The sequence below is a fragment of the Ambystoma mexicanum genome, chromosome 9 (genome assembly GCF_040938575.1).
Source record: "Ambystoma mexicanum isolate Mex_15411 chromosome 9, UKY_AmexF1_1, whole genome shotgun sequence".
Classification (NCBI taxonomy): Eukaryota; Metazoa; Chordata; class Amphibia; order Caudata; family Ambystomatidae; genus Ambystoma; species Ambystoma mexicanum.
The window spans coordinates 838,210,972-838,283,060 of NC_090931.1; positions in this window are offsets into that span (position 1 = coordinate 838,210,972).

Sequence of the window (72,089 nt, forward strand, 5' to 3'; positions counted from 1 at the left end):
TGGTATGAAAAACGCATTTTTCGAGTTTCGCAAACAGGTTGTGCTGGCGCAATTTCTCAAGAACTGCCCTGACATGTTTTCTGTGTTCGGATTCCGAGGAGGAGTATACCAGGATGTCATCGATATATACGATGACACAAACATCGATAAGTTCCCAAAGAACATCATTCATAAAGTATTGAAAGGCGGCAGGTGCGTTGCATAATCCGAAGGGCATCACCTGATATTCAAAAAGCCCATATTTGGTGCGGAATGCAGTCTTCCATTCGTCGCCTTCTTTTATACGTACCAGGTGATAAGCTCCTCGGAGATCTAACTTGGTGTATATACAAGCATCTTTTACCTGGTCAAGAAGTTCAGGGATCAGAGGCAGAGGATAACGATTCTTAATCGTTATTTGATTTAGGGCGCGGTAGTCAATACATGTTCGAAGGTCGCCTTCTTTTTTCGGCATGAAGAACAGAGCTGAGGAAACAGGAGACTTTGACGGGCAAATAAAACCGTTGGCAAGATACTGATCTAAATACTGACGCAAATGAACGTTCTCAGGTTCAGTAAGAGCATAAATCCTACTACAGGGCGGTTGAGCATTGGGTACCAGGTCGATTTGACAATCGTACGACCGGTGGGGAGGTAACGTGTTTGCCTGTTCTTTTTGAAAAACGTCTTGGAACTCTTGGTATTGAACCGGTAGTTGTATCGTGGTGGAAGTTACTGTGGCCAGACCCATATCTGGATTTCTTGGATAACAAGTCAGTTCACAATCAGGAAAGGTTATTCTCTTTGCTCGCCAGTCAATTCGAGGATTATGTGTTTCTAACCAAGGGATTCCTAGAATTACTTGAAATTGTGGGGCCTTGATTACATCGAACACAATTGCTTCCCGATGTCCATCCTGTCCCACTAGTGTCATTTCTGTAGTGGAATGTGTTACCGGCCCTGAGGCTATTTCGGTTCCATCTACTGTAGTAATGACATCCTTGTTAACTTTCGGATGGAGAGGAAGATTAATCCTGGAGGCCAATTCACGATCTACGTAGTTTCCAATAGCTCCACTGTCGGTGTATGCTTTTATAGCATGCAACCGCTGAGGTTGTTTCGGGTCCACGAGCACCATTGGCAAGACAAAATGCGAGGTCAAAGAGTCTGTTTTCAAGCTCGGCAAGCAGACCTCTACGCTTGTCGGGCTTGACCGTTTCCCGAATCAGGTTCTATTAAATTGTTGTCAGTGGCTCCAACCACTTTCTTAGGTGGCTTTACCGGGCAGTCTCGTAGAAAGTGACCAGAAGCCCCGCAATAGAGACATAGTTGCTTTTGCCGTCTTCTCTCTCGTTCCTTCTGCGTCAAATGGTCCTTTAACACCGCCGATCTGCATAGGTTCTGAAACATCGGTACTCTTAGGGTTAGCGTGAGTTTTGATCAGCACTCGAGTTTCGAACTTGGACCGATCTGCTTTTCTAGTTTGCAGTCTGTGGTCAAGTTGGACCACTAAGTCTATGTATTCTGCGCAGGCTTGAGGTGGATTTACTATTTGAGCTAGGACTGTGGCCCGATATGAGCCTGGCACCAAAGGCACCAGGACTGAGTCCAAAGAGCCCCTACTTGAGGCTGTTGTGACTTCCCTTGAAGACATGATGTCTGCCTCTGGGGTAGCTGGGTCTTGTCTGGCACCTTGGAGGTAGGCATCATGACAATGTGCGACCCGAGCTGGCCGCCCGCTCCAGAGCTGCACTCACCACTGTCACCCCTCTGGTGTCTCCGGGCGTAACCCGGTGCTTCAGTAGGTCAGCAACCCAGCACACGGCCGCTGGATTGAGAGGATCTTTGCAGTGGGGGTACAGGGTCAGGCGCAGCCTCGGTTGGTCGAAGCGGTCTGGATATGTATTCCGGCTCCGAGACTCGTCCATCACTTGCAGGCCGTTACCTTCACCCTCAGCGGTTCTCCTCCTCCACCAGGGAGCCTGCCTCCACTGCTGCAGGTTTTGTCCACCACCACAGTTTCTTTCGGATCCAAGTTGTTAAATCCGATTCAGCCGCTAGCTGCCCACACCGGGGCACTCATCAGGGGGGAGGCACAAGGTCCAGCCCCACTGCGAGTTACAAATTGGGAGCATGCAAGAGCCACTAGTTCTCCTTTGTGCCTCAGTGCCGGACGCCAGCGCTCTTTCAGCTCTTCGACTCTCCACATGTACACTCTGGTTTCACACCAAATTAGAACCGCAGATGCTCAGTCCTCGTTGGTAGCCGCAGCTGATGTCTATAGGCTTGTTAGTTGGGCATAAGAGGATTTATTTAAGCAGAGGATGTGGTGGGGCTAGAGCTCCTCGATCAAACAGCCATCTTGCTTGGCTGTTCAACAGCACCCCCTTCTCTCTGGATTCTGTCTTCCTCTATTAAACTCTTGTCCACCTTCCTCCTGATATTCCACTTGACCCTCTCTTCAATGGTCTGTCCTCCATCCTCCTCACAACTCTTGTCACTTCCTATGCAAAACTCATGCCAAACATCTCCTCACAAGTCCGGTCAACCTCCCCTCTGGGGTTCTCGCCACCATTGTCCTCAAAACTCCTGCAAAGCTCCTCTACTATGCTCTCGGCACCACCCTCCTCACAATTCCATGCTATGTTTTCCTTACAACTCCTGCACACATCCTCCTTTGAGCGTTTGACAATCTCCTCCTCACAATGCCCTCCACCATCTGTCTTGTTGTTCCCGCCAACCTCTCTCCTATAATTATATCCTCCCCCTTCTCCATGCCTCCAACCAGCCTTATGCCTACACACTCCTTCCACCTCACCCCTGGCCTCTGCTACAGACTCCCCTCTGCCTGATTCTCTGTGTGTCTCCTGAAAACTCCTAACACCCACATTGAAGCCGGTGTGTTTGTGACTTTTATGGAGCCCTAACCCCTTGGCTACGATCACTGTGAACAAGAGCGCCTACATGTAATAATAGGTCTGGGTCTGTGATTGGCTCATTGGGCCATCTTGTTTAAGTGCACCTGATGCGAGTGTGGATGAACTGGACTAGGTAGAATGTGGACCAAGCTTTCAAAGAGCTTGTCCATCTTGAATCAGACATGCAGGTTCTGCGTGCTACCAGGTGGAAACCCTTTGAGCAGTGTTCCAAAGCCCTGCTACTGCAGGATGTGTGTAACTGTATGCTGCCAAACCAGACAACAGGAATCCTGTTAGAAAAAGTAAGTTTCACAATGTGATGATGCCCTGCAGCCTGTTCAGGAGCTGTAACATGAGACCCGCTAAAAGAGCGCCGGCAATCCCTTAAAGAGACCTGCACATCAAAGACATGTTTCTCATGACATGCCTTTGTCACAGAGCAAGAACAGGGAGGGGTGGACCAGGGGCACCCCATGTACCACCTCCTGGCCCAGCATCATGATGTGGGTGGTGGCAGTCGGCTCCTGTGACCACCCCAGACCATGCAGCACCCGCAGACACAGGCAGGGGACTTTGTCACAGGAATAGAAAGGCTAAACAACAAACAGGTCTCACCTTTTCTTGTTGTTGTTGCTCTTCTTCTTCTTCTTCTTCTTCGTCTTCTTCTTCTTCTTCATCTGAACACTCAGGTATCCACATATTTTCATAAGCACACCTTTCCAAGGACAGAGTGTGGGGGATGATCTCAGGACTACAGTGAACCAAGGAGCAGAAACTGTTGAGGTTCTCTTTTAAAACCAGGTTGTGAACTTGACACCCTTCAGGATGTGTGCTTGAACACCTAACAACAAGGAACAGCACCACAATGAAATACCAATTAGATAGGGTTAAAGTACAAACATCTCTGAAAAGATTGATTCCAGATTAAAACCAAAGTACGCATATTTCTTAAGATGTACCATCTGCCAAGATGGATGGTAAATATGTTTGCAGAGTGGTAAATCCCCAATGGAGCCAGATTATAAAAAGTAATCCTACTCTTCAGATGAGGGTTGGAAAAGGCCAGAGCCGCATATTTCCCAGTGAGTCCATCCAATTTCCATCCAGGGTTCACAGAATGGGGGCGGGGCCATGTGATGTCAGAGAGAGAGAGAGAGAGAGAGAGAGAGAGAGAGAGAGTGTCTGGGGCCGAATCCCAAAAAGTGGTTGGAGTACTGTGCAACCAGTCCTCGCATCTCCCACATGCAGCGGGTCTCGGTGAGACCAACTGGTGTCTTTCAAACGCTGATTTAGAGACCAACTGATAGCTGTTTTAGTTCAGCACCTGCCGGCTTTGTAATAACAATTCTACAGAGTGGATCGTGGTGAGCCACCCTAGTATGGGACATTCCACCATAGTAAAGCGGCTGGCCACCTCTGTGTCAGCAGGGGGTGTCAGCCAGGGGATTCTGCTGGTAGGATTTTTACCACCAGTGGAAACCTCACTCAGCTTAATAGAACAAGCTTTCATAATGAGCGTAGAGATTGCTTAGCTGGGTGGTCCTTAATGCCCTATTATGTAATGCTGGCCATCAGCTCTTAGTACTTCTTTTCATATAGTTTTGCCATTACCTAAATCCCCTGATAGCCAACCACTGTGGCAAGATAAATTATATTTATGTTTGCTTGAAAGTAAACAATTGTAAGAAAATTGAAGATGCCAAGCAGTATTCACAAGCCTTAAAATAGGTTGTGTTACTTACCAGTAACTATAGTTCCCCAACATGGGTAAATTTCATAGATTCAAAAGCTTTTCAATATTCCCTCTTGTCAGACTGGGAATCCTCAGTACATTTACAAAGCAATCTAAATGTAAATAAGGAACTAGTTACTTAACTGTAACTCTTGTTCTCCAAAATGGGTCTTACATGGCTTCACATGTTCATGAATATTCCCTGTGTGAGAAACCAAAGGGTGTTTCACCCGCTAGTCCTCTGGGACTTGTCATCCAGGTGGCAAGGACACGGCCATCGCTTTTGGATCCAGTTCCTGGGGGTGGACCAGTGCGGACGGATCACCTGGGTGAGGGGTTTTTCGAGGAGTGGGGCTGAGGCAGCCAATGGTGAGACGCGGTATTACTTTCCCGTACACCTAACCCATCCTATTTTGTAGGATTCTCTGATGTCCCAACTACCCCCCACCCTTTCTACAAAAACACTGGGCCAAGGAAGAGGGCGACTGAGAGTAACAAGGCTAACTTTTACAAATCGCATTGGACATGTCCCACTAATTAGGTCAGGCAAAGTCAGGCACTTGACTTTAAGTGCGTACATCTGATACCAATTAGCTCTCCTCGCACGGATAAAAGGCGGAACATAGAGACACACGCTGAGCAAGGTGAAACACCAGTAAGAGCAGAACTTCTGGGGTGAAGGCGAACCTACTGGAGCAGAGTGACGGACCAAGGGATGAGAGCAGCAGGTCGAGGATGCCACCGACCCTCCCGAGTGAACGCCAGAGTTGGGGAGGCAAGGCCAAGCCTGTGTACTGACCTTAACTTGAAAATTGAAAAACTTTAAGGACAAGAAAAAAAACGCACAGAGCCGGTGAGTTGGCAAGCAATATGAAAGACCGGTGTGTGTTAAGGAAAGATTGAAGTTGCAACATTTTATCGCACAAGTGAAGGCTGTACACATGTGGATGAGACGCGAAGAAAGGCAGACCTGTGAATGTACTTTGAAGTAAGGATAGCTATGGAACCAGCGATACTGAGTAACAGAGTAGTCCAGCGAAAGGAAGTAGCCCACCCGAAAGTCTCTGTGAAAGGGGAAATGTTTGTAGCGATAAAGCGAATGAAATGTAAAAGCGAAGTGATCAAAATTAACCCAGAGAAAAGGAGAGAGTAAAAAGGTGAACGTTGAACTTTGAGTCAAAATGGTCCTGCAGAGGTCTGTAGCAAAAGCCACGCACATCCAAAAGTCTTCGACATCAGGAAACGGTCTGAGCCTGACTGAGGGAGACCAGAAGTGTAATGAGTTGGGGGAAAGGAACCCCTAAAGGATGTGAAGTGAGTTTGTGGAAGGGAGCCCCTGCAAGTGTTGTTGAACTTTTGTATTGAAAGGTCTGAGCACGACAGAGGGAGATCGACGTGAACGTTTGTTTTGAAGATGTCTGAGCCTGGCAGAGGGAGACCGACATGAACTTTTGCTTTGAAGAGGTCTGAGCCCGACAAAGGGGGACTACTGTGAACATTTTGTTGAACAGTGCTGGCAGGAGAGACTTTAACGTGGATGGCCAGGCGGGCCTCGATCCACGTTTTGAACTGACTTTGTGTTAAGAACCTGAACCAAAGTGTGTCATCCTGCCTACGAGAACCGTCTTACAACGTGCTGTCTAGCGTGAGGAGGAGAGCTGACTCAGCCACATTTATTCTTTATATTTGAACACTGATTTTTCTTTGCATACTTATCGTATTTATGCACTCTCGTAGGGGAAATGTAGACTCTGTGGAGGGTTTTGAGTTGGATTAATTGCAATCTGGAACTGAAGGCTCCCGTATGTGTAGTACCACATATCACCTCCCACTGCTTGTCGCTGAAGGTTTCTCCAGAGTCGTACTCCCATTTGCCTTTACAGCCAAGGGGGGCGCGGTTTGACTCCCGCCATGATGATTTTATATATTGCTGATAGCACCCCTCTGAATCCCAGTGATTTCCTGATGTATTGCGGCATTGGTGTTGTTTGTGGGATGACAGGGAACCCCGGTAAACACTCTCTAAGTGCTGCCTTTATTCTATAGTGTTGCAGTCTGCTTCGGGGCCCGCTACCCATCTTGTCGTCAAACTCTTCCTGTGACATAAATGTGCCGTTAGGGTACTTGTCTCCCAGTCGTGCTATCCCTGCCCTCTCGTAATCCCGTACTAAGGAAGCATCACATATCGGTGCCAGGGCCTTAATCGGCCATAGCGAAATGATGGGTCAAATGGGTGTTCCACCCCAATCCTCGCTTTTGCTCGCCGCCAGGCGTGCACCGTGCACGCCACCGGGCCAATTTTGCACTTGTCTGCAACCCTTCCAGAAATCAACACTCCCTGCAGGGTGTGAGGATGTGTCGACTCCCGTTCTATACGCGTGTGGGGTGTCTGCTGTGCCCCCGGGGACAGCTGGGCTGCTAAGAAGTATGCCTCTACATCTGGTGCCCTGATCCCCCCCTTCTCCCAAGGTAACTCTAGCACTTCCCACCCTATACGGGGAGCCTTCGGGAACCACGCTAGCTTGATTCATTGGGATCGTATTTCTCGGAAGTAGCTCATTCCCGGCCATACCGGTATGTTTTGAAACATGTACACTAGCTTGGGGACCACAATCATTTTTGCCACCACCACTCTGCTTCTTAATGTGAGTGGGAGTCTGCACCACCTCTCCACACTGGTTCGCAGCACCTGCAGATAGCTCTCATGATTGTTGACTATCAGGGATTGGACCTCCCTACTGACCTTCACCGCCAAGTATGTGACCGCCGCCTGTTCCCAGCCAAATCCATCCGTCTACGGCATTCGGACAGTTGCCTTATTCAGAGGGAACAGGGAGGACGTATTCCGGTTTAATCTAAGCCTAAAGGCTTCGCCAAACACCTCAATCTCTCGTGTGAGTGGGGCCAGGTTAATCGCCGGATCTTCGATGTAGATGATTGCATCATCTGCGTACAGTGAAATCAATTCTCTCGGCCTCCCCATGGCTAAGCCCCGGTGCCCATGAAACCTTTGCAGCCTACAAGCCAGGACTTCGATTGCAATGGCGAAAAGTAGTGGAGAGAGCGGGCAGCCTTGTCTGGTCCCTCTCCCTAATGCAAATAGGCTCGACCACGTGCCCCCAATATTTATTTGTGCCCTTGCTCCTGCATACAGCAGCCATACCGCTCTCAGAAAGTACACGGGGGTTCCCACCTGGGTCAACACCTCGAATAGGTAATCTGGCCAACGCGTCCGCCATATTCAACCCATCCGCCTCCTCTTCCATGCGTTTCACTTCAAGCTCTGCTTCTGCCAATTGCCTACGGATCAGCCTGACTACCATTTCGGTGGACATGCATCCCCCCCTCAACACCACCTTGAGCGCCCCCCGTAGTGTTTCCTTCCCCTGTACTGAGCCCTTATTTTCCGAGAAGTAGTGTTTAATAAAGTGGTGGACCTCGCTTTTGAACACTGTCTAGTAATGGCGACGACTTGAACCACAAGCGGGGACGTGGCAGCGCCGTTTCCAAGTTAAGAGACCACAGCACCGGGGAGTGATCCGAGAATGTTCTCGGCAACAGCTCACATCCCACCGTGCAGCGCAGAAAATGGGGAGACCCCAATGTGTAGTCAAACCTAGTTGAGACATTGTGTATCGTGGAGTGATGTCAGAATACCCCCACCCGGGGTGCAACAGTCTCCATATGTCTCCCAGTTCCAGTGCCTCCATGGCACTCAGCACCGGGACAGCTGCTCTTGTGCGCTTCCTCCGCTTCCCTGATCGATCCACATTGGGGTCAAGCAGCACATTGAGCTCTCCTGCCCACACTATGTTAGTGTCTAGGTACTTTTGGGATTTCCCAAGTAGGGTCTGTAAGAATTCGGGATCATCCACATTAGGGCCATAAGCGTTGACCAGAGTCAGTGTTATGTGACCCAGACATCCCGAAACAATGACACACCTCCATCCCAGATATATTGCGGTGTCACTAACCCGTAACCCCAACGACTTATGTACCATCATCATTACCCCCGCTGAGTAGGCTGAGTACGTAGTAAAGTATTTACAGGCACACCAGCTCTTAGCGACCCCTTCATTCCCTTGACCTTTAAGATGTGTTTCCTGTATCAAGACAATCTTTGCGCCATGCCTCTCGCGGTACTGTATCACTTTCCGTGCTTTATGCGGTTCATTCAGCCCCCCTCGTATTCCAGCTAATCACCCTGTGTGTCATAGCTCGAGTGGGGTCAAGTGGATGAGATAATCTTCTCCTCCCAGCCCCCCATAACAGATGCCCTTTCGTGGTCAGCTCAAGAATGTGTGAACCATTTTGAAGAACTCCAACCCTGCCAACTGGGCATCTTACACCCCTCCACTCCCCTTCCACCCGCCTCTCCCCAGAACTGCCCACACTGCCTACCCCTACTTGCAATGGATAACCCCCCCTCTCGTATCCCCTCAACAGATAAAGTAGTGTGGGCACCAGCCCGGGGGCGCCAGTTACCACCATCCAAGCGACCACAGACTCCTATTCCTCCGAGGAGGACTAACTTTAAATGCCTCTTTGTAAATGCTGCAGGACTGACTAGGTACATATCTAGCAGTGTGACCCATCAAGGCTCCGGCTCAGAGCTCCGCCACCCCATGGCACTCTTACCCCCCACCAAGATGGAATACACTGTGCTGCGATGACGGGGCTATGATTTCAGCAATGTCTCTATGAATTCATGCACTGCTGCCGGATCATTGAAGCAATGCGCCCTCCCGTTGTACTGGACCCTGAGTTTGGAGGGGTATTGCATGGAGTACTGCAGCTCCCTGTCTCATAGCGCACTTTTCGCTGCGGCAAAGGACATGCAGGCCTTTTAGACGGCAGGAGTGAAGTCCGGATAGGAGGACACCTTGCTGTTTTCGAACGTAAGGTCGCCAAGTTCCCTTGCCCTCCTGAGTATAGCATCTTGGTCCAAGTAGCTTAGCACCTTTGCAATCACCGGCCGCAGGTTTTGACCCGGTCTTGGGGCAATCTGGGAGATTCTATGCACCCTTTCAACCATAAATCGGGAGGATAGTGCTGGATCCTGCAGAATCTTTTTAATAAACTACTCCATGAACACTTACAAATTCCGTTGTGGAACAGACTCCGGGATCCCCACCACCCTTATGTTGTTCCTGCGTGATCTCGCTTCGAGATCTTTGTTTTGGTCTCTTATGGCCCTCACTTCCCTGCCCAATTCTTGCACCACTTGAACGGTTTTGTTGCTGGTGTCCTCCAGTGCGCTTACTCTTGTTTCCACTTCGGATGTCCTGCTGCTCTCCTTATCTATGTGCTCCTGCATCCTATCCACCTTATACGTTAGGCCATCTAGTTTCCTGTTGATGGTGGCAAATTGTCATGATGCCTACCCCCGGAGCACCAGACCATGCCCAGCACCCCCGGGAGCAGGCATCACGCCCCCGGGTAAAAGCCCAGCGGCCCTTTATAGGGGCTCTTTGGACTCTGTCCTGGCGCCGTTGGCGCCAGGCTCATGTTGGGCATCAGTCCTGGTGCCATAGGTGCCAGGCTCATAAGGAGAAGTGTTTGGTGCACTTACCTGAAGCAGACCATGCTGCACACTCACCTGATGCAGACCATGCTGCATGAAGAACCAAGCCAAATGAGGCTTAGGAGGGACTATTTTTCTGAAGGAACTATTTTGTTACTTGGGTGGGGCTGTGGAAGAATACTCACCTGGAACTTCTTCCAAAGCTATTTAAGCCACGCCCGGACAGCCACACGTGCTTCGCGTTGTTCTGCATCCCAGCAGCTGAACGCTCACCGTGTCAGCTCCTGCACCTGGACTCCAGCCACGCCCGCCTCGAACCTGGAACACCTGTAAGGGAATAAGAGAAGAGAAAGGTGAAAACCAAGAACTTATTCAACCTTCTTACCTGCATCTGGAATCTTCACGCCAGCATTCCTGAAGGAAGACTTCCATTTAAAAGCACTGCGTTGCTCGCTGCAGCGCTTCGCTTCACTCACCTGTTCCCGAAACGCCGCCCGGCTCCATCGTGGCTCTCAGCACCGGTCGCCACATCTCTGCACCTAGGGGAGAGAAGAAGAGACAAAAGGTGAGCAAGGGAACACAAGAGGAAAGCCGAATTTTCAGCCATATTACTTACCGGCTTTTCTTGGTGAACCATTCCACATCTCGGGTCGGCGCCGCATCTTTGGCAGGTACCGCACCCCGGCCCCTATGGGGAAAGGACAAAAGACATTACTGGGGAATTATAAATACATTTAGAGGGGTCGCCCTCATCACTAACTCACCTGATTTTACCACCGGCAATTTAACCCCTCAACGCATCGCCTTTGTTCTGCACCTGAAATAAAGGACAGAAAAGACAACATAAAAGGAGGCTCACACTTGAACTTTTGCATCTTCATACTTACGGCGTATCGCTCAGAAAAGTCAAGTGGATGTGCCAGCGCCATTCTGAAAACCAGTGAAGTAACTGGACGAACGCGCGCCCCTGCACCAGAAGCAGGATGGAGAGTTCATCCTTCCAAACCATAAGGTGAGCTTAAACCGGGGGTTTTGGAGGAATCAGAGAAAAACGAAGGGGGAAAGGGGGGAGCAAGCACACTATTCAGCAGACAGTTAATCCCCTTTCTCATCTGCAGAAGGATATTCCTACGGGCCCGACAAGCAAGATTTGGGGGTCCTGTTCAATCGGTGGTCCGAATTCTGCGCATCACGCTTGAAGAGGCCACAGCAACCCAGACCAGACCAGCGCCTCCGTGGGAGCCAGGTGAGCCTTACACAAATCCCGAGCGCATTTTGGCAAGAACTTGACTCAGCTCTGATGCCGGGGGGTCCTCACTTGGTCTCGCATTTGTCACAGTGACAGAAGAGGTAGCTGCCATTGCAGGGGATCCAAGCGTGGTTGGTGGGGTATCTCTGTTTTTCCGCAGCCCCTCTTTCTGTACAAACAGCAAGCGGGTCTGTCTTTTGCCCCCCTTTGCCATAAAATTCCTGAAGGCCTCTTTTTTCTCAGGCCCACCGTCCGCCACTCTTCTGTAGCCTGTACCTATCTTTGCTATTCGAGTCTAGACTCCTTCACCAGTCTTCTGTGTGATCTGTGTGAGCCGTTGCCCTGCTTGTTGCTGATGCCACACCGATCCGTCGGGCATGACGGGGAGATGCTGCACTTCATTTGCGGTCTAGAGCACGCCCGACTTTCACTCCTACACTCCAGGCGTGTTGATTCTCCTGCTACACCCGCTGCCAGTTGTTAGCGTGGTGTGATTGGCTGGTTTTTTTGGTGCTCGTTGGGCTCCTGTCTGCTCTTGCCTTACCAAGGGGCAGTTGGTATATCTCCTTCCCCCGTCCTTGCAGTCCACTCGCCTCGCTCTTGCACCTCTGTACTCCCTTACTTTGACTGTGTGGATTGTGAGGGACCCTGTGCTGCCGCTCCAACTACTGCGTTAATATAAGCCAACTCGCTGACGGTTCACAATTTCCTCAGTCACTACTCGCTGATGCAGGGGGCCACCTGTGTTTCACTATCTCCCAGCGCCTATGCGAGTGGACCTCATGGGGCTAATGGAGGGGGATACAAATTACTCCTCGCTCCCCTCTCCCAGCTTGTCCTTGAGCCCAGGCCCCTTCCCTGTGACCCGCGTGCATTGCACCCCGCCGGGGAGTGCCCCGCCGCGTTCCCCTGGGGGCCCCGTAATCTGCCCCTTGTGCTTACTTGTCTTTCCGTGCGCTTCTGTGCAAGTGAAACCCCTGCCGTCCCAGATGGCACTCACCCCTCTTCCTCCTTCTGGCTCGGGCGTGGGCGCCGCGGTCCACAAGTCAGCTGCCAGTTGTGGTCTCTGAGTGCCCCGGGTTGCCTCCGTCCAAGTGACCCGCCACCCATGCCCACCGGGTCATAACGTCAGAGCACAGGGACAGTGGGGTCACTGCTGGTCCTACGGTGTCTCCCCCGCTCATACTGCTGTGTCGTTGCACTCCGTGCCTGGGTCCTCTAGCTCTCTCCCTCGCTTGGCCCAGGCGTGCGGGTGCCCCTCCACTGGTGGGTGCTGCGGTGTCCCCAATGTTTAACTTATGGGGGTGGCGGGATCTCCCACGAACCAGCTCCCCTTCCTCCACAGAGTCTCGGCGCACCTTTTCCAATATGTGGCATCCACTGGCCCTCCAGCCCCAATCCTCCGGCAGCTCCAACGGCCCGCAAGTCCCAGGGGCATGGACCACCTGGACCTTCTCACAGCTAGGTGTCCAGCAGTCCCGCGCTGTCCCACCGTGGGTGATTTCAGCTGTGTGTAAACTACGGATGCTTCTCCTCACCGATCCGCGCACAGGCACTCAGGCAATGGCCGCCCTGAGCCGCGCTCTCGGGCCACCGCCACCAACTACGCACTTCACTGTAGCAGTGCTTCCGGCTGTTCTGGTTCCCCCAAATTGCACCTGGCACGTCTTCGCACGGTAAGACGCACCTCGCTGTGGTCCGCCACTGTTTTAGCCCCTATGTGTCAGGTTTTGTCCTCCTCCTTCAACGAGCAGTCCGGGAGCTCACAAGAGCGTGGCCATCTTGGTCTTGGGCTCTCTAGCGCCCCCCAAACAAAGGTGTGTTTAGATGAAAATCCGACTGTACCTCTGGCATAAAGGAAGGATGAGTTCACAGAACCACCTTAGCTGGGTGGAACGACAAATATGGCATTTTGCAGGAGACAGCCTGCAGCTCCCTGACCCACCTGGCTGAGGTGATCGCCACCAGGAAGGCGGTCTTCCATGACAGAAACTTCCAAGAGGCTTGATGCATATGTTCAAATGAAGGCCACATCAGTTTGGACAGTACCACATTGAGCTCCCAAGCAGGGGCAGGAGCAGGAGCGTTCACAGGAGGAAAGGCTCTGAAGAAGCCCTTGAGGGACTCCTTAACAATCTTGTGCGACAAGAGGGAGAACTTGCCCGGAGTCTGGGAGTACCAGGATATGGTGACTAGGTGTACCTTGATAGATGCGTGGGCAAGGCCAGCGAGAGCAGGTATGGGAGAAGCTGTGGCGCTGTTATGCGCAGTGGAGAAAGCTTCTACAGTTGGCACTGCACCGTAAAGCGCTTTCACTTGTGTTTGTAGCAAGCACACGTAGAGGAGTCCCTGGCCTTGGCCAGAATCTTCTTGCATTCTAAAGGCAGCAAGTATTGTCCAAATTCCAGGGCTGCAGGAGCCAGGCCGTGAAGCTAAGAGACGATGGGTCGTGATGCAGGATTGACCCTCCTTCTCGGGCGAGGAGGTCCAGAAGTGTAGGCAGTTTGATGGGCGGAGCTACCGACAGATGGAAAAGGTCTGAGTACCAGATCTGCCTGGGCCACGCTGGTGCAATGAGGATCATTTGTCAGTGGCAGAATCGGTGGGAAAGCATACAGGAAGGGACCCTCCCAAGGGAACAAAAAGGCATCCCCCAGACTGAGGGTACTTGCTGGCAAAACTTCAACACTTGGCATTGGTAGCTGATGCAAAAATGTCGATTTGAGGGTGACCCCATTCAATGAAGAGACAAGACACTTGCGCTTACTCAAGCTCCCATTCGTGGTATGCTCACAGCTCCTTGCTGAGAGAGTCTGCAATGGTGTTGCAATGGAGTTGCATAGGACTCCACAGGAATGGGTACACAGAAGCACCAGCACCATTGGTGCTGGTGCTTTCCGTGAAAACCATGCCTGCAGGGGTCAGACCTGCCGGGAGCACCGCCCCTGCAGACATTGTCGTAGTCCGGCGGTCAGACTACCAGATTTGTAATTGGGCCCAGTGACTAGATGGTCTCCATGGGGTGCCGGATTGCCTGCGTGTGAGAGCGGGATCAGATGATCCAATCGTCCAGGTAAGGGTAAATGTGGATTCCCTTGTGGCACAGATGCACTGCCACCAGGGCCAAGCACTTGGTGAACACCCTTAGAGCTGATTTGAGGCCAAAGGGCAGGGGCTTGAACTGTTAATGGGGCCCTTGACTGACGAAAACACAGGAACGTCTGATGTTTCCGATGAATGGGCATGTGGAAGTACGCATCCTCCATGTCGAGTGTCATCAGGAAATCTCCTTCCTCTAGCTGGCTGAGCACGTGCTGCAAAGCGGACTTCCTCAACTTTTGGGATTTGAGGAACTTGTTGAGTTGTCACAAGTCTAGAATGGTTCTCCACCCTCCTGACTTTTTCCTTACCAAAAAGTACCTTGAGTACACTATGGAGCCCCAGAGGCGCTGAAGGACTGGTTCTATCGCCCCTTTGTTTAGCATGGCTTGAACCTCCTTGAGGAGCTGTGCCACGTGCAGTACTTTTTGCGGAACATGAACAATATGAGGGCATTGGTCCTGGAATTCCAGAGTGTGTCCCTGCTGAAGGACATCGAGCACCCATTTGTCTGTGTAGACCTTTTGCCACTGGTCCACATTTTGTGATACCCAGCCTCCCACTGGGGTGCTGAAGTAGGGGCACGGGTCCTGGGCCAGTTCGGTCCTGCTTTGGAGTCTGCGGCCTAGCTGGGGGACATTGACGACACTGGCAGCCACTGCTGTAGGGCTGGGAGGGTCCCCTATAAGCATCCTGAGTGGCGGGAGGGCTACTGATAAGGGGTGTGTGAAACCCTTTGATGACCTGGAGACCCTCCCCTCAGAGGATCAAAAGGATGGCCTCCTCTGCTGAAGGGTGCCCAAACAACACACTGTCTCAGTGTCAGTCTTTCTGGCCTGCAGAGTGTCATCGACCGCCTTACCAAACAAGTTGTTGCCAACCAACGGCATGTCGATAACCTAGGTCTGTACATCTTGCAGAAGTTGGTGGCCTTGAGCCAACCCTTGTGGTGGAAACCCACACCATTACCATCTGGCAAAAGCCAGAGTCGGCAATGTCAATGGCGGCCGTGATCTCATGGTCGAAAGCCACCTCCCCTTCCTGGAACAGGGCAAGGGCTTCGACCTTCTTATCATAAGGGAGGAAGTCGAGGATGGGCCCTAACCTGCACCACAACTCCCTGTCGTACCTTGACAGGATGACGAGGGCACTGGCGGCCTTAATTGTTGATGCTACCGTTCTGATGATGCATTTCCTGCCATGTCCAGGCGTTTTCCCTCTTGGTCCGGAGAAACCGTGGACGAACAGGAGGGATTCGAAGACCTCGACCTAGCAGAGGCCAAGACCACTGAGTCTATCAAGGGCTCAGACCTGAGGCACAGAAGGGCCAAGACTGGAAACCTGGTACTTCTTCTCTAACCAGTCTTGTTTAGCAGAAGCAGTATTAAGGGCCGACATGACCGGCAAGTCATCCTCCCATATTTCATCCAACAGGGGAACTGAGACGATGATTTTCTTGTAGGACTTCTGCCATTCAAAAAGGAAACCTTCCTTTTTCTTTTCCGCTGGTACCAGGTTGAATAGCTTGGCAGCCTTAGATATCAACAAGTGGAATGAACAAATCTAGTCCGAGGGAGAGGTCCTGGTGGGCGCATCGAAATCCAGAGGTTCCCCATCTGTGGGAACGTAATTGTTGAACTCATCCATATGTGTACCTGCTGTGAGGGTGTCCGTATCCGTCTGAACTAGTTCCTCCACCACAGAGGGCAGTGCCACTGGCACTGGCGAGGGGTGACAGGGGCCTTACGAGGCAGGGTTGGCTAAGCCTGAGAAGGCCGCGGAGGGCTACTTGCCAGAACAGAGAAGGGAGCAGTGAGCTGAATATCAGCCACCAGTGTGTGTAAGGTGGTCAAGATGTCCAAGGACATGTCCCTTGGAGGTGCAGCAGGTGCAGGAGCCGGGACGGAACCCCGTCGAGGGCTAAACGGCCAGGAAGGCCAGCAGGATGGTGACCCCTGATGGGGCATAGTCAAAATGGGGGCTGGTTCCCCTTGGTCCCCTTCCTGATCCAAGTAAAATTCTTCCGGCAAGTCTTCTTCAGAACTGGTGTGCATTGCTGAAGACCTCCTGGGCGATCTTAGAGGTGCCAGAGTGAAGAGTGGAACAGCCTTGGTGGGCCTGTTAGGGAGAATTCTCCAGAATGGCTAATTTCCCTTACCTACTGAGACCCTCAGCAGCTTTGCTGGATTTCTAGGATTTATTTTTTTCACCTGTTAAGAGTGTGAGCCATTTTTCCCACTCTTACATGTGTTTTGCTATGTGTATTTCACATTTTCTTGTGTTCGTGGACTGTGGAGCCTCACCTACTCCATGGTCATCATCTTTTTACTGTGTGTTACACAGCACCTTCAGTGCAGTGACACAGGGTTATGTTTTAGACTTTCCAACTCAGACCCCATTTTCTGTAAAGTTGCCATTGACTTTATTAGTCTTTCAAATCCACAGATCCAGTACAAACTATCTTACATAGAGTGCTGGAAAGGGTTAATACGTATCCCTCTTGGAGCATTGTTTCGCTCACTTTTCATTAAGCCTTGGCTGGTGGCAGTGGTAACTACCCTATTTTTCCTACAGTGGTTATCTTAAATAACCTTGGTATTCTTCTAGGCTATCTTGGTAGCCTGGAACTTAAACCCGCTAGACCATATACGTTTTTATACAGTTCCGGCTGGGTTTATTCGCCATTTCTTTTTGTAAAAGTCTTTCTCGTGTTTTTCTCTGCCCGCCAAACCAGGTTTGGTTTCTTTGTTCACCGTCCTTTCGCAGGCTTCTACACAGAAGCCCTCTTTAGGCGCCTGTATGTCTGGAGGGGGGGACAGGATGTGAGGGAGTGGTTTAGGACTCCCTGCACAGGGTTTCCTTGGACACCCATGTCGCACTCTGATCTGATTGGCTGGGGTGACTGTCCCCGCGGGACAGCCACCCTGCTGTGTGATTGACAGCCTGGCTGTGTGAATGGGGGAAAACTGCATAAAAAGCAGGTCTCTGGGTCTGGAAAGGCAGAGTCGTCACTGGAACGAAAGAACCGACGAGAGCTGACAGAAGAGGACCCCTACAACGACTGAACTGCCCGGTGAAGCCCTGCTGCAGGTACGAATCTTCAGACTCCAACGACAGAGAAGATCCATCAGGAATCTTCTTCCTCTGAGCTGGTGGAACCAACCAGTTTGCCCAAACTGCAAGCCAGGACTCCCTCCTCTGGTCGAATTTGCTGTACAGAGCTACAGTGAACCGGATAGCCAGGAAGGTCGGACCATGCTTGGGTTTTAAGGAATGCACCTTTTATTCGTTGCTTTGCTTTGCTGCTGGTTTCTTCCCTGGGCAGTGCAGGACCCTCCAGTCTTCCTACTTCATGTCATTCCGACTTTCGCTTCAGGAACTGTGATCCTGCAAGACCTGCCAGGAACGTCCTCCTCAGCTACAGCTTCTTCTCCATTTAAAGGTACTGTACAAATCCGGTTGTTTGTTTCGTCCAGCCGCAGTGAAGGTGTGTGAAACCTTTCGATCAATCCGGGGGAACCGGATAGCCAGGAAGGTCGGACCATGCTTGGGTTTTAAGGAATGCACCTTTTATTCGTTGCTTTGCTTTGCTGCTGGTTTCTTCCCTGGGCAGTGCAGGACCCTCCAGTCTTCCTACTTCATGTCATTCCGACTTTCGCTTCAGGAACTGTGATCCTGCAAGACCTGCCAGGAACTTCCTCCTCAGCTACAGCTTCTTCTCCATTTAAAGGTACTGTACAAATCCGGTTGTTTGTTTCGTCCAGCCGCAGTGAAGGTGTGTGAAACCTTTCGATCAATCCGGGGGCTTGTCCTTCTCTACTCTTTAAACTAACTTTTCTGCCGACCAACTTCGTCTGGAACTCTTGGCAAAGACCTAACTGCGAACTACCCTGAACTGTGTGATCTTGAGCAAAAGACTTTTGTCCTATTGACTTTGGTCCTAAGCCTTTTTGATTTGATTCCATCACTGCAGTTCCTCTTCCTAGATTGCCCAGCTTACTTACCTGTTGGTGCTGCTCTATTTTTACCTAACGTTGTCTTTCCCTCCCTTTTAAATTGCTGGAGTGCCATTTTGCTCATACTTCATTTTCAGCCTAACTTGTCCAGAATCTATCGGGTGTGGTGTAGTGTATTAAGAGTGTGATTTTTCAACTGCTTTACTTTAGTGAAATGTTTTATAATTTATGTGTAAATAAATGTATATTCTTTTACTCAGAAACCTTGAGTCAGTGTTTGTTTGAATCATAGTAATTGCTGTCCTTTGTGTAACTATTGATACTGCTCACTTGCTCTTGAGATAAGTCTGGCTGTTCAGCCATAGCTACCACTTCACTGTGTAGTACAGGTTTGTACCAAAGGTGAATTTGTACTGTCACTTGTAGTCTTAATTATGTGTGGTGTTCCCAAAGGGTACGAAAGGAAGATGGGTGTCCCCTACTTTAGATTAGACAATGGCCCTCATTACGACCCTGGCGGAGTGGGTTTACGCCAGCGTTATTCGCGACGGACCCGTCCGCCCTACTACGAGTTCCCGTAGCGCCATGGAACGTTTTCCGCCTGGTTTTTCTGGGCGGAGAAATCCATGGCGCTACGGGACCTTGATGTTAATTACGCCACCGTATTTTGCGGTGGCGCAATTAACGCCTTCCCCACTCCCATTATACCCTATGGGGCAAAAATGGGAATGGGGAAGGGTAAAATGGGGAATGGGGATTTACCGCCCCGCCAAGGTCGGCATGGGGCGGAAAATCCGCCAACCTCCATGGCGCTATCGGCAGCTTTCCGCCGTGCTCCGCGGTGCATTTAGCACCGCGATTTCCGCCAGGGTCGTAATGAGGGCCAATGTTAGAAACAATGGGCCTGTCTGGCGGAAAACAACCTTTAAATTAACACGTTGTAGGATGACTGACCTCCAAATAACACACGGAGGAAAGATTCAAATGGACCGAAAACCCATGAAACATTTTGAAAAAATACACATTTTTTATTTCATAAACAATTAGATAAAATACATATTACATTTCAATGACCCTTAATGCATATTGGGCCATGTTTGCTAAAAAAACGATACATACAATTCACTATATAACCTCTGCAATATCCCATAGTGCAGTTTACAAAGTGTCTATTGTGCTGGGAGAAACAAGAGTTTCAAAAGTGAAGCTATACATATACTCTCAAAAAATTATTATTAGGCAAGTAATAGAATTCAAACCATAATAAAGAGTCACAAGTCAATAAGAACCCCCAACAAACCCCCCCCGTTACATTTTTCACTATTTAGGTGCTGTTATTCCAAATGGAGCACTGCCCCCCTACTACTGGCCTACTGTAGATAGACCACAAGCTCTTACCAAGAGGGAGGTTCTACCCTACTCGCTCTACAGTGAATTTAATATGGAGGAGTGCCACCCAGCACTCAACTATGGTGAGTGTTTTAACATTCGTTGACGGAACCATTGTCGGAGCCACTGACTGAGATCTAGGTGGCAAGGACAACCTGGGTGTGTAATCATTGCAGTGGTAAAGGTGACGGTCGTAGATACCACTTTGGTGTTGTAACCATTGAAGGAAGAGCAGTCTTCGTAGACAGGGTCGTCCACGAGGTACTCATCAATGAGGCGGTCATCGACGGGTATTTGTCGATGGGCGGTCATCGACAGGGTGACAGTCACAGTGGATGAAGTCGTCGATGAGGCTTGTGTTCGGCCGACTGGGGTCAAGGCTGGTGGTGCCAATGAAGGGTCCTTCAACATCTTTCTGTTCGACAAAGACTTGGGCTTGCTGGCTGATGTCAGGGATTTTCCTCGCAGACAGAGCTTGCCCGCTTGACGGTAGGCTAACCATCGACGGAGCCAGTGATGGCGACCAGCCTCTCTCCGAACTGGGTCCCGCAGCCACAGCAACAGTTGACCAGGAAGGAGATGGATCGTGTGATTTTACCTTCTCTTGCATCTTCGCCAAGGAAACATCCTCAGAGGACCTCAACATCTTTTTAACAGAGGAAGCACACTCTTTGGACCTGCTGGCCCAGGAAGAGGCATGACTATGCCCTGGGGCTGCGTCAGAGGCTTTTCCTTCTTCGATCTAGGCCCCCAACCTCCGATGGCGGTCCTTCTGCGTCTTCAAAGAGAAGGAATGGCAAACTCGACATCCGTCTGCATTGTGGTGGAGATGAAGACAGTAAATGCACCTGAGGTGCCGATCCTCAATGAAGATATGCTTCAGGCTGCCGTTTTCACAGGACCTGAAAAGACTTTTCTTTGTGGCATCTGCCATGCTGTTGGAGTAAAGGCCCAATCCTGGGCCTGTGGTGTCAAAAACAGTTGTTCACAGAGGCCACCAGAGGCCTCTGTCAGAGGGTGCGCAGATTAACGCAGCATCTGTGTAGCTCCCCCTGCCAAGGTCCATCAATAAGGGATTGAGCCCCCACCTTGACGCCCCCTGCAGTAAGAAATTTGATCCCCCCAGGAAACCGAACGCCTGGGGCACTACGGGGCGAAAGAGCGGACAAAAACGGCTCCCCAGAGCTAAGACACGGACGAAGCCACAGTCGTCCAAGCTGTAAGGGCAACTGTCTGTGAGCCCGCCCCTGTGCTGTTTGGCACATGCGGCTCAGAGGAGCAGGCACAGGAAGGACAGAGAGGCGAGAGGAGAGGCGGTGCCGTCCCCTCACCGTAAGGCCCCAGCACTCTATGTCAAAAGTGAAGGAAGGTGGGGACCCCCCCAACCCGGCGACGGGGCATCTGGTGAGAAAGGAGGAGACGGGCCATTTGGGGGAGGGGCTCCCCACCTTGGATGCGACTGAGGAGCATTTGACAGTTCCGGGCAGTGGGGGGGGCCACCGTAGGAGACCCAGCAGGTGATTGGGAGGGCGTCAAAGGGTCCCTCCCCCCTGCTGGCATCCGAGCAACCGGCAAGCCCAGGAGGGCCGGCATGACAGAAGGAAGAGTTTCCCCTGAGCAGAACAGCGGAGTTGGGACAGGCACCCGCTCTGCAGCACAAGGCCTCCTAGCCCACGGGAGCGAGGACGTTCAGAAAGGCGGAGGGAGGCAGGCCTCTAGCCATGGACACCGTGACCCGGAAATAAGGGTAGGAAGCCTGGGGAGCACCCGGAAGGCTGGGGAACCCTCTGGGGGGCCAATGGAGTTGGTGAATGGGCCCCAGGGGGGTACAGAAGTCTGCATCTCTCCCCCCCAGGGGAAATGAAATATCCCAAGAATGGGGCAACCCCACTGGCCACCTCAAGACATAGCGGCAAGGGAGAGGGGGGCACCCAACAGCGCCAGGAAGCCCGTGAGTCCCCCACCAGAAGTGAAACAGGTGGGGGTCTCAACAAGAGGAAGAATACCATAAACAGGCCCCAGGGGAGGAAACATACACCCCGACAGTGAAAAGAAACCTGCAAGAGGGGCTAATTACGTCCACCCAATTACACTGTGTAAGGGAGAGCAAGTGGGGACCAAATTGCACAAGAGATTGGGGTAGGGGTGAGGGCCCCCGACCCCGCCCTGGGACGTGTGCCCGGCCCAGGGAGAGTCTGCAGTCTGGATTCACCCCCCGAGAACCACCAGGCGAGGTGAGGATGAAGAAGACCTCTCGGGAAGTGCGGTCCAGAGTGGCGCTTTGCCCCCCCACCATTGCAAGCCCGGGGGGGGCACAAGGACAGTCTAGTGGAGCCACTAGAGATGAGGGCCCCCGGGATCAGTTCCTGGGGCGTGTGCCCGCGCCGCGGAGACTCCACCAACGGAGAGGCCGGGGCCTGAGGGACAGACCAGAAACTGGCAAAGGCCGTCCTGATTGGAACCTGAGGAAAGGAAGAGAAGGATGCGTCTCGCAGACCCACCGCACACGACACAAACGCCTGGGGTCCCAGGGCAATAACCCCAAAGGACAGCTCAGCGGCAGGAGACGGAACTCGGCCATTCGAGCCGGGGGAACTGACTCCCACCAATACCAAGTGAGACAGTAAAACCGAAGTGGAACCCCGCCAGCCTCGTGGGACTCAAGCAGCACCAAGGGAACCCGGCGAAGGTGATGGCCCCCAGGATCCACCACTGGGGCTTGTGCCCACCTCGGTAGGAGCCAAACACCTTGCCACCTCATTTGCTGATAAGGGAGCAGTGAGAGACGGGAACTGTCGCATCAGAGATGGAGTGGGAGGGACCAACCCACTCGGCCGGCCTCTACACACCAAAAACACCAGCAGCCTGGCGAAAAAAGTCCAATAGGTTGGGGGAGGCATTGCAGGAATTCTGCTACCAGGGGGTTACAGGGCCCCGAGGCAACTCAGACCCGGGAAGAAAGATGGAGCGGTCCGGAGAACAGGCGGAAGACTCCCTGTCCACGAAAAAAGACATTGCTACCATACTTCAAGAAATAAGAGACATGCGAGCGGACATCGGACACAGACTGGAAAGAATTGACCAGAGAGTGGATAAGGTAGAGGACCGGCTACAGGAATTTGAGGCTAACCAGACATCGACTGACATCCTGGAAACACAGATCGACGCCAGACTGACAATCAATATTCCAACACCTATCTGCATTTACCCTGGCCAGACGATGGCTGTGCGGCCAACTGACACAATGCCTACGAAAGAAAGGAATTCGATACCACTGGGGTTACCCCTTCTCGCTTTTCTTCGAATATATGGGCCAAAGATCACGGCTGGTCACTGAAGACGACATCAAAGGGGCCATCCAAGAGTATGTGGACACCACAGAGGATCAGAGACAGCCCACCAGGGAGGCAGCGAGAGCAAAAAATGGGAAAGGGAAGGCGAAATACAGGAAACAGATACCGGTATCGAGAAAGTTAAAGAAACATAACACTCCCTCGCCACCCAACAATTATGGGCCGGGAAGCTCCAATGCAGGATGAGGGGCACGGGCTGGACGCAGGAATCAGCACCAATTTATGATTCATGGGAATACTTACTCCCCCTGCTAACAGCAAGTATGGGGGGTGCACTGTAGAGTGTTAAGTGAGAAAAGTAACAATCAAAATGGGGAAACATTGGTGGCAGGGAGAAGGGGAGGGAGAGGGGGAATAAATCGGGGGTAGGGGGTGACAATGGGGCTCTATTTGTGAGGTGCCCATGAGGAAGGGCCCTGAAGAAGGGGGCAGCTGGTGGTCCAGTCAAGCACCAGGAATGGTAGAACTTATTGGCTGGTTGCCTGGGGAGGTGGGAGGGGACCAGGGGTTTGGAAGTCAGGAAGGGGGGCAGTTGGGGTTAGGATCTACCTGGGGGTAAGGGGAGGGGGAGTTTCAGAGAGGGGAGGGGGTGTGTGGTGTTGGTGTTTTTGTACACATGACAACCCCCGGTAATAGGGCAATGGCAGGGTGTAACTGGAGGTCGGGGATATCCCAAGGATACTTGATAAGATCAGGGTAAGAGATCCGCCCATGTATCGCAATGGCTGACCAGCTACCCGACCTGGAGATTGGCTCCCTAAACCTCAGAGGAATTAACTCACCAACAAACAGATCCCTCCTCGGCAGAGAATTCAGGCAAGCAAAATTAAACCTGGTCTTTCTCCAAGAAACCCATTGGGTGATGGGAAAGGAACCGGGCATTCGGGGTGGTCGGATAGGTGAAGTGTTCCATGCCTCCTACAAATCCAAAAAGAGGGGAGTGGCGATTGCTATGGCTAATGGCCTGGGCTTCAAGACAGAGGCCTCAATCAAGGACCCAGAGGGCCGATATCTGTTCCTTAGATGGAAATTACAGGGAACCCTACGCACGATGGGAGTGATTTATGGCCTGAATGAGGGACAGACGCTGTTCTGGGAGGGGGTCAGGGACAAATTAAGACGGTTTGTGGAGGGTACTCTCATAGTGGCAGGGGATTTCAATATGGTAATAAACCCGGAGAGAGACATGAAAAGGATGACATCTCAGATACCTGTAGCGATAGACGACTCCACTTCTCGGAGTTTCCGCAGAATTAATAGAGATCTGGGCCTAGAGGACACACTCCCTAGCATGGGCATGGGGGACCCCCCTTACACTTATTATTCAAAAACACATGAAACATTCTCAAGGATTGATTACATCCTGGTGGATAGTGCCCTTCTCGCGCACACACAAGACTTAAGGGTGGACCGGGTACCCTGGTCTGATCACGACCTAGTACGGATTACACTGAGGGGGGATTGGGGTCGCTGGCGTGCAGGGAGGTGTACCGACGCCCTTTTAAAGTACAAGGCAACAGCCCAAATGGTGTTGGAAAACATAGTAGGATACTTTGAACTAAATGATAACGGGGAGGTCAGCCCACAGGTTGTGTGGGATGCATTTAAGGCAACCATGTGTGGGGTCCTAATAAAATTAGGGGCGCAAAGAAAAAAGGAAAGGGACAACCATGAAAGCAATGTACAAGAAATAATAGCGGAATTACAACCGGGACGAGTGTCTAGCAGTTCCATCACCCCTGAGCAAACTGTGGCCTTAGACCAGCATAAGACCCAACGTAAAGACCTGCTGTTGAGCAAGACCGAAAAGAGCCTACTGTTCCTGAAACTAAAATATTATGAAAAAGGGGACAGGGCAGATAGAATATTGACATGGAAATTGAGCGAAGCCCAGAAAAGTAAAATGGTTAAAGTCATGAAAACCGAAGAAGGGATAGTGAGATATGACACCCGGGTATAGGGGGGTCTTCAAGCAGTATTACGAATGGCCATAGAAATCAGAATTTAATGGAGATGAAGCCCTTATAGAGGACTTTCTAACAAGGTTACCCTTCCCGGGCCTAACAAAGGACAAATCCGAAGGACTAGAGACTCTGATAACGGAGGAGGAAATAGTCCCGGTAATAAAGGGAATGAAGGGGGTACGACACCGGGGGAGGATGGGTTCTCTGTGAAGTTTTACAAGCTATATCGCTCCACCCTAGCCCCACACCTCGTCAAGGTCTTTAATGCAGTTCTCGAAGGGGACAATGCCCGAAACGATGATGGGGGCCATTATAGTGGTATTGCCAAAGGAGGGTAAGGACCCAACAGAGTGTTCCTCCTACTGTCCAATATCTCTTTTGAATGCAGATGTCAAAATCCTGGCAAAGGTACTCGGTAGGAGAATGGAGGGGATTATGCCCACCTTAGTCCACGGAGACCATGTCAGTGTCATCAAGGGGCAACAGGGGTCGGATAATATCCAAAAGACCATTGACTTGATACACTTTGCCCAGGAGTCGGATCTCAATGCTAGCCTGCTTTCCCTCGACTCAGAGAAAGCCTTTGATAGAGTGGAGTGGAGGTATATGGCGGTTCTCCTACAGAAAATGGGATTTGGGGAACACATGAGAAAATGGGTGGGAGCAATGTACAGGGCACCCACAGTGAGAGTACAAGTGAATGGGGAATTTACGGCCCCCTTCAGCCTAACAAGGGGTACGAGACAGGGATGCCCTCTATCCCCCCTAATATACGCTCTCACAATGGAACCTCTGGCGATAGCCTTGAGGAACCACCCAGGAATACAAGGGATTCGAAGGGGTCAGGTTGAATTCAAGCTATCATTGTTTGCGGATGATATCCTGAGATACCTGGTAGACCCCCCCTCGACACTCCCGGTTCTGCTCTCAATAATCGATACCTTTGGAGCCTTTTCAGGAATAAAAGTTACCAAATCCAAATCTATGTTGATGCCACTGCGAGCAACGGACCCAGTAATGGATCCTGTGAACAGTTTCTTGGGGGACACGGTCGAAAAAGTGGCTATTCAATATCTGGAAGTCCAGGTGACCAGAGGCCTAACGACTATGGCAACAGCTAATTATGATCCGGTGCTGTCCATAATCAAAACGGATTTGACCCAGTGGGGTAGCATGATCCTATCATGGTATGGCCGTAGGACGGCGATAAAGATGAATGTCCTGCCGAGATTATTATACCTATTCACGGCCCTCCCCACGATGGTTCCAGAATACGCATTCAGAGAACTCCAGACAGTAATACAAAAATGTATTTGGCAAGGCAAGACCCCAAGGACCAAGCGATCCACTCTTACCCTCCCCAGGGAGGAGTGGGGTTTTGGCCTTCCAGACTTTTGACTATAATACAAAGCAGCCCATTTTAGGATATTATTGGAACATATGAGAGACGAAATGGGCACGTATTGGACCTACCTGGAGGACATGAACGCCCAACCGTTCAAGGTGAGGGATCTCTTGTAGGCGCCCCATAAAGATATACCGGGCAGACTCCTTGAACACCCCACCCTAGGAGTACTGTCGGCCCTGTGGAGGGGAGGCACGCAATCAGGGAACCTACCAACAAGGCACTCCCCAATGGTTTCACTTTGGGGTCCAGTGGTAAGACTGAGAGATAGGGGTTTCTGCAACGCACATGAATGGTCTGAGAAAGGTCTGGAAAGGGTGGGACAGCTGTTCCTAGAGGGAGAATTCCAAACATACGAGGCAGTGGTTGAAGTCTTTGGGACGGGTTGGGTCACAGTATTAGAATATCTCCGATTGAAGGGGCTCCTGAATGACCAGAAATGGGGAGTGACATTCAAGAGGTCGTTAACCTCGTTTGAGAAGGTACTGGACCTAGCCATCTCCCATAAAGGGTTAGTGTCCAAATTGTACAAAGTCATGAATAACAGCAACAAGAAAGATAGGCAAGAGTTTCAATGATATTGGAACGAGCTGGCAGGGGAGGAACTCAAAGAGGAGGTGTAGGGCAATATGTTGGTGTCAAGGGAAGACTTGGAGGGGATGCTTAAATCCTTTAAACAAGACATCACGCAGGAAATTAAGAAAGAAATCAAGACCTCTAAAGACTCCTTGGCTCAATCTCTTGCAGGCCTCACGGCACACCTTGGGGGACTGGAATCTAGAGTTAACGTCCTGGAGAATGTCACTTGCGTGCAATCCAATGACAGCGAAGCCTTAGCGGGAAGAGTTAAGGCTATCGAGGAGCACCTCGAAGACATCTGGGCAAAACAGGGCGACTTAGAAAATAGGACAAGACGAAACAACGTGTGCCTCCACGGGGTCCCCCGGAAGATTCCCGACCGAGATTTGCCAGAATGCGTTGAGACGCTGTTCAGGGCCCTCCTGGAACTGCCACCTGATAAAGACTTAAAGCTAGATAGAACCCATCGAGTGTACTCCTCGGCCCAAATGAAGAGAAATCTACCCCCAGACGTGCTCACCCGTGTGCACTTCTACCGCCAGAAGGAAGATATTATGGCAGTAGCCAGAGACTCAGACTCAATACGCTTTCAGGGAGAGAGGATCCAATTGTTTCAAGATCTGGCCCCTTACATCTTGCCACGCAGACGGCGCCTGCAGAGGGTGACATCCTGGCTGAGGGCCCGAAAGATCAGATATCGGTGGGGGTTCCCTAGTAAGTTGATGTTTGAACTTCACAACCAACATCATATAATCTACTCGGAGGAAGAAGCGAAAAGTTTGATGGGGGAGACACTCGAAGAGGGAGACCTTACCCCACGATACCAGGAGGAGAATGGCCCTGCCCTACCCCTGCCGTCAAGAGCTGGGTGGGGGATATCTCGGCGCCGACTGCACCCCACTACAGTCCCGGGCCAGGAACCCAAATCCAGGAAAACAATCAAAGGCCTTGAAGAGTCTCCGCCTTCGGCACCATCGGAGGGAAGGAGCAGGTCAGCGACCTGAACAGTTCAAGGGCAAGAGTTTCAACTTTCACTAAGGGGATTCGATCTCCTTGGCGCCTTAGGTTAACTCTGACTCTGACCCGGGATAGGCGATTTCCTGGCAGGACGAGGGACCCTGGACAATACTGGAGGCTTCTTTATCGACTCTTGAACGCGCCCATGAATGCTTCACCTATAACCTACATTGAGGTAACGGAAAGGGAATAATCCACTTCTACCGAAGCTCTGGAAAGCTAGAGCACTCCCTTCCGCCCACGAATTCATGTTTAGCCCGACTTCGGGCATTGCAAATTCTGTCTAACTAGATGGCTTGGGCGCCGGAATGGAAGGCGCCCGACGTATTTTGTACTTGGTTTAAATTACCTTGGGTATTAAGAGTAATGCACTTTCTGATGAAAATAACCTGCCTATGTGATATCATTGGTTTTTATCTTAAGTTTTTTTTTTTGTTTTTTTTGCATACCCCTGCTTTGCACCTGGTAGTGGGAGAATATGTATTGCCTCACCACAGCCCTCATTTCTGTTGCACTGCAATGTTTGATCTAAAATGGTACCCTAATCTGGAGCCGGTTGGGAGAGCCAGTTTAAAGCCAAAACCTGAGCGATCATGCCATGGCAACCCCTAGTTATAAATTCATCTCGCTCAGTGTGCAAGGTTTGAACTCCCCCTTGAAACGCAAAGCACTCCTTAAAAAACTAAAGTCCTTAGACGCCTCATTTTTGTTCCTTCAAGAGACCCACTTACAACCGGCTGATGAGTTCCGGCTAAGATAGGCTCTATCCCACCAAATTCTTTGTCTCAAGCAGGTTGAAGAAACGAGGGGTTGCCATCCTGGTGCGCAAAGGGATTGCCTTTAAGACCCAGGGAGTGGTTCGAGATGAGGAGGGAAGGTTTCTGTTGATCAATGCCATACTAGATGGCTGTAAGGTTACATTGGTCTCCATCTACGCCCCGAATACTAACCAGAATCAATTCTTAAGTTGTCAAAAGCATTGTATGACCATGCTGAGGGGGAAGTGATCCTAGGGGGCGATTTTAATACAGTGATCAACCCCTTAATTGATAAAACGTTACCGCCAACTGCGAACGATGGGCACAATTTCAAGGCTCTCACCTCACTGCTGAAAGATCATTCCCTGATTGAAGTATGGAGATATTGCCATCAGGAAGAGAGGAATTACACATATTTCTCAGCAGTCCACAGGGTTTTTTTGAGGCTAGACATGTTTTTTATCTGCGACACTATGATCCCAAATGTACTGGAAGTGGACATACTCCCTGAAGCATTAGCAGACCACTCCCCGGTTTCACTATCGATAACCCCCCTCCGAAGTGTCCCCCCCACGAAACCCAACTGGAGGCTAAATGACTTCCTGCTAGATGACCCTCTTATCTGCGCCCATGTCAGGGAAACCATGGAGTTATACTACAGGGAGAATGACATGGGGGATGTGAGCTGGGGTACGATTTGGGAAGCTAGTAAAGCGGTAATCAGGGGTCATCTAATAGAACAGGCAGCACAACGTGGTAGAGCCAGGAGATTATTGCGGGAGCAGCTAGAAGGGAAAGTCCTTAGACCGGAAGGAGTGCACAGGGAAAAACCCTCCCGACGCACACTACGAGACCTGAGGGTGGCAAAAAAGGCGATCGAAGCACATCACATGGGGAAGGCGGCCTATGGTATGAGGCGCACCAAACAATTCTTTTACACAAAAGGAAATAAAGCTAACAAATTACTGGCGGCCAAATTGGGCAAAAAGAATAAACAAAACAGAATAGACTTCCTGCGCGATAAGTCAGGTAAAGGCATGTACTATGAGGAGGGTAAATGTCGTATTATAGAAGAATTTTTCAAGGAACATGCGACCCCACATATAGGGGACTCACAGTCTGTTAGAGAGTTTATATCCAACACAGCCCTCCCACATCTGCCACAATCCTCACTAGAATCCTTGGAAGCCCCAATAGCGATGGAGGAAGTTGAGTCCGCTATTAAAGCCCTCCCCATTGGCAAGGCTCCGGGTCCAGACGGATTTACAAAAAAAAAGTTTTACAAAACCTTTGCAAAAGAACTCACTCCGCACCTCACAAAACTATTCAACACTATGGGCCTCATTATACGTTATGCGGTAAAATCCGGCCATTACCGGCATGGTGCTATTAACTTGTCCGGCTTGGCATGATGCCGCTAATAGTGTGGCATTACGAGTACGCGGACACGACCACACCGCCATGCCGGTAATGACCCTACCTCCATGCCGCAAAAGACCCCAAAAAGTCCCTTACCGGCATCGACGAAAGCGCTGGTAGCACTTCTGACCACCAGCTACATGCAAATAGCGGTCACCGCTAATAGCGGTGACCGCTATTAGCGATCACCGCTATTAGCGGTGACCGTAAAATAGCGGAACCGCAAATAGCGTCATCGCACAGGAACGGGAAAGAGCACGGCGGCCATCTTTAAAAACACAATCCATTGCCATCCTCAGCACCCAGGACCTGTTTCCACACAACTCGAACACCAAATCATCCCGGATACCCTGACGATGCCAAAGGCCATCAAGAAAGGCGCGGATCGGCAGCGCAAATACAAATTCACCAGCGAGGAGCTGATCATGTTAACCAAGACCCTTGCCGCAAATGCCAATGTTGTATTCGCCAATGACATGCGGCGTGAGACCCTCATGAAGAAAAAGGCCATCTGGGCAGAGGTGGCCCACAAGTCAGTGCGGTGGGCACCACCACCCGCACTGTCAAGGACTGCAGAAAGCGGTGGGACGATCTACGGCTCCGGGTCCGCAGCACACTGGCTGCAAATCGCAACCTGGCTATGGCCACAGGAGGTGGCGCTGATTCACCAATCAAACTCCGGGAGTGGGAGGAGACCTGCGCCAGCACAATTAGCGTGGAATCCATCGAGGGAGTCGGTGACATGGAGCGTGGTGCGCCCGCTTCATCAGATGGAGGTGAGTGTACACATTAAACAATGCACTGTGAAGGGGGAGGGGCCCCCCAAATCTGAGTCCAGAATCAGCCCATGGATCCAGCCACAAACATACATGCACACAACCCTGCCAATGTGAGTGTCACACCCCAACACACACACATGCATGCATCACCATATACACTTGCAACACAGACCCATTCATGCATGACCCACCCGACATCCCCATTACCGGATTCCCAACTAAAGAGGTCCCAATGCATAGAGCGGCATAATGTAATCATTCTGCATAAGGCACGTAGAACCATCACCGATGATATTCCCTATTTTTGTCCCCCACAGGATCACAGACAGAAAGTGATGAACAGGGCACAATATCCCCCCCCACCACAGGATCAACCGGGCACCTCCTCCTCTGCGAGTTCACGTCAGACAAGCCCCCGCCGCCGCTCCTTGCGCACCATGAGGCGCACGCCATCCCAACCTCCCAATGGCGGTGGAGGCCATGAGAAGTAGGGCCAGCAAGAACTAGCTGGCACATGTGCATCAGGACACCTACGCACTACAAGCCACACATGGGGGTGTTGTGGGTGGAGGGGGAAAGGGTGTTTTTGGGAGTGTTGTGGGGGGAGGGGCGAAAGGGTGTTTTTGGGAGTGTTGTGGGGGAGGGGAAAAGGGTGTTTTTGGGAGTGTTGTGGGGGGAGGGGGGAAAGGGTGCTTTTGGGAGTGTTGTGGGGGGAGGGGGGAAAGGGTGCTTTTGGGAGTGTTGTGGGGGGAGGGGGGAAAGGGTGTTTGCACAGTTGGGGCCATGCACTTTTTGTTCACGAATTAATCATAATACACTGTTGACAAGTTGAAACAGGCTTGGTCTTCATCATTGTGTATGTGTAATTTATTGCCAACAGTGCCCATTGTGCGCCTCACCACATACAGCAGGGCAACAATACCCATCTCCATCCAAAAGAGTTGACCCCTGTCTCTCAGAATATTTGATATATCAGATGCTGACGCACATCGTGTCCCTCCTGGCCATCGCATCTTGCATGACCTGCCGGCCCATTTCCCCCATCCTCATCCCCATCAACATCATCTTCATCAGGTGGTTGCGTGTCAATGTCAGGGGGCATAGGCACATTCCGTCTGATACACATATTGTGCTGCATGACACATGCCATGGTTATCTTCGGCACTTTGTCATGGTCGTACAGGAGAGCCTCACCCGGCCAGCTTAGGCACCAGAGCCGTGTCTTCAGAAGGCCAAATGTCTGCTCAATCACGACGCAGGTACGGTTCTGTGCAAGGTTCTATTCCTCTTTGTGCCTGTTCTGTGAGTTCCGTATAGGGGTAAGGAGCCAGCTCTTCAGGGGATAGCCAGCATCACCTGCATGGCTGGAACAATGGGGCCTTGTTACTGGTCACCTCAATTGCAACCTGGACATTTCACACTAATTCTGTTAGCATTCTGATTGGCATCCACGAATCCCAGGATGCATGGAGACGATCAGTGTAACTGCAATGTGAGAAGGTAAGCTAGTCCCTGCAAGTGGACGTGCACCATGCATGCCTCCGGCGGATGACCGCCTAACTGTAATCAAATAATATTGCCACTGATTGGTTCGTTAATGAATTCAATGTTTATCCATGTTTCAATAAAAAGATTTTGACAAAAAAAAAAAAAAGATAGCATTCCATGGGAACCTATTTACCGCCGATATGGAACATAATTCCAAGGTACTTCAGGGATGGCATATAGACTCGCTAAAGGTGTCTAAGATGTTCGCAGAGGCATCCCTGCGGTGCTCGCAGGGGTGCGGCCAGATTGGCTCGAGAGGACATATGTGGTGGCACAGTCCGCAGGTACAGGCATAATGGGAGAACCTAAGGGGGATGGAGGAGATCGTGGGGGAATTACTCCCACACAACCCGATGGCAATGTTATTGGGAATATCGCTCAGCGATTCGGGCATTTATAGCTACCCCCGAATGTGGGAGACAATGCTGCGGGCGGGGATGGTGGCCCTGGCCCAAATGTGGAAAAGTCCAACGATTCCAAACAGAAATGGCTGGATGAATACATTGAAAGATATGTTCTTGATGGATACGCTGACGGATCTGGTGAATGATTAGTCAGGCACTTTCAGGGCAGCCTGGGACGGGTCAGACAGAAATGGGGATGGGAGGTGCATTAGGGGAGGAGTGATACTGATTCATCGGGGGGGGGGGGGTGATGGCACATAAAAGGGGTGGGAAGGTGGAGGGAGTGATTCTCCTAATGAGTAAGAGGTAGGAATATAAGTTTGTAGGGGGCCCGGTAGCCTATGATGGGCCCAAAACTATAACAGGCTATGGCCAAGAAGGACGCTATATGGAATGCGTATCCAAAGACTGGCAGCAATGTCCCCTGAGGGGGGACCAGACTCACAGTGAAGAATCTCCAAACTGCTAGACTTACGTTGCACAAGAAACCACCGTTGTTTGTTTGATGAGGGGAGGTAGGGGTGAAGGAGGGAGGGGAAATGTTTAGTTCACGGGGACTGGCAACGCTTTGCATCGATATATAAATGTGGTCTTTGTTCTTGAATGTTAAAAGGCTAATAAAAATCTAAAGTTGAAAACAGTTGTTCACAAGGCAGGCAGGAGAAGAAAACAGGCTCACCTTATGTAAACAAGCTGCGTAGAGCCGCTAGCACAGCCTTGGAGTTTTTCAATGCCTTTTTATCAATGCAGTAAAACTTGGGAAGGTATAGGTAACTTTTCATGTTGCGGATCTGCAGATGTTGTCAAGTGGTATCCCAGTCAACAGAGCGTTGGTGGATACCATAGCCCTCATGAAGTGTGCTGTAGGCTTCCCAGTAACGACCCGCCAGTTTTCCTGTGGCAAAATGCATTACAGGACAACATTCATCTCCCAATGCCAGACTTGGATATCCCCTTGCCTGTGCCATTGGCTCCAAAGGTAACAAGCCGCTAGGCAGAATGTCGAATTTTCTTGGTGAGGTCCACATGGCATCTCAATGCTCTTTTCACATCCAGCAAGTGTACTGACCTTTCTGCTGGTGTTGATGCGCTATCGAAGAATTCAGAAACAAATGGGGGTGGGTTCAAATGGAATGAAGAGGGGTCTCTGGTTTGTTAAGGGTTACTTTGTCCTTGCAGGACTTAAATTAGGGCTCATGGAAAGCAAGAACTTGGAGCTCTCCTGCCCGAGGTGATTTCCACCGGAAAGGCTGACTTCCAAGACACAAACTTAATGTCTGTTTCATGTATGGGCTCAAATGGAAGGCCCATCAGAATTTAGAGAATTGTATTAATTTGCTACAAAGGAGTGATCTTTTTTTATAGGAGGAAATGTTCTGAACTATCTTCATGAATTCTTTCACAATCCTTTGAGACTACAGAGAAGGAGCATGGGGCTGACAAGAGTATCAGGAAATAGCTGCTAAGAGAACTTTAGTGGAAGCAAAGGCAAAACCTTCTTTAGCCAGCTAAGCCAAGAAGGAGGGGCTTCATGTAGTTGACAGTAAAATGTATGGATGTCCTGCTGGGCGATCCAAGGGCAGAATCTTCTTCACTTTTTATTTTAGCACCACTTGATAGCAGGAGCTCTTGCAAACGGAAGGACGTCCCTGCATTCCTCAGGCATTTCTAAATTCCCAAACTCTCATAACTCAGGAGCAACAGAGAGAGAGAGGATTGTGGTGCAGAATCCTGCCCTGTTACCTGGAAAGTAGGTCGGCCGTATGTTGGTTGGAGAATATTGGGCTGCACCCAGGAGTGATGTAGTAGGTTCAATAACAAATACTGACAAGCTCAAGCAGGAGCAATGAGCATTGTTTGGCTCGACTGTTGCCTTAACAGTGCGCAGGATTCTCAGGATTAATGGCAGTGAAGGAAAAGTATGGATAATGTTGTTTCACCAATGATTAGAAAACACTTCTCCCAGCCTGTCCAGGTGGGGGAACCTACAGACGTACATCTTGCACTTGAAGTTGTCTAGTGTTGTGAAGAGATCTATCTTGGGCTTTCCTCAGGTTTTGAAGATGTAATCCATCTAGTCTTGTTTCAATTCCCACTCATGGCATGCAGCAAGATCTCCTCTGAGGGAGTCAGACATATTGTTGTGCACACTCGACAGGTGAAACAGGATTAGGAACATATTGTGGCTGAGCGCCCATATCCATAGGTTCTGGACATGTGATGGCACAATCTAGGATGGGGCCCACCCTTGCTGCTACATGTGGAACATTGTTGTGGTATTGTCTGTGAAAATTCTGATGGTCTTCCCTTTGAGGTTGGAGCAGAAAAGACTTCAGCGCCTGTATCATTGCTCAAAGCTCCGGAGCGTTGATGTGCAAACATTCTCTTATGGTAACCAAAGTACATTGGAATGGATGTTTATCCACATTGACTCCCCAGCTTTCCATAGATGCTTCAGATGTTACTGTCACCAATAACTGTGGATCTGTGAACAGAGCCCCTAACCCAATAGATTTTGTTTGCCCGCCGCCATAGGAGACTTTTATGAACTACAGTAGTGAGGTGAACTTTGTCATCCCAGTTTCCAGAAACCTGCCTCCATCTGGTATATATGAAGAAAGCATGCATAGAAGAGGCATGTATGTACGTACCGCTGTTACTTGCACTGCCCTCAGAAGTCAGATGTTGGAGGATCTGAATTAAGCCTTCCGTAGACCTCGTCTTCGAGACTGCATTATCTGTGACAACCATCAGAAATAAAATCCTTTTATATGTAATTCTGAATGATTTTCTGAAGTTCATTGAGAATCCCAAGGGTCTCAGGATTTCCTCTGACCATTCTTTAGAGTGCCAAGCTGTCTCTATTTCATGGGTGCTTGGCTAGCAAGTCGTCTAAGCAAGGACAGACATGAAGACTTTCTCTGTCTAGTGGGGCGACTTGATTTTTATTTCAAATCAGAAAATATCAAAAATAAATGCCTTGATTTCCATGGCCCCTTTGAGCAGGAGATCCTTGACATCTTCCTTTGGGACATCAAGGTGTTCTTCCTTCCTGTGAGCCAGCAGTTTAAAAGAAAGGGTGTGGTCGAAGTCCAGCAGTGATTGCTTGCATTGTTCTGAGATCACCTTATCCTGCTGTAAGAAATAATCCGACAGACATCCCCTTTTTGTGGTGCTGTGGCATAGGGACGGCTGATGAAAAGTCATGCCTGCTTGGGCGAGGAGTCCCTGATGCTCTGGCTTCCTTGGTGGCCCTGAGAATGTGCCTTGTAGTGGTCCCCTGTTGCATATGAGATTCCTCCGTAGTATTGTGAATGGTAAGAGGATTGTGAATCTCTTTGTGATCTTGAAAATCACCCTCTGGGGTAAAAGGAATAGTATGAACATCTGTGCTGCATAGTGCCCAACAATCGGGTGGTGTCCATGTCAGTTTGATTTCCAAAAAAGTATCATCCACCTTTTACACAACCATATCTTCAAGTTGAAAGGCATGTTTTAATCACTTATGTCTGCACATCGTGCCGGAAATTGGTTGCCTTCAGCCATCCATGTCAGTGGAGCACCGCTCCATTTCACCATCTAGCGAAAACCTGTGTCTATGATGTCCACTTACACTGATATTGGATGGTCCAATGTTGCGTGTCTCGGTGAGGGCTGCAGTGTTGGCAGCTTTAGATGAACCTCTGAAACTCTCATTTGCAGCTCTGTGACCAATGTCTCAAGTGTCTGGACGATGTCCAGTTACAGGGAATGAGCCTGCTGTTGTGGTTGCAGCACTGATGCAGGCTTCAGTTGTACAACAGGTTTTGGTCCAGCTCTTATGTCCTCAAACTGTTCTTCCTCTTTTTTCAGAGTAAACCCATTCTTGGCCTCACACTCAGCATGGTTCTCATGTTCTAGTATGTCCTCAGCTGGGGCTTTTGAAAGTATTGAGAGATTGGAAGGACCATATGGATGGAGTGAGAGCAAGCTGTATTTTGTTCAACTCAGCAATAGTGAAAGTTACTCCACGGGCTAGGATATGCCCTTCACCATCCATGGTTGCTGGTACGTAAGGTTGCATAGCAAATAACGAATGAATATGTGCAGTCAATGTGGTCGAAGTCATCAACGGGGTAGCCCTGGACAAGGCAGTTGCTGATGGGTGTGCAGTCGAGAGGGTGGCTGAGTACATGACAGTCGGCGAGGATGACATATTTTATCGTTTTTCCTTCATCAGCTTCATGTACAATGATGGGTGGTTCTTCAACAGGGACTTGGATGTTGACGGTCCTGTGGACTGTTCCTCAGCTGTCAATGATTTGGTTATCTTTAGAGATTTCTCAACGGACGAGGAGGCGGACGGGGACTTCATAGGGAGGGAGGGCTTAGCCGTTTCTTTCCCCCTTTTTTCCATAGACATCTCCTCATGGGACCACACCCTTTTTGGAAGGGGCCACTTTGACAGAGAACCTGTCAGGTTGAGTAGAGGCAGTGCTTTTTACCTAAGAAGAGTCTGAGGTGAGAGTACCTTTATGCATCTAGGCCACCACTGCCTTAGTGTCTTGTTAAAAAAAATACTTGCAGATCTCACAGGATTCCATGTCATGGTCTGGAGAGAAGCAATATAAACACTCCATGATTATCTTCAAAATATACATTTGTTAGCTTGCAGGTGGAGCAGCTTTTGAAAAGACGGTTCCTGATGTTGTTACGTTCAGCCATTGTGAGGTCTATGTTTTACACTTCACATGGGGCTCCATTCCTTCCATGGTGAGCACCAAGTAAATATGAAAGATACTCATTACGAGTTGGGCGGTAATATGGCGGAAGTTCCTACAACTTGTCAGGAGCGTGCACATATCATTGACGGAAACTGTAAATCCGTCTGGCGGAATTACTGCTGTAATCGGCCTGCCGACAGTAATTCTGCCCATATACGACGGAATTACCATTACCGCAATACCAGTGACGATAATTCTGCCGGCAGAATTATCGTCTGTGGAAATAGCGCCATCGCCAGATGGGAATTTAAAAGTTAAATCTGATCTGAATCCACCACTTCCTGTAGCCATCGACAGCAACAGAAGATATGAGCTGTGTCCCAGGAAAGTTCCAAAGGCAAGGTGCCTGAACACATACAGACAAATTATATGGCACCCACCAGTGCAAAACATCTGGGCAGCACAAGGCAGCCATCTGGTCATTCATCAGCCAGAAGGTGACAACTGTGGACATGGTGCCCCGGGATTGCGAGGACTGTCGCAAGCAATGGAATTACCTCAAGGTCAGGGTGTGCAGCCTCCTCTCACAACACTGGCAGGAGGCACTGGCCAAAGGTGGCGGCACCATTGAGTGCCTTGCGCTGACCCTGTAGGAGAAGAAGGCCAGCTCCATCCTACACATGGAGGGGATTGAGGGAGTCGGTGGTGCAGAGGCCAATGCCAGCAGCCAAGAACAAGGAGGTGAGTTTAATTCCCCCCACACCCATGGCCAATGCACAGGGCAAATAACCAACCAAAAGAATGTGTCTGTTAGCTCAGATGGGCCCAATGGACAGGGTTAGATGCCAGTACATGGCCATAAGTTTACGCCACCCAATACAGAGCCAGTTGCAGGCATGGGTGATCCACGCCAGGGGGGTTCGGAAAAACATAATTCCCTGTGCGCTGCCGGGCCAACGCTTTGACAGCAGCATGAATTTGCAATTGCAGCCCCCATGTGTGCTGAGAAAGGCCAAGTGCCAAAGTGGACCCCCAGCCTGACTGTATAGACTGGCCGCCTTGGCAGTACGAGGGGGAAAGAGCACCTGCCAGTGGGGTTGACACCCTCAGCCGCGACTATATCCACCTTGGTGTGGTCATATGCAATGGCCCATAAACAACCATACCCTTATGTCTACATGCGTGGGATGTCCCTCAAACAATTAGCAGGTGTAACTAGCAAGCCAACCTACAACCTACAGGTATGCACATGACTGACAGCATGTCATTTATCCCCCTACAGGGTTGCAGCATACTCAGGTGCAGGCGGAGGAGGAGGGAGGGTGAAGGCTCATCGACATTCCATGGCCGGGCCTCCATGGTGACACCATCCACTACCACCCCTGAAAGATCAAGCGATGGGAAGGGAAGGCGTAAGGGACGCCATGGGACACCAGTGTCCAGCATCACCACACCTGCCAGTGCCAGTGCAAGCACTGCACCCATTGCCACTGATGCAGACACAGCCACAGGGACCGCACCCATGGCATCTCCAACTGCTCCCCAAAAGCCGGCCAATGTGGGATTGACGGGTGAGCCAGCTGCTGGCAGGCATGCAGGAGGCACTGTGGTTCCAACCACCCGACAGGCCCATGAAGCCCTCACATCACCTGGTGAGGAAAGCCAGCATCATGGGAAGCAGGGCCAGTCATCAGAGGGTGACTCAGACATCAGGTTTTATGGTTCGCCTTGCTTTAGCCCCAGTCCTCCTCATAGCCCTCAACCCATTCCCTGAGCCACACCCGATAACACACGCATGAGGAGGCCTGAGCCAATGGAAAGGTGCTAGGTGCACCTGGAAGCACTTGCAGATACACAGGTCCTCCACCTCCAGGCCATCCGGGACTGTATCCAGGGTGCCACACATCGGATTGTGCGGCCCATGGACCGTGACCGATATCAGGTGGCTGCTACATCTGCCACCTTGACTGTCTATGGGCAGAGGGCACGGGAGCTGACCAAAGGCATTTCAGCCTTTGCCGAGGCCATGCAACAAAACAGGCAGTTGACAATGCAACACATCCAGGTGCCAGGGTCTGAACAATCCAGTTTTGTCACACTAGCATTGGGCTCATTGCCCAGCACCTCAAGGTGCAGTTCAGGGCGCATTCTTGCCCCAAAGGTGCTGGGGGACACCATTAAGGGGAATAGGCCATGCAAGTGACTTCACACTTGGTGATAAGCACATGGGTGTGTTGGGGATGGTGTTGTAGGGAGGGAGGTGTGTGTGTTGGGGATGGTGTTGTGCAGAGGGGGGTGGTGTGTTGGGGATGGTGTTGTGGAGAGGGCTTAGGTGGGGTGTGTTTGAACATTCACACATTAAATGAGTTCACATGAAGCAATGCAAGGACATTCCTTTTTGTGTACAGGTGATTTGTTTTCTTGTGTCAATATTTACATTAGTGCATAGTATGTGGAAATGAATGTGGTAAAAAAAATGATCTCCTGAAGGACCATTCACCCATCCTGCACCTCACCCCACACACCAGCTGTAAGTGCATCGCCCACAGGCAGTGTGTCTACCTCAACAGGGGGTGGCATGTACACAACAGGGGGTGGAGGGACATTCCATCTGAGGCACACATTGTTCAGTATGGCATAGGCTAACACAATTTTCCTAACCTTCTCAGGCTCATACATAAGTGTACGTCTAGTCCTATCCAGGCAGTGGAAAGTGCCTCCAGGAGGCCGAAGGTCCGCTCTAGGCAGAGCCTGGTCCGCATTTGAGCATCATTATAGGCCCCCTCCCGTAGAATCTGGGGATGCCGCACTGGTGTCATGAGCCACGGTAGCTGGGGATATCCATAGTCACCTGCAAGGACAAATGTGATAGGTGTCAGTCACTGGGAATTGTGTATGTGTTGTGTGATGAATCTGATGATGTCATCACTCCTTTCCCGGCGGTAGCCTCTCCCCATGTGACCAGGGGATGGCAGCCGCTACCTGATCCGTGACCCTGCTGGCAGTTATATGAAGGAGGATCACATGGGGGGAGGTGACCCTCAGAGGGGTGATACATCATCGGATGAGACATGGTATCCCCCTTTCTCTATTAGGGATACCCTTCCATTTCCCATGCCTTACTGGCATATTGTGCTGATTCTCTTCAATCATCCACCAGACCTACTGGTAACACTGTCTAATACTCTATACATAAAACACCAAGAACTGCCTACAAGTCTCATACATCTAGAAATACTGGGACAAGGAGGCTGAATGGAGTAATGCAGATCACCGGGGACGAGAAGCACCAGATATGCTCTAGTGGCTGTGAGCATATGATAGGGGCTGTGACATTTAAAAGCTTTACCCAGCATGGAGTGGAAGAACGCTGCCTGGGTAAGTCAAGCCCTGTCATGTTTACCGAGGGTCTGTGGGGACGTCAAAACGACTGTAGAGCCGGCAGCCTCGTGAGGAATGCAGGAGACACAGGAATGCAGAGTCTGGTTCACCGTGCGGGAACACGAGTAGGAAGAAAGAGGAAACTTCCCAGCGGTGACAGGAACCTGGAAGGAGCCTCACTGCCACCCGATCACGGTGCGAAAGACCAGAGGAAAGCAGGAGCCCGAAGGACATGGAAGCTGTTCGGTGAAACTGGGGAGCCCGCGAGATGGAAGCAGGACATCAGAGTGTTGCCTCTCGTCTACTGAAAGGAAACTGAAGGATGCCACAAGAAACCACTGAGTCCTAGAGAGAGAGAATGGTACACTGGGGCGCTTCTACAACACTGCCAAAAAAGACAAATGTGTATGAAGTACATGAGAAGGAATATGAAATCCAATATTACCCGAAAATGGTTTACAGAACCAATTACAATTGTATAAAGTAAATCAGTTGAAAATGCCCTGGAAGATGAGTAAACCAGGCAAAAGCAAGTTTGCAATTGTATAAAGTAAATCAGACGAAAAGCCCTGGCAGGAGAGTAAACCAGGTGAAAGCGAGTTTGCAATTGTATAAAGTAAATCAGATGAAAAGCCCTGGCAGAAGAGTAAACCAGGTGGATGAAAAGCTCTGCCAGAGAGTAAACGAGGCAAACGCAAGTTTGCATGTGTGTGGAGTAAATCACACGAAGAGCTCTGTCAGGAAAGTATACCAGGCAAAGTTAAGTTTGCAAGTTGTTAGGGAAAATTCTCATTCTATGGCTAATTTCCCTTACCTAGTGAGTCCCCCAGCAGCTTTGCTGGATTTCTGGAGTTTGTTTTTCCACTTGGTAAGAGTGTACCTCTTTTCCCCACTCTTACCTGTGTTTTGCCATATGTATTTCATCTGTTTTTGTGATTGTGGACTCTGGAGTACACCACTTCAGTAGCCACCTTCCTTTGTGTGTTACACAGCACCTTCAGTGCAGTGACACAGGGTTGTCTTTTAGACTTCCCACCGACTCCATTTCTGAGGCTGACTACTGTGCCCCAGGAAAGGGTAAAGTTGCCATTAACTTTACTTAGTCATTTAACTACAGATCCAGTACACCCCATCTTACATGGAGTACTGGAAAGGGTTAATCCTTCGCTCTTTTTATCTGAACCTCCTAGAGCATTGTTTCGCTCTTTTAACATTTAGACTTGGCTGGTGGCAGTGGTATTTACCCTAACTTTTCTACCGCGTTTATCTTATATAAGCGTGGTAATATTGTAGGCTATTGTATTAGCCTCGAACTTAAACCCGCTTGACCATATACTTTTTCTTTTGGCTCTGGTGTTGTTTATTCGCCATTTCTTTTTGTTAAACTCCTTCTTGTGTTTTACTTTGCGCGGCAAACCAGCTTTGCCTTCTTTGTTCACTGTCTTCTGGCGGGCTTCTGCTCCTCCTCTAGGCGCCTGGGGGTCTAGGTGGGCTGAATGTGAGGGAGGGGAGTAGTCACCCCCTGCACAGGGTATCCTAGGAAACCCAAGTCGCACTTTTTCATGATTGCCTGAGGTGGTTATCCGGGCTGGACAACCCCCCTGCTTTGTGATTGACAGACAGGCTGTGTGAATGGGGGATTTTCACATAAAAGGCAGGTCTCTTGGGCTGAAGTCAGAGAGTCGCCACTGGAACTATAAGGAACCGAAGAGAAGCGGAGGAGAGGTCGACTGCTGCAACTATCCCGTACCAGTGAAGCCCTGCTGCAGTCCTGAGCTATCTACCCTTCAACGACTAAGAGGAGATCCAGTATGCAGTCTTCTTCCCTTGAGCTTGGTGGGGATAACCAGCTCATCTTCTACAGCCAGAAGATCCTCTTCATAGTCGAAATCGCTGCACACTGTTGTAGTGGTCCGGATAGCCATCTGAAGAGCCTCTCCTGTTCTTTTTAAGGAGCGCACCTTTTATTCATCGTCGCTGGTGCCGGCCTCTTCCCTGCGTGGTGCAGACCCCCCCTCATCGTCGTCCTTCGTATCGAAGCTCCAGGAATCGTGGGTCTGCAGGAAACTACCAGGAACAACTGCCGTGGCACCAGCTTCATCATTTGAGAAAGCTACTGTGTCCTGCTTGAGGAATTTGGGTGAGTCCCTATTCTTCGTCCTCAAGGCTAGTCCTTGATCTGCCTTCCTTCTTATAACTTTTGCTTCTGAAAATGGACAATATCAAAGTACTCTTGGCTACGTTGAATCGTGAAGTGTACGACTGTGTGATCCTCGACAACAGGAACCCGGTTCCACTTGACACTGGCTCCGGCCCTTTGACTCTTGAATTCCTGTCTATGAGTGTTCTTCGACCCTGTCTGCCTAACTATAACATTGCCTATGATTTTTGCCCCCAACTCCCTCTAGGTATCTCAGGTGCCAAGTGTGTTTTTGCCCTGGTAGCATTTCTTGCCACGGATACGCGTTTATTTAGTAGACCGAACTGTCAAAAAGTGATCGCAATCGTATTCATGGTAACGTGTCTTGTTTCATAACACCGGTCCATTCAAACACAGGGAACTTACCTTGTTAAATACCGTACAAAGTCAATTGGTTAGTTGTAGTGTATTTTACGTGTGGTTTTTGAATTAATAGAAGTGTCGTGTTTATAACAAATGGTTTAAAAATAAATGTACTTATATTTTTTACCTGAAACCTTGAGTCAGTGTTTGCTTGAGTCACAGTAATTGTGGTCCCTTTGTGTAATCTCTGCTACTGCTCATATTATCTTGAGATAAGCCTGGCTGCTCCGCTACTGCTACCACTTTAACATAGTAGTACGGGCTTGTACCAAAGGTAAAACTTGTATTGCCACCTGTAGTCTTAATTGTGTGTAGTGGTCCCTAAGGGCACTGCACAGGATTCTGCCTAACACAAGTCTACAAAGTAAAGCATATGAAAAGCCCTGGCAGGAAAATACACCAGGCCAAAGTAAAGTTTGCAAGTGTGCAAAGCTAATCATATAAAGAAATCCTGGCAGGGGAATAAAGCAGGCAGAGTCAAGTATGAAAGTAAAGTTAAATAAAGTGGAAAAAAGAACCTGGCGGGGGCGTACACCAGGTATCCTTCAAGATTGGGACTTACATGCAAGTTGGTTTTTGTATACAAGTAGTTTGTTGAACAAAGGGCCGTAAAGAAGATTCATGACCTTAGGAATTTGAAGTGTCTTGAGGAGAAACCTGTGGAAAGGAGTTGTCCCCTGGAACGGCGAACTTTATCCTTAAGAGAAACCTGGTTAACGGAGTTGTCCCCTGAAACTGTGACCTTTATCCATTGGGAACAAATTTGTTGGAGTTATACATTTCTTTTAAACTTGAACATTTGGCCACTTACAAGGCCAAAGACATTACCCTACACATATTAAGAGTTGCAAACAACGAGGTTATGGCAGATAAAGTCACAAGGTCCACAGCGCTTGTATAACAATTAAAGAGATCAACCAAGGCTGCAGGTGTCTGAGTGGTGTGGGTATACTGCCAGTATAAATCCACGAGGTAAGTTATGAAGAACAAAAGAGGTCCCAGTCTCTCTGCGCCAAGGAATTGGAATTTATTGAAGGTGAAAAAAGCCTAACACATGTTTCAAGTTGCGTACAGCTCTTCTTCAGAGGCTACAGTTATACAAAAATGGCAAGCAAATTATAAATAAATTACAATGTATGCAGTTAGTACAATGTATCAAAAACAAACAACGGTACAAGGGAACGGAAAGGAACCAGGGCAAGGTGCAACCCCAATTAACACATGTCCAATGAGGTTAAATTACCGCAAGTTGTCAATTTCATTCGTGGCAGCACGTGTGCATGGAAACAATTGCAGAGAAAAATTAAAGCACAATTTTAGAAACAAGGGTTGACCATAGCAGCGCAATCATGTACCAAACGAATCAATGAGATAAGTCTTAAAATAAAACACTAATATGTGCCCCATAATTGTGAAGTAAATGGTTTACCTTGAATTACATGCAGAATCCTGCCATAAAAAACATGTCATAGCTAATATTCCCAAAGGTGAATTTATACGTGCTAAGAGAAATTGTTCCCAATCAGTGGATTATGATCAAGAAAGTGCCCTCATAAAATCTCAGTTTTTGAATAGAGGGTACAATAAGATGTGTGTTGAACGGGCATCAGCTACAGTACGACAGTTTAAGAGAGCTGATCTACTTGTGCCAAAAATTCGGACAAAATCACCATCCTCTCAAAATATCAGGCTAATTACCAGATATAATTCTGACAGTCAAAAAATTCATAATATTCTGAAGAAACATTGGCACTGGTTACATCTCGACAAAGATATCGCAAATTGGTTGGACACTAATGTCGGTGTGACTTATAGTAAAGGCAAATCTCTTAAAAACAAATTGTGCCCTTCATTTATGAGTCCGTTACTCACACCTCAGACTTGGCTTCACTCCGCCAGAGTCCAAGGTTTTCACAAATGTGGTGGTTGCAATATGTGCCAATTTACATTTGAAACATCATTAGTCACATTCGGTACACGTGGTGATCATGAAATCAAGTCCTTTATTAATTGTAATTCTAAGTTTGTCGTGTATTGCATTATCTGTACCTGTGGCCTTAAATATATAGGGAGTACTATTCGCCCACTTAAAATTAGGATCCGTGAACATCTAGCTACAATTGGTAGCCAGGAAGCTAAATATCCCCTTGCACACCATTGGCAACAATCACACCAAATGGACTGCAAGGATGATATTCGCTTTGTGGGGCTGTGTAAAGTTACATTGCCCCCACGCGGTGGCAACCTCACATTAAAATTTGAAGAAGAGCTGTAAGCAGCTTGAAACACGTGTTAGGCGTTTTTCACCTTCAATAAATTCCAATTCCTTGGCGCAGAGAGACTGGGACCTCTCCTCTTTTGTTCTTCATATTAAGAGTTGTTTTGTAGAATGTGAGGGGAAGGATAGGATTGCGGACACAGGACATTTTGCTTTGGACATCTTGACACTGGAGAGACCTTTAGTTTTGGTTGAGGTAGGGAAATACGTCATAGAGTAGGGATAGTGAGGACTTTTCCTACCCCCTTTTATTTTGAATAAAAGGTTATGGCTAAAACTATGAGCTCACTGTGTCCATGGGCCTCATTACACGGTAGGCGGTAGGGGTTTACCGGTACCGGTAAGGGCACTGGTACCGGTAAACCCCTACCGCCTTACTACGAGTTCCCTTTGCGGGACCCGACTTTAACCGCTGGTTTTACCAGCCGTTAAAGTGGGGTGCCGCAAAGGGACCTCGGAGCTAATTACGGTACCGCAATTTGCGGTACCGTAATTAGCACCTTCCCCATTCCCATTATGCCGTATGGGGGCAAAAATGGGAATGGGGAAGGGCCTTGGTGAATGGGGAATTACCGCCCCCGCTCACCTTGGAGTAGGGCGGTAATTTCCGCCATCCACCAAGGCGGACTCGGTACGGTACCGGCCGCAACCATGGCGCTAATATCGCCATGGTTACCGCCTAACGTGTAATGAGGCCCCATGTCTCATTTCTGCCTCCTCACAGTTGTCATTTACTACAGCATGTAGATGGACATTATGTGGGTGCATTCCAGGTCAAACCACACTACATGTCTTGCAATCACTGTACTTGTCTGTGGAATCATTCACCATTTTCATTGTTGTGTAACCCCATGCACCCAGGTCACTGCCAGCAGTAGCCATTTCCTGGTCTGTGATTGTAATGGCATAGTGCCATGGTGTAGGTTTTGGACCTGTGCGTTGTTGCTCTCATGCATGTGCCCTGATGGGTGATCATTTGTTCCTCTGCATTCTAATATCTTCTGCATCTGTGATATGATGGTGTCACATTCATGTGACACCACATCCGGTCATGAACACACAGGAGATTGTGAAAGACGAATCCTGGTGCACTAGTGTCCAAACAGCCATGATTAATAAAATTAATCTCCTACAGAGGAAGATCAACGCCCATCACAAAGCCCTCTCCAAAGACTACGTGCCTGCGTCCTATACGATTAGCACAGATACCAAAGAGAAAACACTTTTTTTCATTCAGGGAAGTAACTGAGACAGAGGGACTGGACATCATTCGGAAAATCAACCGTCCAAATGCAAAGGAGACTTTTGCCCAGCCAATTTTGTCAAAGAGTGTGCGGACACCATAGCCCCGTTCTTGAAAACTTTAATTAATGCCTCTTTCAACTCCAACACCGTCCCTGCATGCCTTAAAGAGGCGTGGGTTTGCCCTCTACTAAAAAAACCTTCCCTACACCAGGGGACACCCATCAACTACAGACCCATCACCACAATCCCATTCCTTGTGAAAATTCTGCCTATACTCAAATCCAGCAGTTTTTGGAAGCTAATAGCATCCTGGGTAAGAGGCAATCGGGCTTCCGCCTGGCCCATGAGACAGAGTCTGCCCTACTTGATCTCAACATCCAACTCGGTGACATAATGGACAAAGGCAAGCCAGCACTTCTCCTGCTACTAGATCTGTCGGCTGTGTTTGATCTCGTTGACCATGATCCCTTATGTAAACAACTCAAAATGCTGCTCACTTCTCTCCTGAAACCACTTCCTGGATCTCCTCATTCCTGAAGGGGAGACTTATGAGAGTCTTCTCAGACCATGCATGCGCAGCACCCACCACCATACACTGTGGTGTCCGGCAAGGATCGTGTACCACACTGACTCTATGCAATATATTTACCCTACCTCTCTTCGATGACTTAGATGATCGCGGCATAACATATACAAACTATGCCAACGACACTATTATGCCAACTATTCCTCACCTCCACCTGCTGTCTCCTCCTTGGCTACCTTGCCCTCTACTCTTTCCTCTTCTGCCCTCCCCAGGCTGCCTCTACACCTCCGCAGAGCGTACCTCTTATTTGTACCCCTCCCTGGAAGTCTTTTAAGGATGGCAGCCTTCTCCATATTGCCACTTTAAACTCTTGCTCTGCTGTCAAACACTCCTCTGGCATCTGCCGCCTCCTGGAGGAACTTGACCTTGATGTCCCCGGTCTCACTGAGACATGTTTCACGGCCAGCTCTGTCACGAGCATTGACACTCTCCTACCTGATAGCTACAAGATCCCCTTCGCTCCCAGATGCAACCGTTCCCGAGGGGGTGTAGCCCCGATCTTACCTGAGTGGATTCCTGCCTCTGTCATTCCTACGCAGGCCTACTCCTTTTTCAAATGCCTCATCTGCAGGCTCTCTCTCTCTCTCCTGGCCATTCCCTTACTGTGGCTACCATCTATCGGCCACCTGGTCAGATCTACGCCTTCCGCTCTGAGTGGGCGGACCTCTCCTCTCCCCTCCTGGTCGCAACCACTCAACTTCTCCTTCTTGGAGACTTCAACATCCACCTGGATGCTTCCTGTCCTTCCACTGGACTGTTCTTGACCTCTGCGACTCTCTCTCACTCTCTATTCTCCCCTCTGGGCTGACTAGCTCTGCAGGGCACACTCTGGATGTTCTGATCTCTTCAGACCTCCCCCTTTCAATCCCTGTCACCACTCCTCTCTCCTGGAGTGATCACTTTCTCCTTTCCTCCCATCTCACCCTCTCTACCCCTCAGGCCAAGCCAACTCCAGCACTGCCACCTACCTTCTCGGTTATCCAACACATGAAGCGTGTGTCAGTTGAGGCTTTTGCCGCCACTTTCTCATGCCCCCTCCCCCTTTGGCTGACTGACACCCTGACACAGTCCTTTCCATGCTCCACTCTACTATATCTGATACTTTTTTTAAAAAACTTATTTTTATTGTTTTCACAATATAATCTGATTACAAAATACCAACAAACCCCCCAAACGTCCCACCTCCCCCCTCCCCTGCCCACCCACCTTCCGGAAGAAGTAACAATGATTCCGTAGTCCTCAGGCTAATCTAAGAGGTGAATATGTCCGTTATTCTAATATTATGTGGGCACCATTGCACCATGTAGTTCGACTGCAGGTATTCTAGCACCCCCCCATTCTTTCATAAAGGAGTCCCGTGTTCCCTGAAGGTTATGCACAATTTTTTCCATGGTCATTTGCGACCAGACCTTATGTAGCCATGTGCATATCATTGGTGGGTCTTGCTTCTTCCAGCTCTGTGCTATTGTGGCCCACGCCGCAATGACCAGGCCCATGAAGCTTCTCCGTTGCGCCTTTGTGTATTTCCTGGTTTGTTGATCTTGCATTCCGCACAGCCACACCTTCTCCCCTACCAGGTCTGCCTCTGGGAATATCTTTTTCGTTTCTGAGATCAATCTGTCCAGAAACTCTTGACTTTATGACAGTCCCACCAGATGTGTCTCCAGGTGCCTGGCTCTGCGCAGCCTCTCCAGCATCGGTTTGGTGTGTTCGGATACATGCCGTTGAGCCTCTCCGGCGTGTAGTGCCATTGTGTGACTATTTGTATCCACATTTCCCTGGTCTGGACGGCTCTTGTTAGTTTAGGGATGTCCGCCCAAAGCGCCTGCCATTGGAGGATCGCCGTTTCCTCCCCCAGAATACTTTCCCATTTTTTCATGTAGGCCCATTTTACACCTTCTTCCTGTTTGTTTATGAAGTTGTATAGAGTGGAGACTAGTTTCTGGTCTCCTGCGTTGGTAAGGAGGAATTTTTCAAAAGTGGTCAGATCCCTAGTGGCTGCCTGGATCATCTCCGGCGTCGTTAACCAGTGTTTGAGCTGTTCATATTTGTACCTGTCCGCTCTCGTTAGGTTCCACATGGTCTTGCATTCTGTGTATGATCTTATTTCCTTGTCCTGGACCATTTCCCGATTTTCCTGCACCCTGCCTCTTCCCATTTTTCAAAAGCCCCGTGTTCTAGTCCTGGTGGAAACTGTGGGTTCCTGCAAATCGGTGTGAATGGGGCGGTTGCCGTGGTAATGTTTCCTTTCCGCGTTTGCTCATCCCAGGTATTCAATGTGGCTTTCATGATTTCGCTGATTCGAAGGTTTGGGTGTCTATGTTGCTTGAGTTTCCATAAGTGATCTTCTAGGGGGGGTCTTGCTACCGCCCTATCCTGCGTCACCCAGATCGATTTTTGGTTGTCCCCCAGCCATTCATTCAGTACCCAGAGTTGCGCTGCATGGTAATAGTTTCTAAAGTGTGGGAGGACTAGTCCCCCCTCTCTGACGTGGGTCGTGAGAACTGCTCTGGCAATTCTTGGGGGTTTCCTATTCCAGATGAACTGTGAGACCGTCTTAGCCAGCTCTTTAAAGAACGAGTTCGGGATTATTATTAGGAGGGCCTGGAAATAATATAACAGTTTAGGGAGTGTGTTCATTTTTACCAATTGTATTCTTCCCCACCACAAGATATTTAGCGGGCACCAGCGTTCCAGGTCTTTTTTTACTTTGGTAAGAAGAGGGGGGTCATTTTGTTTATAAAGCGCATCTACTTTTTGAGTGAGTGTTATGCCCAGGTATTTTATGCCTTCACCCGCTATTTTTAGACCCAATGATCCCACTCCCCTTTCCAGTGGATCTCTATCCCCAGCTAGATGTAGGATCTCTGATTTATTCTTGTTTATCTTCAGGCCCAAGATGACCCCAAATGACTCCAGAACCTGTACCGCACGGGGGAGTGTGTCCGTTGGTTCCTCTAGAGCTAAAAGCATATCGTCCGCGTATGCTATCACCTTATGTTGTCTGCCCGCCATCTCAATCCCCTTAATTTGGGTAGATTCCCTAATTTTGATTAAGAGTGGCTCCAGAAAAATGGCGTACAAGAGGGGGGAAAGCGGGTAGCCCTGTTTCGTCCCCCTAGTGATCATTGCCCTCTCCGTGACTTCCCCATTAACCGCTATTCTTATCGAGGGAGAAGCGTAGTTGGCTTTGACCATATTTATAAAGTTGTTCCCAAATCCCATGTGCTCCAGTGTTTTAAAGAGCATGGACCATTCTACCCTATCAAATGCCTTTTCGGCGTTAAGTGATAAAAGAATTGCTGGGGTGTGGGTGATGTTTATTTTTTCTATCAAGTGTATTAGTCTTCTGAGGTTATCATGAGTTTGCCTCCCCGGGATGAAACCGGATTGATCCGGGTTTATCAGAGAGGGCAGCAACGGGGAAAGCCTTGCAGCTAGAATTCTCGTATATATCTTAGAGTCCAGATTTATCAGTGCGATTGGTCGGTACGAGGCGGGGAGGGAGGGATCTTTCCCTTCTTTATGAAATACCAAGATCTTTGCCTTGTTCATGGATGGGGTTACATTTCCATTGCCTTTGAAAGAGTTAAGCAATCTCGTGAGAAATGGGGTCAGGATGTCTGCGTATTTTTTATAGAAGGAGGCCGTGAAACCGTCCGGGCCAGGTGCTTTATTGAGTGGGAGGTCTTTTATTGCCTTCTTTACTTCACTTTCGATTATCTGGGTGTCCAATGCAATTTTTTCTTCTTCTGATATTTTTGGGATGGGGAGTGGCCGCAGGAAGTGGTTTTGATCCTCCTCATCCGGGTGTTCTGTTGCGTATAATTCCTGATAAAATGCCTTAAAAGTTTCCCCTATTTCTTTGGTACGCGTTAGTGTCTCTCCCTGTGGATTTTTGATGTTGAGAATGGTCATGGACTTTTGCTTTGCGGAGAGTTGCCTTCCAAGAAGTCGATCCGCTTTGTTGGCTTTAATGTAGAATCTTTGCTTGAGGTAGAGGAGGGATCTCTCTGCCTTTTTGTTACGGAGGAGTTCCAGCTGCCCCTGTGTGTGTTGTAGTGTCCTCTTTAATTTTCTTGTGGGATGGGTGAACAGTTCTTCTCGGATCTCCGTTAGTTTCTTTTCTAGTTCTCGTTCCAATCCTTGCGGTTGTATGTCCCTTGAGGCTTTCAGTGCTATAAAGTGTCCCCTAGTTACCGCCTTTAATGCCTCCCATACCATGCCCAGAGGGACGTCCCCCGTATCATTGTGTTCAAACAATTCTAAGATTTAATCTCTAATAGCCTCTCCCATCACCAGGTCAGAGAGCAGGTCCTGCGGTAGTTTCCAACGCCAAAGGCCTCCCTCGTTCCCAGGGGTCAACAGATCTAGCCATAGTGGTGCGTGATCTGACAACGCTATGGGGCCCAGTTCCATTCCCTGAACCTTACCCAGAATCCCTGCCGAGACCCAGAAGTAATCTATTCTCGACATCATGTTGTGCATGTGCAAGTAATATGTAAACCCCTTTTTTAGACCTTTTAGTTCCCGCCAAGCATCGCAAAGGGCCATGCAGTCCATTTTTTTTTCGGATGGGGCGCTCTGGATGTGGGGACCCCCAGCACTCCTGTCTAGCTGAGGTTGCCATGCCATATTAAAATCTCCCCCAATAATTAGCTCTCCTTTCGCGAACCCCTCCACTCTCCCCATCGCATCCCGCAAAAAGCCATCCTGGCCCGTGTTAGGGTAAACACGGAGTTGTGCACCTTGATATTGGTAAATACGAATCTCCCTTCTTTGTCTGTCTGCTTGTCTATCATTGTTGCTTCCAGTCCCCCCTTCACTGCTATCAACAACCCTGCTCTTTTCCCCGGCGCGTTAGATTGGGTTAGTATATCATATCCTCGAAGGCGTACTTCCCCCTATCCATGGCTCTTATGTGTGTTTCCTGTAATAGGAGCACTTCAGCCCTTTGCCTCCTGAGCATACTCTCTACTTTTCTCCTTTTAACGGATGAGTTTAGGCCCCTAACATTTAGGGTAAGTAGTCTAATCTTCCCCATTTCTGCCTGCCCTTCTTGACTTTCCCCTTAGCCCGAGAGTGCTGGCCTTCAAATTCTTCCGGATGACCCCCCGCCCCCACCCTCCAGATCGCCCCAACAGTACCCCAACTAGTAACCATATAACAACTTTGCGCCCGAGGAGGGCCCGGGTTCCTATGGTAGCTCTGGCGTTCCGCCTATCGCTCCCTGCCCTCAGTAAGCTCCAGATTACTTTTGCGGGGGATCCTAAACCCTGCATCTTCCTCAGACCTATATGCAAGTCGTTCCTGATCCGCACCGGGCCTGTGAATTCCAAAATGTTTGAATCCCTTCATAGGATACCGCTCTGCGTGCCTTGGGTGTGTATTAGTCCTAATCATGCCTCTACAGCGTTACTGCATTTATTCTGTTGAGGCGGCATGATGTTTCCCCTTCCGATCCGATTCTTTTTTTGCCGAACCATATCCCAACCTCTCGGCCTCTTTTGTTGGTCCCCCTTTGCCCTTTCGCGCCTGGAAGTAGCCTCCTCAATCGGTATGTCCATAATATTTAGTCCCTCTTCCCAAGTGGTCACCCTTCTTTGCTTTCCTTCCCACTCAAACAACAGACAAAAGGGGAATGTCCACTTGTATTTTATCTCTTTCGAGACCAGTTCTCTTATTAGTTGGGCCATTTCTCTTCTCTTTAGGAGTGTCACGGCTGACAGATCTTGATAAAGGTGAATATCCACACCATTCATCCTAATTTGGTCCATCTGCCTTGCCCTCCTTAGGATGAGTTCTTTTTGCGGGTACGAGGAGAGTGCGGCCAGCACATCTCTCGGTCTTTCCCCAGGTGCCCCTGTGCGTTTCGGGCCCACTCTGTGGATGCGGTCAATCCCAATGTTATCCGGTTCTTGTGCGTCAGTGATATCCCCAAACACTTCCTGCACCGCTTTCTTCAGGTCTTTATCCAGTACTGATTCTGGTATGTTTTTAATGCAAATGTTTCGATCTGCGGGACCTGTTTTCTAGGTCTTCCCACTGTATCTCCAGATTGTGGGTTAAGCGCACCAGTTGCTCTTGTGTTTCACTGTACTGAGTTGCCTCATCCTCTACATTTTGCACTATTTTTTCTAGGGTGTCTATCCTTTCTTCGAGGTTGGCAATGTCAAGTTTACAGTCCTGTACTGCCTGCTTCAGTTCATTTTTTATTGAGGCGAATTGATCTTGCACCGTCGACATGAGCTTATCTTGTAGCTCAAGGAACCAGGCGTGCATGTCGGCCTTAGTTGGGGGCTGACTGCCGCCTGTGGTGTGGGTGGAGTCTGTTGTCAGCATTATTGGCTCTTCTTGTGATCTACCCCTGGTGGTCACCAGCGTATCTGATGCCCACAATTGAAGGAGGCTCGAGTCTTGTTTGGGGGGTAGTGAGTTCAGTTGGGAACCCCCCCTTCCCTTTCACTTTAGACATGGCCCTTTGCTTGATGTTATTCATCCGCTGTGCACAGGGCTTCAGTCTCTTAATGGGCGCCTGAGGTCCGCCCTGAGCTTGTTGGCAGTGCCTCTGCTTACCAGGGTGTGGGGTGTGAGGGTCTGCCTGTCCCGTTCCTCCCCTCCGTTCTGCATTGCCCCTTCTCTTGTTTAAATTATGTTGTGCCGGATGTTGGTGGAGGAGGGATTCTTCCCGCTCCTTGGCTCTGTGGTTGCCGGGCATTCTTTGGCTTGTATGCAGGGTGTATGGGTATCCTTCCCCTGCGTGATGCACAATGAATCCTGAACATTTCTGTGCGGGGGCTGGAGGGTGGGGGGTGGGGGAGCCACTCACCTGAATATATGCCGCTCCGGGAGCTGCTGCCGTTGTCTCCACCTCGGGGCCGGGGCGTTATCTGTCTCCGGTGCTGCCTCTCCACCCCACTTCCCACGCTTCCCTCTTATTGGGAGGTAGTGGGGGCCTTGCCGCCCAGTCGCCGTGCGTTTCGGTTGTCCTCTACGTGTTCCTGGCTCTGCGGCGTTCCGCTCCCCCTGCTCTGTCTTCGTTGCGGGCTGCTGTGTTCTCAGTGGGGGGGCAGATAGGGGGGGCGATTTCGCCGCTGATCCAGCGCGGTGTTTCTCGCCATCGAAGCTGACCCCTTATAGATGCCCCCGCCTCGTCTGTATGAACGCCGACGGAGTTTGTCCGCTCCTTTTCCTGGCTTCCCCGACACCGCTGCCGTTTGTTTCCAGGCCGCGCTGGGATTGCTGTTGCCACGGTGGGGGAGGGACGATCCGCTCCCGCTGCGCCGCCTGGATCTTACTGCTGGGAATTCGCATCCCGATCCAACCCGCCGCCTCTGGGCATGTGGGGCCACACGTTGCTAGTGGAGCTACCCTCGGGATCGTGGCTTATTGTGATTCTAATGACAGGCCCGGCCGGAGCGAGACTCACTCGCGTCTCCCCTCGCCGGCGGCCATCTTGGAATCCTATATCTGATACTTTTGATATTCTTGCCCCTGTCATGAGGATCTGCTTGAAGCCCAAAGCCAAGTGCAACTCTTGGTACGACTCAGACCTTGTCACCCTTAAACGCAAGTGCAGTGTGGCTGAGAGGAAATGGCGTGCTTCCTGTAGATCCTCTGACAAACTGGCTTGCTGCCTGCTCCAAAGGCAATACCGGTAATCTCTGTCCACACCAAGAAAAGATCTCACATCCAAGCCGGCGCCTCTGCCGCATCAAACAACTCGGCCGAACTCTTTAAAATCTGCAAGCAGCTGGCTAATCCTGCTGCGGTCTCTACCTCTCCTGTCCCCTCCCAGGCCCTCTGCACGGCCCTGGCTTCTCATTTCATCTCTAAAACTCGGGACATCCTGTCCTCTCTCTCTTCCTCTCCCCCTATTCCCTGCTCTTCCTCTGGCCCTTTTGCGGCCACCTCTCCTCCCTCTTTCTCTGCCATTCCCCTGTTCTCCTCAGACAAGGTTTCTAGACAAGTCTGATCTATGAAAGTCTTGTCAAAACAGGTTCACCCCTGTTCCTCCAAAACCATCAAGGACCACATTGACACCCTGGCTCCTGCTCTGGCTGATTTCTGCAACCACTACTTGCCACTGGAGCCTTTCCCTCCGCCCTGATGCACTCCCTTGTGCAAACCCTCTGCCGATCCTTCCTGCCCGGCTAACTATCGTCCAATCTCCATCACTCCTTTCCTGAGCAAATTCCTGGAAAAGCTGTTGGTTGTAGAGGTGCAGCTTGGCGTGTCACATTTTGAGGTCCTTTCCTCACATGCCTTGCAACCCTCATGTCCCGTAGCCACCCTTCAGCGTCCTGGGTCTGGCGTTCTGGATCTGACGTGATCCGAGACTGTGTGCTGCATTAACCTGGTGAAGGTGCCATACCGTGACAAGGCTGCAGTGAATGGAGAAACGTGTCAGACAGCGTACCTAGCCTCTCCCTATTACAACCTAGAGGTGACTGGTGATTTGGTGAGGTGATTTGGTTGTGCCGGACCACTGCTGGAGGGGGTTGGTGTGAGTGCGACTGATGGAGCAGCATCATTACTAAAGGCCAGAATCCATAACTCCATAATCCCCTAGCATAACTATTAGTATCCTCAGAGTAAAGTATGTAACGCGTTACGTTACTCGTATTGATAGCACGTCGGAAGCATACTCATTTAGGGTGCAGCTTGACATGCTATCGCAAGCACCCTTTCCTCCCGTCTCTCTTTTTCTTTGTTGAGATCAACCTTAAGTAATAATGGTCTTATTGTCTAAGCAAAAGCCAACGCGGGAGCCTGCAGTCTCGTTTGCTGCATGTCACCCCTCCTGGGAGCATGATAGCTCCCAGGACTTCTGCTTGGGTCACATGGCATTAACCATGTGACTCACCTAATAAAAGGGACAAGCCATTTCCGGCTCATCAGTCGAACCAAGAACTGACTCCGGTGTGGTTATTTGAAGTACCATGCTGGTTTAACACTGAATGCAGCAGGCCCAATGGCGGGGCCCTGCACATGGATGGTGCCCCTGCTGGGCAACACCATCCAACCTGACTGTCCTGGCTGTGTGACCACAGCGATTGGTGCAACCCCGTCCTGGGTGCCCCCAGTGCCGGGGCTGTGGTGTGCTGGGTGCCCCCAGCAAGGTAACGTGGCTCTGGTGCGCCGGAGGCCGCATGGTACTGCCTGCGGTCCGCCACCAACAGTATGTCCTATCCGGTGTTCCGGATGCCGTAGGGTGCCCCCTACAGTCTGCCCATCTGCATGATTGCAGAGCGGGTGTCGGCCTGGTGATCTAGGCCCCCAACATCATTGATTGCTGGGAAAAGCAGGGGACCCCTCCTCTAGAGCAAGTAAATTTACCCAATTGACAATAGAATGGGCTTTACGAATCCAGAGTAGGCAACTGGAGTCCTCGAGTGCACCCACAGCTAGCCTGCATGAAGAGGTTGTTAAGGAGGGCTTTTTTTAACACTGTTGTTGGGCGTGGCCGGAGCTCATAGAGTAGAGGTGCCTGAGCAGAGCTCCCATCCTGATCCTGAATATGATCCTGTAAACCAGTGTCAAGAGAAGTTAGAAGTGCTGTAACCAGTGTTTGAGTACGGAAAGCAATTCTGCATTCAGTTGGTGGAAACCCAATGAAAATCGGAAACTTGTTTCTCAGTGAACGAGGCTTGCTAACATGAGCCCCAGGGCAAGCAAGATGGCGGGCAGCGCTGTGGCCTAGTAGCAAGGAGGAGGAGGGGCTGGGCCCAACGCTGGTGTACACTGGGCTTGGCGCGGATTGAACGACTGTCGCCTTTCCTGGCTTACGGCCCGTCTGAAACGTAGACAGCTGACTGTGACATTAGGATGTGGAGGATTCACCCGGTGAAGCCAGCAGGGAGCGGAGAGGAGCCATCCCTAGAACCCTGACAGACGAGGAATGTGGCGGCTATGCAAACAGTGCCCAGTAAGACCTGGGTGTCGGTGGATCCGAGACGCAAGTCTGAGCACTGGTGGCTGACCTGGCAGCAACGGATCAGCGGCGTCGCACGGAGAGGACGCGGAGCTGCGGAGCTCTTGGGCAGGAGAAACACGCCACCCGGCAGCGAAAGAAGAGCAGCGACGGAGGCAGGTACGCGTGTGCGTGGGGAGGCAAAACCGCTGAACAAATAATAACGCTGGACAAGACTCCAGAAGTGGAGTCTGGGAGCTGTGACCCCCGTGAACTTCCAGGGCAGCGAACAAGGAAGAGCAGGCAGTATTGAGGGGCTGCCAGGAGGAATATTGACCAGCTCAGAGTGCGGAGCACAGTAAAAGGGAGATATGTCATCAACGAGCAACAAACGGAAACAAATACACCAGAGGTAAAGGCAGCGAAAAGGCAATCGAGAGAGACCTGGCCATGAAAAATCATACAACAAGGATTAGAGCTGCATCAACTGCATGATAACCAAAGGACTTGGATCCCTGTGAACTAATGGTTAAGTGAAGGAAAAGGAGATGAAATACAGCAACGCGGTACGGATGGAAGAAGCCTAGAAGTACCAAGTTGGAAGGCAAGGTCCACTGAGATGTGAGCTGACACCACAAAAATCCAGAAGAATGCACGCAGCGTCCCCTAGCACTGGGGGCAGTGAATCATGACTACTCCCACGTTAAGTTGGGGGAAAGCGAGCTGCAACTAAAGTTGAGCGAGCAGTGGAGACAGGCAGCTGAGAATAAGACAACACTGCTGTGCACCCACGCAAAGATAGTTGCATTATCCACCACAGCATTACCCCCCGCCCACCTCAACCGGACCCAAAACTCTGGGCCAGGGAGGGAAAAGCCGAAGGACCTGTGGCCAAGAAAAGGGCAGATATCATCCACATTGGATGTCTCAGGTTGCCTCCCCTGGTCAGAGGGCAGTGGAACCTACGAAGCACGGGCGGAACTGTACTAGCCTCATAAAACAAAGGGGCCAAACGTAAACTGAAAGCAAGGGGGGCAGCTGACACAAGAAGGCCCCAAAGGCAGCCGATAGCCGCCGGGAGCAACACCAGGTACAGGAAAAACACTAAAAACACTAGAGACTTTGATATTAGTAATTGGGTGGACTTCGCCAAATAAACAACTGCACTCGCTCAAGAACAGGAACATGGACTATCGGGGGCTACTGGTGCACGCTACTTGAAAGGAGTAAGATCTGGATACGGCTGGGACACATACAGGACCCCAACAGAACAGTGCCTTGACTGGCTTACAACTGGGGTCAAGACAGTTGCCACTTCGGGGGATTCAGGAAGATATGTCCCCAACAAAAGGGAAAAATGAGTCCTCAATTATAGACTCTTTTGCAGCAGCCAAACCGCAAGAACAAGCACAGACCAGCAGTGTGACAAATACTGTACAAGAAGTACCAAATGAGAACAACAAGGACAAACAGGTGCTGGAAGCAATAGCAGCACTGCGCTCATTCATAGACAGTAAAATAGGGGAGGTCAAAAAAGACATGCGGCTAATGAGACAGGACATGCGCAACCTGACAGAGTGAGTAACGGCCACTGAGGTGCGGCAAAAGGAAACAGCAGAAATACTGAAAGACCTCCAAATCAGAGTACAGGAGCTGGAAAAGAGGAACACTGTCCTGGACGCGAGGGCGGAAGACGCTGAAAGGCGGTCCAGATGCAACAATTTACGCCTCCTAGGAATTCCGGAAGGAATGGAGGGCACTAACCGCACAAGTTTCATAGAGACCCTACTGCAACAAGAGATTGGCGCTGGTCGACTTTCACAGGGATTTGTGGTGGAGAGGACCCACAGAACCTTACAAAAAAAGCTGCCGCCATGGTCCCACCCCCGCCCGATGATAGCAAAGATCATGAATTTCCAAGACAGGGAAATCATGCTGCGCTACTCGAGGGGAGGAGGAGAGATAAAAAGAGATGACGCCAACATCGCCATATACCCAGATTATACACCTGCAGTACAAAGGGCAAGAAACTCCTTTGTCCCAATCAAGACCTGGCTGCTGCAACTAAACCTCAAATACGTGCTGATGTACCCGTCCAGGCTCAAGGTACTATACAAGGGCCGAGCTGTTTTTCTGTAGACCCCGGAGGCGGCCATCATGTGACTGGAGCACAACAACTTGGAAGGGGGCGAGGAAGCTGTAAAATAGCCTATGCTCTCGCTTGCAGGATTAGAGGGGCCAGCACAGTGCTTTAAGTGGGCCGGGGCCTGCCGGGACCGGGCCCCGGTACTCTCCAGAAAGTGGGGCTGCGCTGGTGCCCTGCCGGGGCCCCCCGGTCCCACACAACTTTGGCAGGACGCATATGCTATTGTACCCTGCGAAGCTCAAAGTCCTGCACAAAAGTAAAGCTTTTTTTTGGACTCTCCAGAGGAAGCGGCAGCATGGTTGGACTTGCAGGGCTGTCCGGAGCGAGAAGGGGAGCAAGACCGGGAGGAGCACGATAAGTGATGGGGATTTTCATGTATGACGAAATGATAAATAGGGGAGTAGTACCGGAGGTACCTGTGGTACAGTTAGCAGAGGAAGGGCATAGACGGGTAACGCCAAAGTTGTATTGTTATACTCTGTGACTCATTGAACTTGTTGGACTGGATTAGAGAGCATAAAGTGTACATGTAAACTGGATAGCATGAAGCGTGGTGAATCTGAAACAAACAGGAGCAGCAGGACGAAGGCACCCTACCCCTGAGAAGTAGCAGTAAGGCAGCCAATAGGGCGACTTTACCCTGCTGAGCTGCGAGTACAGGCTATTGCCAGAAAGGGCTAGATGCGGGGGTGCCTGAGATCCAGGGATGGAGCTGGGCAACAGTTGGGGGGGCATTGTTGGGGCGGGGAAGGGAAGTGGGAGGGAGGGGGTTGGGGTGTTTGAGGTGTTTTTAGCTAAGGGGAGTTTAAGTTGGGAATCAAGCCTATACAGAAGGGGAATAAACTTGGATATGGACTGCACTGATGGGGGGAGGGGTGGGACTCTAACAGGCCATGGGGAACCTTAAAATAATTACTTGGAACGTTAGGGGGCTCAATAGCTACTTAAAAAGGAACAAGGTAATGTTATATCTGCGTAGACAAAAGATAGACATAGCCCTGTTGCAGGAGACTCACCTGACGCGGGATAAAATGGAGATGATTGGGAAGAAATGGAAGGGAACGGTGGTGGGTTCATCATATTCGGCCTATGCTAGGAGAGTACTTATTTGGGTGGCGCCACATGTCCCGTTTCAGCTGTTACAGACGATAGTTGAGACGGATGGGAGGATGGTCATAATGAGGGGATTGGTGGAAAATAAGGAGATAAGTATTGTAAATACGTATGCCCCGAATCAAAATACAGCGGCATATTTCAGGACACTGTGTAACAACGTTAGCATGTGTGTGGGGAGCGCAGTGTTTTGGGGAGGAGACTTTAATTACGTACTAAACCCTAAGGTCAATAGATCAGATGGGAAAATGGATAGACCTGCCCCAGCCGCTAAAGCGTTGCAGACACTGCTGAATGACTTTGGGTTTCGGAGATGTGTGGAGGACACAACACCCCATGAGAGGCAATATTCGCATTATTCAGTTACATACAAGGTTGGACTATGTCTTTGTCACACCGGAAGTGTTTCGGACCACTCACCCTTGATCCTCGGATGGCAATACCGATCCCCGAGAGCGAGGATTACAACATAGCGCCTCAGAGCAGAGGCGCTGAGAGACCCCTTTTTTAGGGAGGATATGAGGGAGGAGATAGTTAACTACTTTGAGACGAATATTGGCAGCGTGGACTCATCGGGCACGTTGTGGGAAGCTTTTAAAGTTGTGATGAGAGGGGTAGCTATAGCAAAATCTAAAGGATTGCGAGGAGGGATCTTGGCTGACCTACGGGAAACAGAGGGAGAATTGGAAAGGGCATTGAGGGGAGAACATAATACCAAGGAAGACACTGAACTGATACTCAGGCTTCAACAGAAATGTGCTGGGCACTGGGAAAGACTGTGCAACCTTAACTACAAAAAATATATAAAGAGACAGCATGCGGGAGGGGATAAACCGGGAAGGATCCTGGCATGGCTATATAAGAGTGAAACCCCCAGACCCATGATTAGAACAATAACAAGGGAAGTTGGGAGTGTAGTTGATACCCAGGAGGGCGTTAACCAGGAGTTTGTAGACGATTACAGGCTACTATATGGAGATGATGGGGAGAGTAATTGCACAACGATAGCAGAAACTTTGGAGGACATAGGTTTGCCGCAGATCAGTGCTGAGGAAAGAGAGGAGCTGGATGCACCGATCACTCTGGAAGAGCTAGAAGAGGTGGCGAGACAGTTGCCCACCAGGAAGACTCCGGGGGCAGATGGGCTCCCTAGTGAATTCTATAAAGTATTTAAAGGAGAGGTGCTCCCCCCACTGCTAGAAATGTTGAATGAGGCATATGAGCGGGGCAGACTGCCAGAGTCACTTAGAGAAGCGATCATAATACTGCTTCCCAAATCGAACAAGCCTGGGCATAGCTGCGGTTCGTATAGACCCCTGTCAATGTTAAATCAAGATAGCAAAATACTGATGGCCGAGGATAAAATTAAACTATGTACGTATACAAGGAACTGAAGTGGCTCACCTGATGAGTGTTTACTCTCATTTACAGATAGTCTCCGGTAAAATCAAACATACCACACAGATTTTGCTATAAAGTGCCGAATTTGACGACATTTATAGAAACTAGACTTCGGAAACGCTACCTCGAATTACAGAGGTAAGAAACAACTGAATATCTTCTCAAATATTTCCCATTATACAGAAGAGATAAAACTCTAAATTCTAAACTCTATTCTGAATGTTGTAAATAAATTTGGTTGTCAGTACAGTCTGATTTTTGGTCTCTGGGATGCATGGCCAAACCTAATGGTCCCCAATTTTTCTAATCTGTTTAAGGGAATATGGGGAAGATTTATTCACCCTAGAAGAAAAACTGCTGATCTATTAAAGCAAAGCCCTTCCTCCCTAAAGGGATCATATACACTTGGAACTTCAGGTAACCAATATAACCTTGATTTGCCTCCGACAACATAACAGTGTCTAGAGAATATTAGCTATATGCTGATTCTCTTTCATCTTGGTTTTTGTCAATAGTTTGCTCCATTAAAAGTGAATTAATCTCCTTAAACAAGAAGATTCTCATCACTCTAATATTGTTAAACAACTACTCCTGAAGAAAGTCTGCCACCATCAAGAGGACTGAAACATGTTGAGTTTAGAGTCCAGGAATTATCCTAGACTGGTTATATAAAATATTTAGAGATCATGATTGATCTAAAATCCTGACCCAATAGGATTCAACCCTATAGGTTGTTTTTACCCATTAATGAATGTGTATACCGTTTTAGAAAACATTGATTGTGTGTTTTTTGTGTTTTCATTACCATTGTGGATTGTGTCTTTAGAGTGTTATGATGAATGTATTAATGATGTAAACTGTTTCTAAATTTTATGAAATTTTTATTTTATAACCATTAAAAATAAATATATTTTGTGAAGAAAGTATGAAATCGTCTTGATAGAGAGTTACTGTTGACAATTACCTCTACCCTAACTTCCTTGTATTTAGAGTTCTCTCAATCCCGAAATTAAGGTATGGTTTTTGGGATCTCCTCTGAATGTATAGAAGATGACAGAAGTGCCTACAAGCCACAGAGACGCTGAGGCTAGCTGCCACTTCTGTCAGTGTAACTTCCTCTGATGACCCTTCATCAGGGTCATCAGAGGAAGTTACTGTCCCTTTGTTTGCCCTCCCTAGGTCACTGACCCTCGCGAACCCGCTGGCTCCCTGATCTAATATGCAGATTAGATCACGGAGCCCGCGGGTTCGCAGAGGGTGAAAGGCGCCTCGGGCTCAGTGATCTCTGCTCAGAGCAGATAGATCACAGAGCCCGAGGCGTCTATCTCCGTTGGCAAACCTTTATAAAAGATGACTTGACTTGTGTACGTTTCAAGCCATTTTTTATAAACGTAGAAATATTTCTATGTTTATAAAAGACGGCTTGAAACGTACACAATTCAAGGCATCTTTTATAAAGTTTTGTCGATGGACAAAGCCACCTTGGGTTTTGTCCGTCATCAACGCTTTATAAAAGATGACTTGAATTGTTTACGTGTCAAGCCATCTTTTAGAAACATAGAAATATGTTACAAATGTCTATGTTTATAAAAGGTGGCTTGAAAAGTACACAAACCATAGTAAGGTAAGCACACAAGTGTGCATAACTTACTATGGTTTGTGCACTTTTCAAGCCACCTTTTATAAACATAGAAATATTTAGCATTGCTAGGTTTATAAAAGATGGCTTGAAAAGTACACAAACCATAGTAGTAGGCATACAAACATAAATGCTCATATACATCTATATATTTGTTTGCGCACCTTACTATGATTTGTGCACTTTTAGACCACGCCCACAATGAAAGACACGCCCCCAAACGAGGGCCCCCCTCAATTTCTTACCGCACTTAAAGCACTCGGCCAGCAACTACGACAATTAGACTGAACGATTGGAGGAGTTTGTCTCCGAAGTTATTGAAGCACACTGCTGCCAATATACAGAACTTGAAAAGGACAGGGGCACTGCTGGGCCACTTGGCCTGAGCTACTGGTAGAACCCTGCTAAAGGACTGGAGTCGGCCTGTTGCTGACACTATACAACTTGCGCATGAAGAACCGGATGGGTCAAGAAGGCGCGGGGGTGCATGAGCTTTACCTGGACGGGGCAACTGCTGGGTGCATATTGTTCATTTTGTTTTGTTGTTGTTTGAAAAGTTACATGTTCTTCACAGAAACAGATATAGCGGGGAAGCGTGCAATTGAAAGGGGGAGAAGCAAAAGGGAAGGGTGGAGGCAGGCTGAGATCATGAAATTGGTAGTAAGTAAGCCGGAGTGGGACTGGGTGGAGAATGGAAACACACAGAAATGGCAGCAGACATAAAGGTGTTAACATGGAATGTCAGAGGGATGGGCACTTATATGTGCAGAAACCGAATTAAATCCTTTTTAAAGAGGAAAAAAGTCTCAATTGCACTACTGCAGGAGACCCATCTCACGGCAGACAATATAGATAAGGTACAAGAGCACTGGGGGGGCAAGGATATGGAACAACGTACTCTAGGTTTGCAAGGGGAGTGTACACCTGGATAAATGATACCGTACCAGTCCGCCTGTCAAAGATGGAGACAGATGCGTGTGGAAGATACTGAATACTCAGCGGGAGCATTGAGCATTTAGAAATGTGCATAGTTAACTCCTACCTACCTAATTATGGGATCCCAGGGCACCTAAACATGCTGAGCGCCAAAATAGCCCCTTACCGTGACTGCTTTTTTATTTGGGGGGGCGAATTTAATTGTGTCCGAGACTTGGATCTAGACAGGTCTATCCCACTGGCGAGGAGGGCAGCGGCGGCCCCGGTGACACTGAACGGAGTGATAGAGAACCTAGATCTGGCAGACGTATGGAGGGAACTTCACCCACAGAGCAACGAATATTCCTACTTTTCGTCGGTGCATGGGTTGTACACCAGAATTGACTACCTGCTAATAGATAGGACCCACCTACCGTAGGTAGAAACAGCACATTATCTGGGTAGATCAATTTCTGACCACTCACCACTAGTTATGGAATGGAAGATGAGGGGCCCCAGGCCCTCCATACCACAGTGGCATATGACAATGGAGGCACTGACGGATAGTGCCTTTAAAGAGGGACTCAGGAGCAAACTGGTGGAATATATAGGAAATAATGTGGGGAGTATGAAGGGCTGGAACACAGTGTGGGAAGCACTGAAGGTGGTGGTGAGAGGGGACGTTATTGCCAGTGAAGGGGGCATCAGAAGGATACTTAGGAGACCTGGAGCTATGGGAGGAGAAGATTGGGCAACTAGAAGCTAAGGCCCTGAAAAACAAGGAGACTGAATTGGAGCTAAGGGCAGTCAGAGGCAGTTGCCAAGAAGCATGGGGCAGGCTTGTGAAATTTGATCACATAGCAAAAACCACCAGAGCACACTCAGAAGGTGATAAACCTAGTAGGCTGTTATTGCTGTTGTGTAAGAAGGAAAACCTGAGGCACATGATCACAGAGATCAAAGACGAAACAGGCCAGGTAGACAGGTCACAGCAGTCAATCAATGACACTTTCAAGAAATTCTACTCCCAACTATATGGCAACGATACACTAATACCCTGAGATGAGATACTAGACACACTAGAAGAAATAGGCTTACCCACACTGGACAACACGCACCGCGAAGCACTAGAGGGGGCGATATCGGCAGAAGATATAAAAGAGGCGATTAAGTCCGTGTCAACCAGCAAGACCCCTGGGAGCGATGGGCTACCCCCCCAAGTTCTATAAGACATACGGCTCTGATCTGACCCCGATCCTACACAAGGTGTTTAAAGAGGCATACGAAAAAGGGAGTGCTACCTGAAAGGATGAGGGAGACACTAGTTATCCCAATACCCAAACTGCGAAAACCCACAGAAGAGTGTGACTCCTATAGACCATTAGCAATGTTAAACTATGATGTCAAAATATTGACAACTGTATTAGCTAAGCGGCTGTCGAGGGTCATAGGGACCATAGTACATGGGGATCAAAATGGGTTTATACCAGGCCGAAACACGGCTGTTAATCTGAGATGACTGAAACATATCATGGCACACACAGTAGACTCGCAGGACCCCGATATAGTCTCATTGGACGCTATAAAAGCGCTTGACTCGATATACTGGGAGTCGCTAGTCACTGTCTTGGAGGGATTCGGGTTTGGTGAGCACTTCATAAAGTGGATAACATTTCTCTTTGAGGCACCAGTAGCAAGGGTGAAAACTGGAAGGGTGAAGTCAACAATCTGGGAAATACAAAGGGGCACCAGACAGGGTTGCCGACTGTCGCCAATGCTACTCAGACCTCGTCACCCTAAAAAGTGAGTGCAGGGTGGCCAAGAGGAAATGGCGTGCTTCATGTACATCCTCTGACAAACTGGCCTGTCGCCTGCTCCAAAGGCAATATCGGCTCTCTGTCCTAACCAAGAAGAGAGCTCATATCCAAGCCTGCGTCTCTGCTGCATCTAACAACTCGGCTGAACTCTTTCAAATCTGAAAGGAACTGGCCAATCCTGCCGCAGTCTCTACCTCTCTTGTCCCTTCCCAGGCCCTCTGCACGGCACTGGCTTCTCACTTCATCTCTAAAACTCAGGACATTCTGTCCCCACTCTCTTCCTATTTCCTCCATCCCCCTACTCCCTGCTCTTCCTCTGACCCTTCGGCAGCCACCTCTCCTCCCTCCTTCTCTGCCTTTCCCCTGTTCTCCGCTGACGAGGTTTCTAGACAAGTCCAATCTATGAAAGTCTCGTCAAAACAGGTTCACCCCTGTTCCTCCAAAACCATCAAGGACCACATCGACTCCCTGGCTCCTGCCCAGCTGATTTCTGCAATCATTCCTTCGCCACTGGAGTCTTCCCATCCCCCCTGAAGCACTCCCTTGTGCATCCTCTTCTTAAGAAACCCTCTGCCGACCCCTCCTGCCTGGCTAACTATCGCCCAATCTCCATCACTCCCTTCCTGGGCAAGCTCCTGGAGAAACTGGCCATCTCCCAGCTTAATCTCCACACTGAATCTGTTGGTTGTCTTCATGACCATCAGTCTGGCTTCAGAGCTGCCAGAAGTATGTAAACTGCTCTACTGAACATCCGTGAAGAGCTGCTCTCTAACATGGACTCTTACACCCCTTGCATCCTCATCTTGCTTGATCTCTCGTCTGCCTTTGACAGTGTCAACCATGCCATCCTGCTCAACTGTCTCCGTGATAACCTGGGTATCACTGGTCAGCCTCTGGCGTAGCTGACTTCCTTCCTCTCCGACCGACCCTTCCAGGTCCAACTTGGGTCCTTCCTCTCCGCTATCTTTTTCTCTACCTGTGGTGTCCCCCAGGGGGTCTAACCTCTCTCCCTGGCTGTTCAACCAATACCTGGCACTCCTTGCCCACCGCATCGCCGCTCTCTGTCCCAACTTTCAGTGCTATGCGGATGACAACCAGCTAATTTTCAGGTTACCCTCGGCTTCCTCCTCTCCTTCCCTCATCTCTGACTGTCTGTCTGCTATCCAGGAGTGGTGTGCCGCCAATGACCTCTGCCTTAATGCCAGTAAGACTGAGATTCTCCTCATCGGCACACCCGCTCCCTCCTTCCTTATAGCTCTCTGGCCGGCCTCTCTTGGCCCTCTTCCTGCTCCCGCCTACAAGGCTAAAAACCTCAGGGTCATCTTCGACTCCACACTCTCCTTCTCTACTGACATCTCTGAAGTCTCTAAGAAGTCACACTACCAGCTGCACCTCCTCAGAAGTATTCTTCCTTTCCGCTCCTTCCCACAGAAGCACATTGTCTCCAGAGCTCGGGTTCTCTCTAGGCTGGACTATTGTAACAGGCTCTTTCTAAATCTGCCTGCTTCTACTCTCCGCCCTCTGCAACTTATCCAGAACAGGACTGCAAGACTTGTCCTTGGCCTCAAGCCCAGGGATCATATCTCTCCAGGACTGAAATCTCTGCACTGGTTGCCAGTGGCTGCGAGGATTAAGTTCAAAACCCTCTGCATCGTTCACTAGGCCTTCTGGGGCCTGGGGCCTCAAAACCTTCAACTCTCTCTTCCTAAATATCTTCCTTCTCGAGCTCTTCGCTCATCCACCTTCCAACTCCCTCAGGGTCAGTCGCTTCACCAAGAAATGATTTGGTGGAAGATGTCTTTCTTCGGCTGGTGCCTCCCCCTGGAACAGCCTCCCTTAAACTTGAGGAGAACCATCTCCGGTTCCGGAAGCACCTCAGAACCTTTCTCTTTGTTTCTGCTTTTTCTCCACCTCTTCTCTGCTGACCACCTAGCTGTAACCGTAACTGAACTGGCTACCTGCACACCCTCTATGTCGGGCCCAGGTCCTTCCACCACCAGCGTCACACTCCTGCACTGCCCACCTGGTAACCCCCGCACTTTGGGACTCTTTCTGTATCCCTACAGTCCCCCTACCAGCCCTTTACTTGCACTGCCCACCTGGCAAACCCCGCACTTGGGGACTGTTTCTGTATCCCTACAGTCCCTCTACTAGCCCTTTACACCTGTTGCCCGCACTTACCCATGCACTTGCCACTTTCTGGCTGTTACTTACTTGTGATCATTTTCTCCCATGTACTGCACTGTCCCTGCCCCTTTCCCACGCACTTGCACAATCTGAATAACACCTGGCATAGTAGGATTGTTGTCCGTCATCCCTCTCTTCCCCTCCCTTGCCTCGTCGCGCCTTGAAACACTTGTGTATAGGCGCGTTATAAATGCCATATCATATCATATCATATATATGTTGGGACTTGAGCCGATCGCTAAATATATTAGGAAGCAGTTTTTTATGTGGGAATCAGAGTGGGAGGAGTGAATAATGTGATATCCTTGTAGGCGGATGATGTACTACTGTATATAAGGGACCCACACCTTAACGTACCAATGATCCTAGACATACTAGACAACTTTGCAAAAGTAGCTGGAATCAGTTTTAGCAAAGAGAAATCTTGCATATACCCACTAGCGGGAATGGCAAGAAAAACGGAGGGGGACCTCCCGAATGTAGGGATCAGCTGGCAACTGAAATCGTTCAAATACTTAGGAGTGAATGTTTGGCATATACCAGAACTGATGCATGGGAACAATACTGAAATGGCGGTGAAGGGCTTGAGGAAATCGATGAGGTTTTGGTCCAAATTACTGTTATCAATGCTGGGCAGGGTTGCCATTGTACACTACTACATAAGAGCCTCATTCCTTCATCTACTAGAGGTATTACTGAGGGAGTTCCTATGGGGACCCACTAGATGCAAACTATCCCTGGTCACACTGACTCTGCCGTACAAGGAGGGAGGGGTACAGTTACCAGATTTGGAGAGATACTATCTCGCAACACAACTCAGTTTCGTGACCAAGTTTCGTGACCAAGAGGCTTGCAGATGAGACCACATCGGAAACGGTGCTGCTAAAACAACTAGTAGCACCAGCGCACCTAAAAGAAATACTGTGGATCCCACTGGGGTGCTTGGGTAATGTTCCAATGATAGTGGAGCTGGGCAGGCAGGTATGGAACAGGGGCCAGAGACTACTGGTATGCAGACACCCTTACTCACCGGAAACCCTGATTGCAGCTGATGTCTGTAGGGTCAGGCCTAATAAGCGTACGGCAATGGGAAAGATATGGCATTTACACCTGGGGGGACGTGTATGAAGAGGGTGCTTTAAATGAGTTTGGGTCCCTGCGAGAAAAAGAGGGGGTACCCAGTGGACAGGTATTATGGTACCAGGGGACCAAGAGGGTGGCAAAAGAGAAATGGGAGAGCTGGCCAGAAGAACCGACGCAGGTCCACTGCTGACTCTAATGCACAATCTGGGGCAGGGTTGGAAGCCGGTGTTTAGATTATATAGCCAGTTGTTAGACAGACCTAACCTCAAGAGCGCAACACTGAAAAAAGCGTGTGAAACAGACCTGGGAAGACATAACTGAGAGGGAATGGGAAAAGATACTAATGTACCCCCGAGAGGTGTCCCGAAACGCCAGATTCAGGCTGATACAGCTAAATGTCTTGTACCGTACATACATGACACCAACCAGAATAGCCAAATTTAGCAGCAAAACACGCCCATTATGCCCTTGGTGTGATTCAAGTGAATCAGGGATGCTACACATGTTCTGGAGGTGCCCGAAGATACAGCACTTCTGGGACAGAATAGAGCGAGCCTGTTGAAAGATTGGGATAGTAAGGTACAACTGGACACCAAAAGAATGCTTGTTAGGCGCCTACCCAAAAATAAGCAAATTTAGGCATCTTGTCAAACTTATGGACATGGTATGAATATTAGCTAAAAGGTCCATTGCAACAGCATGGAAAACACCAGCGGGCCCACAATACACCACATGGCAAAAGGAATTAGAACATTGGGCAGAGGCAGAAACTAGAATGTGGGGAGAAGGTGCGTCCAGGGCAGGGAGTGATGAAAGCCCTGCATACGAGGCCTGGAAGACACTGGTTTGGGACATGTTCCACCCATCAGATGATAAACCACCGTGAATACATATGGGATACCCCTGAGAAAGTTGTAAACACGTTATGAAATGTACGATGGATACAGCGCTAACATACTACCTGCCATCATGCCTAAGCTCTTTGGGGCCTGCACGCTTCGCTACACAAAGCGGATCGGACCGCAAAATGCAATACTAGATGTGAAGATGGTTTGTTGTTACTACAGTGTTATTTGTTGTTGTGAATTTGTCATAAGTAACAATAGTAAAAAGTGCCAATAAAATGCGATAAGTAATTGTAAAACATAAATGCCAATAAAAATATTTAAAAATAAAAACACTGTTGTCTTGTGCCAGGTGCCTCTCGACCAGCCCCTCTTCACTCAAGTTCCTGTGGGCCTTCTAGGGGCAGTGGGGCCGTCATTCAATTTGCAATGCGGGGGAGTATTGCCCTTAGGCACTGATGGAGTCTTCCCATTGCTGCCCTCGTGCACTTTATTGTGTAATTCACTGTCAAAGGGATCCAAATGCTCCATTTTGCGACAGGGTGTGGAAGGATCATCTGCGGAAGATGCTTCAAAGGCTGGCCTAAAGGAAACAAGAATTATTCCCGACTCTTCTGTTATTCCCTCTAACCGAGCCATATTAGAGGCTCTGGAACAATCCACAGATAGATTATATGCTGACAATTGCTTGGATCTGCAGGCGTCCAATGTGGCTGGAGCTGTGGCTGTGGATGAAGTTACTGCAAGGGTAGAAGGCTTCCGCACCACTTTAGAATCCTCGTCGACTGCGCCTGATGCCAGGCCAGGTGGCCTGTATCCTTCACAGAATTTGCTGAATGTGAGAGTTGATATCCCCCTGCCAAGCCAAGGGATGCAGGTTATCTGTATCCCCCCTTCGATAAATGGGATAATCTACGAAACTATGCCTGAAAGTGGCCTCGAAGGAGCAAAGCTGCTTATGTCACCCATAAGGTCCTCTTCGACTTCATTTGTGCAAACTCCAGTGAGTCAGCGGTCAGAGGACTTACGCTTTTCTACTGCAAACCGAGGGAGAGGCTGTATTGCCTCTCTCTCCCATTTCTTTATATGCAGACTCCACCAGGAATTTAGAAAGGTTAGTTGAGATGAACAAGGAACAGTCTCTGGCAAGAGACAAGGATTTGAGATGATTGGATAGATGTATTGAAATAATGGAGTGGCTA